Source organism: Lissotriton helveticus, chromosome 6 (assembly GCF_964261635.1).
Source record: "Lissotriton helveticus chromosome 6, aLisHel1.1, whole genome shotgun sequence".
NCBI lineage: Eukaryota > Metazoa > Chordata > Amphibia > Caudata > Salamandridae > Lissotriton > Lissotriton helveticus.
In genome coordinates, this window is record NC_136067.1 from 1,796,531,379 (window position 1) to 1,796,603,467 (window position 72,089).

The following is a 72,089-nucleotide window of genomic DNA, read 5'->3' on the forward strand; positions in this document are numbered from 1 at the left end:
TAGGTTGGGAGAATTGGTTGGTTGGTGACCCCTGACCTTGCTTGCAGGCCACGTCACCCCCCTCCTGCCGAACAGCTCCACCTGTGTGTGAGCGCTCTGCTGCTGCCGATCCGAGCTGGTGTTCCCTCCTTCTCTGCCCGGCTTTGCCGCTAAATATTGGTGCGTTTTCACTTGTGCATTTTGTTCCTGCTTGCTTTGTATTCTGTGCCCATTGTTGTGCTCTTGCGCCCCCCCACACCCCCTTCTTGTTTTCTGTACCCTCGCTTCCCGCTGCTGACCACTGCGGCCACGCCCCCTCACTGCCCCGCTCCCGCCTCCCAGCTGCTCCTCCCTCCCTCCCCGCCTTAAATGACAGCCGCTGCCCAGCCGCGCAGCGGATGCGCGCAGCGGGCACACCGCTGGCATGCCAAATGCGTGCCAACGGCAAGCCCGTCTGCGCCCGTCCACGCCTGGACCGCGCCCTGCGCCAGAACCCCTGAACCCCTGAACCCCGCAACGACGCCAGACTCCAATACGAAGCCAACACCCTCCACGCTCTCAACACTGGCCGAGACCACCACTGCTTCCATGCCACCCCGATACGCACCCACGGACCCTTCTCCTGCCACACTTGCAACTTCACCTGCGACAGAACCACCAAACCTCCAAGGACCAAGCCAAACCACCTCCGCTGCATACTCTTCAACACCCGCTCCACATGCAAACACGCCGTCGAGCTCTGGTAACCTCCACCCCAGACAATGCCTTCCTGACCGAGACCTGGTGGAACGACTCCTCAGCACCTGACATCGCCATAGCCATCCCAGATGGCTACAAGATCTCCCGCAGAGACCGCACCGACGGAATTGGAGAAGGAATAGCCATCATCCATAAGTCCACCCTCCAGGTCCACAACCTCGCAGACGACTCCTTCAACTCCGCCGAACACCTTCACTTCCGGATCCACACCGACCCCAACACCACCCTCAGAGGAACACTCGTCTATAGACCGCCTGGACCCCGGACCCTCTTCAGTGACTCCATCGCCGACATCACCAGCACCCACGCTCTCGCCTCCATGGTCTACATCGTCCTCGGGGACCTGAAATTCCACCTCGAGAACAACAACGACGCCAACTCCCCCACCCTGATCGACAACCTCGCGGACCTCGGCCTCCGACAACTCGTCACCGAACCAAACCACGCCGCCGGCCACATACTCGACCCCGTCTTCTCCACAAGCACCCACATCGCCTTCAACCATACCACCGAACTCCACTGGACTGACCACTACTGCATCCACTTCACCTTCAAGAAACCAACCACGCACCACCGCACACAACAGCTGCCTCGCCGCTGCTGGAGAAAAGTCACCGAAGACCAGCTGACCCCCACCCTCGCCCAGAACCCACCCGCTGACCCCACCGACAGACACCGCCGCCCGAAACTTCAGACAGTGGATCGACGACTGTGCCAACACCCTCGCCCCGCTCAAGAAACCCTCCATCAACCACTCCAGCAAGAAAACAGCCTGGTTCACTGAAGAACTCCTTACCTTCGAACGCACATGCCGGAAACTGGAGAAGAAATGGCTCCACGCCTGCTCACCAGACAGCCGCGCAGCCCATAAGGACGCCATCCACAGACACCACCACCTCCTCAGAACAGCCAAGAGATCTTCCTTCAAAGCCCGCCTGGACAACAACGCACACGACAGCAAACAGCTTTTCAACATAGTGAAGGAACTCTCCAACCCCAGCGCGAACACCAACGACAACACCAACGACATCCCGCCCTCACAAGATCTGTGCGACTCACTGGCCAGCTTCTTCGATCGCAAGATCACCGACATCCACGACAGCTTCAACACCTCAACCGCCCTGACCACAACAGACCCCCACCCCGAACACCACCTGCACCAACCAGCTGACCTCCTGGTCCCACGTCAACAACGACGAGACACACAAGGTTATGAACTCCATCCACTCAGGATCTCCATCAGACCCCTGCCCACACCACGTTTTCAACAAAGCTGACGCTACCATCGCACCCCAACTACGGAAAGTGATCAACTTCTCCTTCGACACAGCGACATTCCTGGAAAGCTGGAAGCACGCTAAAATTAATGCCCACCTCAAGAAGCCCAAGGCAGACCCCAAAGACCTCAAGAACTTCTGGCCCATCTCCCTGCTCCCCTTCCTGGCGAAGGTCATCAGGAAAATAGCCAACATACAGCTGACCCGCCACCTCGAGGACAACAACATCCTACACCCATCCCAGTCCGGATTCAGACGAAATCACAGCACCGAGACAGCCCTCATCGCCGCCACAGACGACATCAGGCGCCAACTAGACAATGGCGAAACTTCAGCCCTCATCCTCCTGGACCTGTCAGCCGCCTTCGACACGGTTTGCCACCGCACACTAAGAACACGCCTCCAAGAAGCCGGAATCCAGAAGAAGGCACTGGACTGGACCATGTCCTTCCTCTCTGGCAGAACCCAGCCAGTCCGCCTCCCACCATTCCGATCGGAAGCCACTGACATCATCTGCGGTGTACCCCAGGGCTCATCCCTCAGCCCGACCCTGTTCAACGTCTACATGGCCCCCCTCGCACAAGTGGCCCGCCAGCACGATCTGAACATCATCTCCTACGCCGACGACACCAGCTCCTCCTCTCCCTCACCAAGGACCCACACACCACCAAAACCAACCTCCACGAGGGAATGATGGCCGTCGCCGAATGGATGAGGAAAAGCCACCTGAAGCTGAACTCGGACAAGACAGAAGTCCTCATCCTCGGCCCCACCCACTCTGCATGCGACGACTCCTGGTGGCCGACCACACTGGGAACAGCTCCAACATCCACGGACCACACACGCAACCTAGGATTCATCCTCGACTCCTCCCTTTCCATGTCAAAGCAGGTCAACGCCATCTCCTCCTCCTAATACAACACCCTCCAAATGCTTCGCAGGATCTACAAGTGGATCCCGACCGAAACCAGAAGAATGGTCACCCAAGCACTCGTCAGCAGCAGACTGGACTACGGCAACGCACTCTACGCAGGAATCCCAGCCAAACACCTGCAACGACTACAAAGCATCCAAAACGCCTCCGCCCGACTGATCCTCAACATCCCCCGCCACAGCCACATCACCTCCCACCAAAGAGACCTGCACTGGCACCCCGTCAACAAGAGGATCACCTTCAAGCTCCTCACCCACGCACACAAAGCTCTCCACAACACCGGACCAGCCTATCTGAACAACAGACTCAACTTCTACAACCCCGCCCACCAGCTCCGCTCCACCAGCCTCGCCCTTGCTGCCGTCCCGCGCATCCAACGGACAACCTCTGGCTGCAGATCCTTCTCCTTCCTCACCGCCAAGACCTGGAACACCCTCCCCACCCATCTGCGGCAGACCCAAGACCTGCTCACCTTCAGAAGGCTCCGCAAGACCTGGCACTTTGAGCAGTAGCAGCACCCCTCACCCCCCTCAGCACCTTGAGACCCTCACGGGTAAGTAGTGCACTTTACAAGTTATTTGATTGATTGATTGATTGATTTATCATATGACTGTCACGTCTGACCACGCCCTAGCTTCTTTACTCCTCTAGTGGTTTATGACACTGTAACCAGGGCCCTTCGCAGTGCCCCGATGCCGGGCAGGAACTGACCATTTGTGACCCCCCCTCTTATCTCCACAGCCCCCGCACACCCCAATATGGACCGGACCAGAGAAATACAGCTGCGATGAAGAGGAGGAGTGTGGGCCCTTTAACTGGACCGACGGCCCGATGGAGGAGGAGGAGCCTGGGACTCTGATAAAGGGCGGTGTCGATAACCCCCAGGTGTGTTACTACACCGGAGGAGCGGACAGTGTGAAGCAGAGCGGAGTGGCGGGAAGCAGCGAGGAGGAGTGGAGCAGCGGAGTACGGCGGAGCAGCGAGGAGGAGTGGAAGAGCGGAATACGGTGGATCAGCGAGGAGAGCGTAGCGGAGGCGGAGGGACCGGTGAACCAGGAACCGAGAGCAGAACCGACAGCCCGAGAACCAGCTGGGACCAAGGAGCCGTCGGGAGGAAGAGAAGAGAGTGGGACGAACGCAAAGGAAAAGCCTGGAGGCCAACCCCACGAACCGCCCAGCCGTACACCAGGAGGGGTACGGCTAGCAGAGGTGCGTACTCGCTTCCTGGGGTGGTGGAGAACGAAAGGCAGACGCCTGACCTAGATAAAGCAGACTCCCTTAAAAGCCTGGGATTCCTACACTACAAAACCCCCTTTTGTTCCTCACGTCTTACTGATACTTGCACTGGGTGTATTCCTCACTTCCCCTACCCTGAGTGTTGATACTTACTCCGCTTGTAAACTGATACGCGCCTCTCTTCTGTTTCCTTGTTGGTGTCGGCGAGCGTGGACATAACGGAGCCTCCGAAGCCCAGCAGAAGGAGGAGCCCCGTCCGGAGAAGGGAGGAGGGAGTGCTCCGGAAAGCCCGACAGGAACGCAGCCGATCCCCACGAAAAGGAGCGGCGAGAAAGACTTGTACTGATACACTGCTAGAGAAAATAAAACCAGGCTTAACCAAGACACGTCTCTTGCCCATTCATAATCCCGCGGTTACAGACACCCTCTGCACAGACTCCCCATGAAAGAACACAACCAAAATGACCGAAATACTGATTCTTGTTTCGCTTCTAGAAGGCAGACCCAAAGAAGAAAAAAGAAAATGAAAGTAGAAGAAAATCCACCTGCAAGTCTCTCAACGCATTCTGGTACTGCATTTCTCCTCTTCAGTATTCATGAGCCTTGTCCTAGTAGGCTGGTCTCCGTTGCTTACTCAGCTGCCTACTTGCACATCTCTCCATAGGCTCCTATGCTGCAACAACACTGACTGCTCAACATGGCCTTCTCCATGCCAATTGCTAATCCTCACTCTGTTTCAGAGCTGTGTATGATGTTTACCAGACTTATACCTTTTTTGTTGTTATTTGCACTGTTTGGGTGTGTGTATATACATAAAGGCATATGAAAATTAAATTGCACTTGTTGGCAATGCTTCTTACAAAGTACGAACAAAAGGAGAATAGGCCGACGGGTAGAAAAATAGCTAGGTAGGCTAGATAGCCAAGTAAAGCCTGCATCGGGGCTCGGAATGTACATACTCCATTGAGTGAAGGAGCTATTGTGCTGGAGCCTGCTGATAGGTGTATGTAGATGCACATGACCATGGACGCTGGAGATCAGCCCATACGATGATTACATGGATATTGCAATATATCGACTGTCTACTATATCATTTACTACATTAACTTCTGCTGTTCTAATGTCCGTGTATTGTTACTACCTTGACTGCCTAACGATTTCCTTTGTCTGTATATATGTAGTCACTTCAGCCAAACGATCTCGCATTATATGTGAAGCGCTCTGATACCTTCGGGTCTAGCTAGTGCTATATAAAACCTATAAATAAATAATAATAAATAATAACATCAAGCAGTGTCCTGGCTCTGTGAGTGTGTCCTAATGGTGTCTTGTCTTTAGACTTGTGGACTAGTGCCAGGAGAAAGCAACTGATGGCATCATACTCTGCCTGAGCCCACTTCCACAGGTCATCTTTCCACATTTCAATTGACGGGGCCGGGGATGTCCATCGAAGCATGATGGCCCTTTTTGAGAGGGTCATTATACGTTCAATTAATATGCTTTGTACGTTTTTGGCTGTGTAAGTTTTTGACCTTGCCATCAGCGCTAAAAAGCTTACTTTTGGTGTCGTGAAATGTTGTCTATCAGTCAGGTTCGTCACCAGTTTGCATACACCACACCAGAAAGCCTGGATTGCACTATATGCTCAGGTCATGTGATGAAAATCTGCCTAATCTGCACCAAATCTAGGACAACTGTGAGATGCATCAGAAAACATCTGGTGCAACCTAGCAGGTGTGAGGTACGCACGGTGCACATAGTTGAATTGCAACAGTTTGAGATGTGAATTTCTCGAGACCTTGGATATATGGCAGGGGAACACCAGCCAGTCGGAAAGCTCTGTTTTAAGGTGGCTGCTCCAGTTGGTTCTAAGATCTGGTTAGTCCTCTACTTGCCCCCATCTGCCCTATATTTATTTGTAATTATTTTGCCAAGGGTTCCCCATGTTTGCAGAATGTGTTAGGTGTTACTTGTTTCTTGTTCACTATCTAAGACATGGGTACTCGCAAACATTTTCCTAAAGGCCTAAAAGTTTGGTCCGTGATGTGACCGAGGGCTGCATCGATGCCAGCAGAGTGGCGATCTGGGGAAGGAGGGGGGGCATGTGGTAAGGTCGGTATAGGGGAAGCAAAACATATACATCTAGTGGTTGAAATGCACAATGTGAAACCAGAAAACCTGGGATTAATCCCGGCTTCCCCACGATGCCAAATTGTGTGATCCTAGACAATTGTTTCAACTCACTTTCCCTCCTATTTATTTTATTATCACATATCAGAGGCCCGCGAAATACATGACTTCAGGATGTGCACTGCACAAAACCTTTTCCTGTGTTTGATTTAATAAACTATATGTTGTTCATGTATAATAGGAGGCCACCCTAAGAGTGCAATTAACAACTGACTTGCCTCTTAGTTCAGTATTAGCATTGTTGTCAGTGTGGAGGAGGAATGTATGTTTTTTAAATTCATATTTGAAAACTATCACTTAAAAAAATACTTCTCAGTGCACTGATAAAATGGTTCTGCATGTTAATAAAAGACATTAGTTTAACTTTTGAAGAAACCTTATCAAATTTTTACACTTTTGCTGCAGAATGGCTTTGAAAATGAAGGTATTCCTTTAGTTAAGTGGTGCCGGACAACCTAATTACTTCCTTTCCTAAACTTCAATGTAGCTTCAAATAAAGGCGTGCTTGTATATTTAACATCGTTTTAATGTTAGTGCGGAGTTGAGTGAACAGCAGTCCAGTGCTTCTGTTGTTCAGGGGGCCGCATGTAAAGGTCAGGAGGCTGCATGTGGCTCCTGGGCTGTACTTTGAGTATCACTGATCTAAGATATCCCACGTGTAGAGAGCAAGAGTGCTAGGCATTGCCCTGCAGGCAGATCGTAGTCTACTCTGATGTCATCGAATGTCATGAGAGTTCCTGGGTCACATAATTGTTCTACTTGATAAGCACTCTGCACATAATTATTCTATTTTACTAGCAACTGGAGAGTGGGCATTTTATCTTTGGAGCTCTCTTGGTGAGAGAGGTCTCTTCTTTTTAGAATCTTGACAGGAACTATGTAGCGTCTTTTTGTGCTTTTTTTGACGAGGCAAAGGCTTGTTGCAGTAGTTTACTGGCATGTCTTTGTGACGGGTCGTCAGTGTAATCCTTGGTACACTTTATGTTCTTTTGTAAATGTTATCGTTGTTTTTTTCAACACTCTCTTAACCATATTCCAAAATCATTTGCCTTCAAAAAATGCAGGGATGACTTAATGTATCCCCAGATGTTAGGCAGTCCTGATATCTGTTTCAGTGTTTGTTGTTTCCTCAAAATATTGTTAAGAAGCAGGAAATCGATGGAGGGATAGCAGCAGTGTTGGCAGTTCCTTTCTAAGCACTTTATTGCAGTAATTTTTATTGTATTGATGTAATGTTTTGATTTTACCCTGTATCAACGTTTTAAAGTTTTTATCATGTGTTTTTGTGTTTCTGTGATAGACTGCATCCTGCTCTTTTATGATTTTTATCCAAAGATCAAATAAATATATTTTGGCTTGACTACTTGAATATAGTAGCCTTTGACCAGTGAGCCTTGTTGGCTAACTGCCCTACCTTCCTAAATGTAGGCAGCCACCACAGTGGCTATGATGAATTGTGCCAGTTGGAATAGAAGATGAACTGATGCAGCACTGAGACAATCCTACAGCAGGTGTTCCAAGATGGCTTCACCACACAGACAGTGGCCAAGGAATCCCACTCCAGAGATGCATTTGGAGCAATACAATTCATGGCCTACTGAAGTTGCGCTGCCAGGTAGTAGGATTCGAAAACAGGTGCTCCCAGGCCCCCACTATCAATAGGGAGGAATAAGTAGTTAAGAGTAACTCTGCTCCTATGTGAACTTTACACCAGCTCCACTAGCAAGCTTTTGATGACCTGGAAGAAAGGACTATGCAGCGTTAGTGCCAAGTTGTAAAATAAGTACAAGAGATGTGGTTGAATCCCCATTTTCAAGAGTTAGATATGCCCTACTGGGAGCTTTTTCCAGAATGCTAACAAGGCCCTTATGGAAGCCAATACTCTGCCCAGGTTCCTGGTCTTGACATTGGGTAAATGTCTGTACATGTTGACTCTGATGTATTTGAATGTGTGCAATTCAATGGGCAGTTCAGTGGTGCCCTGCTCGCTACATGTGTGGGCACTGGAATCTGTTAAGGGTAATATACAGGATTTTGCTCGATTGACCAGGCTGTGTCCAGACCATATATTTGCCCTATCTGGCACAATGGACTAGCCAGCAGTTCACGTGCAAGAGTAAAAATAGTGGGGAGAGGGGGCAATTCTGTCTGGTACCCCTTTCGACCAGCCAGGATTCATTGATTTCCCTCCCTATCTTAACTTGGTCAGTGGGACCAGTGTATAGGATCTGAATCCAGCACCGGATGACCTCCCCGACTATCATGTGCATCAGGGCCCTTGAATAAGTAGGTCCATCAGATGCTCTGTTTTTCTCCATCATCTTAGCCAAATTGCTCAATTACAAAGACTGGAACAAAATCTTACATATGGCAAGAGACAGAAATAGTATACAGCATGAGGGAAACCACCTTCTTTGTACCCCGACCTCACGTACTCTGTACAGGATGCCCAAAGGAAGTTTACTCCGACAAAACATAGTCTGCATGATCTCGGGTTCGAATGTGCCCTGCTTCACCCAGGCACACTGAGGTTTAGTAGGAATGGTAAAGTACATCTTTTTATGCACCTGGATGAGTTGAACGATAACATCAACAAATTGTCCCTTGCAGGCAGAGGGAGCAGGAAGAGTCCACTGAACTGATGCAGTCATCTAAGCGAAAGGGAATGGCACTGCTGTACATTGTATCATGTAGCTCATTCAGGGCTACTGACAGGGATGATCTCCAGGGTCCACCAGCCACAATGATGTTGAGACAGTGCCTGACTAGCTGGAACTTGTGGTAATATAATTGAGTTGACTTGAACACTAACCTTATTAGCCATTGAGTTTCAAATAGAAGCCAGTAGGACTTCATTATGCTGTCTATATCCACACTATGTTCACATACTCCCCGTGGTAAGACAGTCATGGAAGATAAATGTATGGACAACACATGTCTCTAATGTCACACTGGCCTCCCTACCCTCAGAATGGACAGAATTAGATATGCCAGCATTCTACGAGTTTTGTTTTTGTATGCATTATGTTAAAACAGCAAGGGAGTTGTCATATGGGTTCTCATCAAGGAGTTTTGACTCGATGTGGGTGAAGTTAGTTGAGAAGGGCGATCTATGCGACTACGATTCAAAAGGAGACCGTGGGACACACAGTTTGCACAGGTGAATCTATTCAACATGTAGACATAAGAGTGGAAAGTTTAAGCGATAATGAATGGCCTAAGTACCCAACCCTAAGCTTAAATGCACTACTAGACTGACGACGCGGAATATAGGAATGATAAACAATCCTCATAAAGCTTACCAGGTGATCATAAACTTTAATAGACACAAGATTAAAATTGCACTGATTCAATAGATACTTTTGCCACAGAATGCAATTGGTTTCCTGACAGAATATTGTAAACAAAAATATCGTGTGGACAGAATATTGTGTCAAAAATATCAAGGACCAAAATATTGAGAAGGTAAGCGCAAATTGGTAAGTATAGATTTACCACAACCACATCCACATCAACTCCACATCTTCGTACCTTGATGATATATATATATATATATTCAGTGATGTCACTGACCATGTCATGAATGATGTAATATGTGACATGATCAGCAGTGGATTGCGGGTGCGCGATATATAGTTAGTGCAACTAACTATATATGCAAATTTCAATGGTTTTATGTGAGTAAAATAAGGTTTTGTAAATGCTAATTCCTAACTATATATGGTCTATAACCTATGGTTTTTTCAGTGAATTTTCAAGGTTTTGTAAATGCTAATACCTAACTATATATGGTCTATAACCTATGGTTTTTTCAGTGAATTTCAATGGTTTTTTAATAGCAAATATCAAAAGCTGTAAAATGTATTCTTCTTTTAAAGGAAAAATATATTTTATATGTATTTAATATAATTTTTTATGTATATAAATTTTTTGAGGGAACAAATTTATCAACTATCATGCTGAAGAAGAGTGTGGGGAAAAAAAAACAGAGGAGGACTAAGAGGAAAGAACAATCAGTTCAAAAATACAATTGCTTTAAAGCATGAAGTGCTTTTCCACACATTAACAATTAAATAACCCATATTAGAACATACAAAATATCTACAGAGGAGACGGTGTACATTGAATTTTAGACTCTTCATTGGTACCTACATGTTGGTACTTACATCACCCACACAACACAACAGCTCTATTCAGAGCTACCCTACCTCAAAGCACTCTAAAATATTATTTTAATATTTCCCTTGGTTTTCCCCTTGTTACGCTTTCCGGAACGCTACCCGGTGCGCGGACCGGGCGCTAACCGTGCGAAAATTTGAAAAAAAATAGTTTTTTTTTTTTTACATATATGGGCCTCCTCAGCCACCCTCAGAAAACCTAGGGGGTCAGGATATGTCTCCCGTGCCCCCTTATACCTATTCCCAACATTGTTTATCCTCCATCTTGTGACTAAATTCATCCGAAACACAAGATGGCGGACTCCCGTTACGCTACCGGTGAGCTACCCGGTTCGCGTACCGGGTAGCGCTTCCACCGCGAAAAATCAAAAAAAAAATTATTTTATTTTTTTGCCCCGCGGGGCCCTTTAATAGCCCCCACATCAATCCTAGGGGGTCAGGAGGGGTCTACCTTGCCCCCTTTCATTCATTTCCCCCTTCGTTTATTTCCACCTCTTGTCTCTCGATCCTACCGAGAGACAAGATGGCGACCGCTCCGGACTGTTTAGAATGTTGACAGTCACCGGAGAGCCAATCCGCTTCTCCTCGCGAAGTTCCGTTACGCGTCTGGTACGCGAACCGGGGCGCTAACCGGGACGCTGTCACAGATATATATATTTTTTTGAACGTTAATTTCTCAAAATCCACTGGAGCACATATCTTGAGACCTAGCAAAGGCACATCGGGCAAACAGTCTCTACAATTTTGCCAAGTTTCATAGAAATCCATTCAGCCGTTCGAGCTAAAAGTGAGTCCAACCACCCTATGGAAAACTCAATGTTAAAAACACGTTTTGGGACCCCCCTTTTTTCTCGGCCCCCGCTTGACGAAACCCCCCCCAAACTTTCAGGGGACGCTCAGAAACAAAATGTGCCATTTTCCTGACAATTTCAGCCAATTCCGTCAATCAACGCCAAAGTTATTCAACATAGAATTTTCAGAAATCCCTATTCAAAAAAATCCTAACTATATATACCTACTGGCGATCGCCAGTAGGTTATATATATATATATATATATATATATATACATATATATATATATATATAGATATATATATATATCTATATCTATATATATATATATATATATATATATATATATATATATATATATATATATATATATAAATAAATATATATAACATTTCTATGGCAAAATGAAACCCCTCATTTTGTTCCTTTTCAAATTAAATGTATTAAGTGTTACCACTTTATTCCAATCAAGATGACTTCAGGTGTGCCATACTTTTGTCATAAGTAAGACTGTTAGCGTTCTAGTTGTTCTTTAGAACACTCTGGGACATTCTGTCATTGGGCTATAGTTGGGCTACATCTGGCTGATATTTGGGCTACATTTGGGCTCTTTTGTCTCTGGTGGCCATCTTGGGAGACTGCATATCAGAATTTTTTTAATGAAATATAAGAGGATTTGAGAAGTCACTCAAAATGTGCCCTAATTTTTCTTTCTTCAGCACTAATCATAATTTCTATGGCAAAATGAACCCCCTCATTTTGTTCCTTTGCAAATTAAATGTTTAAAGTGTTAACACTTTATTCCAATCAAGATGACTTCAGGTGTGCCATATTTTTGTCATAAGTAAGACTGTTAGCGCTCTAGTTGTTCTTTAGAACACTCTGGGACATTCTGTCACTGGGCTATAGTTGGGCTACATCTGGCTGATATTTGGGCTACATTTGTTTTTTTTTGTCTCTGGTGGCCATCTTTGGGCTACATTGGGCTACATTGGGCTACATTTGGGCTCTAACATATATATAGCCCAATGTAGCCCAATATATATTTTTCAAAGTTAATTTTCGTAAAAACCACTGGAGCATATATCTTGAGACATAGCAAAGGCACATCGGGCTACCAGTCCCTACAATTTTGCCAAGTTTTGTGGAAATCCATTCAGCCGTTCGAGCTAAAAGTGAGTCCAACCGCCCTATGGAAAACTCAATGTTAAAAACACGTTTTGGGACCCCCATTTTTTCTCGGCCCCCGCTTGACGAAACCCCCCCAAACTTTTAGGGGACGCTCAGAAACAAAATGTGCCATTTTCCTGAAAATTTCAGCCAATTCCGTCCATCAACGCCAAAGTTATTCAACATAGAATTTTCAGAAATCCCTATTCAAGAAAATCCTAACTATATATACCTACTGGCGACCGCCAGTAGGTAATATATATAATGTCATGGTACATACATGTAGAGTTATTTATATTACAACTTTGCTTACCTATAAAAATGTACCCTCACAATATCTTTGTCCTCGATATTCTTGGCAATTTTTTTTGTCCCACAATATATTTGTTTCTGATATTCTGTCTAAACACCATAGAATTAGCCACTTTGTTACGAAGTGGGTATCTCATAGCTATTTGTGCTCTTTTTCCACTTTTTCCACGTGTGACAATATTGGTGAGATAATGTGTTCAATTTAAGCCCCTAGACACTTTAGCAAATGCCAAAGGACGTTTCTAGCTAGCCTAGGGTCTTTTGGCCAATGGGCAGGTTTCAATTATTAACACATATGGTCCAAACTTTGATAACCCTGATATTTTTACCAGAATCTGGGAAAACCTCAACTCCGCTAGCTCACGCACTATCTTATGTGGAGGGAAGTTTAATGTTAAACTGTGGCTTGAGCTATATAGCACTGGTGATGGCACAAGTTGACATAACTAGCCTCTGTGGGACATCATACATCAATTTAAGCTATTATATATACATCAAGCAGAGAATCCAGCATCTAAGAATTATATGTTTCATTTGGTTGTACACTGGTCCTTCTCAAGGATAGATTACTGGTTGGGTTCCAAAGGTTTAATTGCCTGAGACATGACCTTAGAGCACCAATCCAGAAACTTGTCGGCCCAGTCACCAGTTTTTCTCAAACCAACGTCCCCACAAATGCCAACTGGTGCAAACTATGGTGGCTACCACCCACTAACCTATTAGACATAGTTTATAACTGAAATACGTCAGCTGATCCAATCCTATTTTGGCATTAATTTGGAGTCTATGGGCGCATTTGAGACATTATGGGAGGAGTTCGGGATAGTGGTGTGGAATGAGTGTATTTCCAAGGTACAAGGTGTCATCAAAGGTATCTTCAAAACAATATGCAACAGGCTGGGCTTCCTGGAAGTGCAAATCATGGTATTGGAGTGGGAATGTACGAAGAGAATGAATGGGGCTTAACAAGCCAAAATTAACTCAAAAAGGCTGGACTTTCATGCAGAGCTGGACAGGTGAACCAAACGCAGCTCTGACATAAATGCTCAAACAAGCCCTGCTCCCTTCATCTCCTCAAACAATATCTCTCTTTCCATCCATCCAGTTTGTCTCGCCCCTTCTCGTTTCTCTCCCTGATCACTTTCTGTAAAAAACTGGGTTATTGGTTGAGGGGGGTGAAACCTTTTTCAAGCAGCAACCACAATTCTTCTCAGGGTAAAGTCACAAGCAAACCTGGTAACTTGACACAAAGCAGTCAGGCTTAACATAGAGGCAATGTGTAAAGTATGTATGCAGCACTTCAAACAGTAATAAAGTGAAAACACAACACAAGAAAAATCCCACACAAATTTAGAAAAATAGAGTACATTTTAATAAATGATTTGAGAACAAAACCCCATTGGGAGAACCGGACATGTGAAATTTCAAAGATTTAAGTGAAAGTAGTGCCTAGAAGCACAAAACGCTAACTTTGGTTATCTGGTCGCACCGGACGACACTGGGATGAAGTAGCAAGTTCAGAGGACTGCGATGGAGCGCGAGCAGTATACAGGGACCGAGTTAGGCCCGCTGAATAAAATACCTTATATCCCAGTCACAGAGTGTTGCGAGACCCCAGGTCGAGCAGTGGATCTGAGGAGCAGAGGGGCTGAGATGTGGAGTCCTGCATCATTATTGAGGATGCTGTTGATGAGGACTTGAGATGCGAAGTCCTTGAGGATGCGTCGCGCATCAGCGGTTCCGAAGAAGCTGTGGGGCAGTGATACAAAATCCTATATCCTCATCGACGACGCAGTTGACGAGAGGTTTGTGATGTGAAGGCCTGCATCAAGGATGTGTCAAGCAGTGGCGGTTCCGAGGAGGCTGTGTCCTGCGATGCATGGTCCTGAGTCGTAAATGCATTGCGCACTGGCGGGTCCAAAGCAAAGCTGTGAGGAGAAGCACTGCGCTGCATGCATTATGCCCACAGGATCGCAGCTGGGCTCGCAGAGCACCTTCAAGCCCACTTCTAAAAGTCCAGGACTGGGGTGGCACCACTTGGAGGGTAGGACTCATGGAATACTAAGTGGGTGAGGACCTGGTAGGGGGTCAAGGGGGTTGGAATCTTTTTTGTCCCTGAAGATCTGATCAGGAGGCCAGTCAACTAGTCCTTTGAGGCATTCTGGTGTTCCTTGGTTCAAGATGCAAATCCAGCCCTTTTCACTGAGGCAGCAGGGTAGCATGGTAGCAGGGACGTAGAGTAGCAGCTCTTCTTGCAGAGCAGCATGACAGTCCTTCTGAGTCTTCCACAAGTCAAGAGGTGCACTGGTGAGTTGGGTTTGAAGATCCACCATTTATACCTGATGCCCTCTTTGAAGTAGGAAAAGATTCTGGAGGTTTTCAACCTCAGAGGTGGTTCAAATTTCCTGCCTTCCATGTCCTGTCCCCAGCTTGTCTGGTAGCACAAAATATTAGTATCCAAACCATTGGTAAGTGTGCTGGGCAGAGGCTTGGTAACGTGAAAGTGTGGTAATTGACAGCTCCTCCCCCTCATCAAGTCAGAGATTTTCAGCCTGGCAACAACTATTCCCTCTTTTCTAAAAGTAGCATTTTTAAAATGGTGAGTTCAAATTCTTATTTGCCACAAAAGATGGTTTTAAATTACAATCTTTTAGACAACAAACTCAACATTACTACCTGCTCCCAATTGAAAGTTATTGATTATTAACTGTAATAAGTTAACCCAATGTTATCCTATGAGAGAGGCAGGCCCTGCAGTAATGAAAAAGGAATTTAAGAGTTTTTCACTAACAGGACATGTAGAAGTTAAAAGCACATGCATAACTCTTTAAATACACTGCACCCTGCCCTATGGGCTGTTTAGTGCCTATCCTAGGGGTGACTTCTAAGTATCAAGAAGGAAGGTTTAGGCCAGGCAAAAGGTTATCTTCCCATGTCTAAATGTCAGTTTAAATAGCACACAAAGGCTGCAATGGTAGGCCTGAGACATGTTTAAAGGCTACTTAAGTGGGTGGCACAATCATCAGTGCTGCCGGGCCACTAATAGCATTTAATTTCAAGGCCCTGAGTACATGAAGTACCACTCTACTGGGAGCTTACAAGTAAGATAAATGTGGCAATTGGGTGTGAGCCAATTTCACCACATTTAAAGGAGAGAGCACATTCACTTTAACACTGGTAAGCTTGTGGTAAAATGCATGGAGTCCAAAGGCAAACAAAACCGAGATAAGCAAAAATGGAGGAGTAAGGTCAAATGTTTGGGGAAGACCACTCAATGGCTGTTAGGTCTCTAACACTTTCTCTCTACTTTTCCCCTCCTTATTCTCTCTCTCTCTCCCTCTCTCTCTCTCTCTCTCTCTCTCTCTGTCTCTCTCGCTCTCTCTTTCTCTCTCTCTCTCTCTCTCTCTCTCTAGCACATTCACTTTAACACTGGTAAGCTTGTGGTAAAATGCACGGAGTCCAAAGGCAAACAAAAACGAGATAAGCAAAAATGGAGGAGTAAGGTCAAATGTTTGGGGAAGACCACTCAATGGCTGTTAGGTCTCTAACACTTTCTCTCTACTTTTCCCCTCCTTATTCTCTCTCTCTCTCTCTCTCTCTCTCTCTCTCTCTCTCTCTCTCTCTGTCTCTCTCTATCTCTCTTTCTCTCTCTCTCTCTCTCTCTCTCTCTCTCTCTTGAAGCCTCCCCATGCCTGCTTCACTTAACCTCATGGAGATGGGGACACTCTCTCTCTCTCTCTCTCTCTCTCTCTCCCTCTATCTCTCTCTCTCTCTCTCTCTCTCTCTTGAAGCCTCCCCATGCCTGCTTCACTTAACCTCATGGAGATGGGGAATGTGACAGAGGCAACAGGAGCAGCCCTGGGCTTTCAAAGCCAGCTTTCAAAGGCTCCAGTCCATCAGAGGAAATGGCCTTTGAATAAAATGCCTGTCCAGCACTACTTCTGTGACACAGTGAACAGATAGGCTAGGTTCCTAGGTAAATACACTTCCGCCAGGAGATACGACGAGGGATTTGCCCTCCTTGGGGAGCCTTAGTTATAGTTCAAATAGAGACTGTGGACCTCATTTGCAAACTTTTGATGCACAGCAGTGCAGAAGGCCTTCCTGCTACGCTGGCGTGCATCAAATGAAAAGGGCAGGAATGCGCTGTATCTACAAGAGGAGGCACATTTCTGTCCTTCTCCCCTGCGACTGCGCACAAACAGCAGCTGTGCACCAACTGAGACATCCTTGAGTCCTGCTGCAACAATGCCTGCCTTGCGGGGATGATTATTTTTGTGCAGGAAGAGACACCGTTCTACACAAAAGAAAAATAAAGAACAATAATTGATTGCAAAAAAACTAGGAGAAATAAAAGTATTTCTCCTTGTTGCGCAACTCAGGCGTAAGAATCTGACGCATCTGACTATTCCTCTTAAATCTGAGAATGCTTCAGATTCCACGGAGATTGAGTGGGAACACCTACATCAACACCCAGAGAATGCCCCTTTCAAGACGTGTTCTGCGTGAAAGGAGTACATATTTACAAGAAAATGAAAAGCCACATAAAGTAGCTTTGCGTGGCCCTGTTAATTAGCTGCACCATGTTGCGCCACCTAAGCGTCAAAAAAGTGACGTTCCGGCGGAGCAAAAGTGTTGCTAGGGCCCTAGACAAGAGAAATAAGTTGCAATCATGCTGACTTCCTACATGTATTCACCGACTGCTACACAGACTTAAACTCCTCACAAGATCATTTATCTGGAGAAGGTTTTAATGAATACTTAGATCAGACTAAATTTGCATGACTGTAAATGCACCAGTGTGTACCACTATGCACCTCAATAACAGTAGAAAAAATCAAAGGTGTAATAAAATCCATGAGAAATGTCTGCCTTTGGGGGATACCACCTCCCAGTTGAATTTTATAAAGAGTATGCTAAAGAGCTAGTCTCCTTTCAACATGTAGTCTATAATCAGGGCCACTGGAATTATGTGGCTAGTTTGACTAAATTATGTTGCAGGGTTGACTAAATTTTGCAGGAAGAAAAGGCAAATTATGTGGTAAAATGAGGCACATTTTATGTTGGTTTTACTTTATTATTTTGTAATGTTTACACCTCTACACTATTCTGGTCAAAGATTTCACCTCATTTGTACCACTGTGACACCTAAATACAGAAGTAGGCAATGGAAAGGTGACAAGCCAACCTTTATTAATGGCCTTCCACTGCCCTACCAACATATGTTGCTGTGTTTTTAGCAACTTTTGATCTGTTTGAGTTAAAACCATTTTTTTTTGGAGTTGAAATCTTCAGATTATGCACCAAATGGCAGTCAATCTGGTTTAATACAAGAATACAATACAAAGGGAGAACGATGAATAATGAAGCCTGGATCAAGAGAGGAGTTACCACCCCATCACAACTGGAAAAAAACAACACCCCACTCACCTTCCACACCCTCAAACAGGCACACAGCTTACCGGACATAGAACTCTACACGTTCCTTAAAATCAAAACAGCCATAACTAAGGCGAACCTAAACAAGGAAACACCGACCATCATACAATACATGAACGCCCTCAATAGGATCGGCCACCAGACATCGCAGATCTACAAACTCTTGAGTCCCAAAACATCAAAACTAAATGCAAAAGCAACAGATTTTTGGGAAACACTCTGCAACAGACACTTTAGTGAGGATGAAAAGGGTCGACTATGGAAGTCAGCCACATCTAACAAAATTACGCCACAACTCGCACGGACAAAATACTGGCTCCTACATAAGGCCTTCTGGACTCCTGCCAGATTAGCAGAAGTAGGCATAAGGAAAAGGGACACCTGCTAGAACTGCCACAAGAAGAAACGGGACCTAGAACACCTCATCTTCGAATGCCCTAAAGTGAGAACCTTCTGGAGAAAAGTGAGCGACTTCATCAACACTGTCATAGGGAAAAACATACAACCAGGGTTCATTGGCCTAGCCACAGCATTCATGGCGCCAGACTTAGAAAGTAAGGAAGACAGAGACCTAATAGACCTCCTACTTACCGCAGCAGTCAAAACCATATTAGCAAATTGGAAAAACACAGCCAAAGCAACATTCAAGGGCTGGGTTAACTGGGTCACCTTCCTCAGAGGAGAAGACAACATCACTGGGAAACTCTCACCCAGCCACAATGCCAAGACTGAGATGTGGGTGGCGCTCGACGCGCATCTGGGGTCACACAAACCCCCGTAAACGCATAGCCTATCAACGCCTACCGCCAGCACGCAGCTAGGGCTAAGAGGGCGACAATATAGTATCGATGGACTCCCCCCCTTCCTTTCTCTTCCTTCTCTCTTCTCCTTTCACACTTGCCGGGGGTCTTACAGAACTTACAGTAAAAACCTGCCTATGCAAAGTTTGCAAGTAGACCTTATGTAACCAAGAAAGCGCCAAGAACCCCCCCTGCATCACTAATGTACTGTTAAAAATCTTCTCAATAAAAAACTTTTGAAATAAAAAAAAGAAATCTTCAGATTATGCAACAAACATGGGAAATCCATAGCTATGTGGAAAATGCCGGAAAATCGCATAATTATAATTGCTCTGTCTATAATGAAGCATTCGAAAGTGAAACACTCCCCTACCATGCCACAGTAAGCACCCCACTAAAACCAGTTAAGCCACCACAGACGTGTGAAACCTACCGCCCATTATCTTTCATAAATGTTGACAATATGATACTGCCTAAAATCATTGTCAACAGACAACTTCCACTGCTGCCAAGCCTGCAATGCTCAGAACAATCTATATGTAAGACTGTACGGTCTACAGCAGATAAACTATAAACCCTCTTTGCAGTTATACACCAGATAGACCCTGATGCTAAAGTGGTGGCCACCTTTCTCGGTGGCACTAAGGTGTTTGACTCTGTGGAATGGCCTTTTTATGAAGGTGATTGAGAGAATTGTCATGAGTAAGCCTATGCACAAATGGCTCACTCTTCTCAGAAAAGTACCGAAAACTAGGATTAAAGTCAACAGTATGCTATCTCACCCAATTTCAACATGTAGGGGCAGTAGGCAAGGTTGCTTACTGTCGCCCATACTTTTTGTCATGACTGTGGAACCCCTGGGACAATTCCATCATCAGCGAGACATACAGTTTGGCTAATGCAAACTTGTTAACTGAATGTATGAAGAAGATATACTGCTACTGGCCAAAGAGCCGAAAGGGAATCTTAATTCAATTATGGAAGAAATAATCGTATATGGCAACTGGTCGGGCATGAGAATTAACTGGTCAAAATCTGTAATGCTACCGCTGAGAGGTACCGCAAATCCTGGAATACAATTCTCGTTTAAGTGGCAGATAGAGTCCGTGAGATAACTTGGCTTTCAATACCATTGGGATATGGTGACTATCATAAGAGAAAACTATGAACAATTTATGTCAAACATTGCCAAGCTAGTGGAGAGGTGGATTAAGTTTCAGGTAACATCTGCAGGAAGAGTTGTGTTAATCAGAAAGGCGCTCCTTCCTAATCTACTTTATTTCAGAACTACCCGATTCCACTAAACAACTCCAATCAATGGTGAGATTAGAGTAGGCCAGTTGCTAACACAGAACAACTTGGAGCAAAACGCAATTGATTTACTTAAAGGGAGGCTTTAATTTATTGTCCAATAGCCCAAGCCCATTACGGCAACCACTAGTTTCATAGCACTAGACAATGACCACCTTTAGTCCCCGAATCACAAAGGTAAACTGGGACGAAAGTCTAACTTTACGACTTTTGGCAGGATGTATGACATTACAACGCATGCTTTTACATCGCATGCCTTTACAACGCAAGTATTACAACACAGTCCATTACAACGCATAGTGCTTTGGGGTGCTGGATAGTGAATAGTTTAATTTACTATTCCAACTCCAGTCCCCGTGGACACTAGGGAAGGTTATTGGATAGTAAATTAACCTATTCCCTATCCTAGAGCGCCCCCCAGAGCAATGCGTTGTAATAGTTTGCGTTGTAATGGTTGCGTTGTAAAGGCTCTGCGATGTAAAAGTTGCGTTGTAAAGGTTGTTTACCCTTTTGGCATTCACAAAGGGAATTTATGAGTACTAAAGTTAGACTTTTGTCTCAGTTAACATTAAGTTTTGATCTTAAGTTTAACTGAGACCAAAAGTCTAAAGGGTTTAAGTTTAACTAAGATCAAAGCTCTAAAAGACTTTTGGTCTCAGTTAAACTTAAGACCAAAACTTAAGTTTAAGTGAGACAAAAGTCTAACTTTACTACTCGTAAATTCCCTTTTTGAATACCAAAAGTCGTAAAGCTAGACTTTCGTCACAGTTTACCTTTGTGAATCGGGCCCTGAGACCTGGAGACTAGACCTGCTTCTCCAGTTCCACTGGGTATAGTATTATTGCAAAAACCAAGGAGACCAACTGCAGAAATAGATACATATGGTAGACCGTACTGCAAGGGCACGGGCCAGATTGGCAAAGCTAATGGAGAAGGGGGAGATATATTCACCACGATGACAAGTGAGATCAGAGTAGTAAGACAATTGTGTACCAAGGATCTAAACCAGTTGGGTGATCTTTTTAGCAATAAGTAATTCAAGACCATAACCCGTTCCATATTGAGGACGGCCGGGGGCCGACCCACGTGATGGTGGGTGTGTGCGGGGGAAACCGCCCACTGATTAAAATACCCGCACAACTGCAGAATTCGCGCCGCGGTCAACGGGTATCTAAAGGGTACATCGGCCACCTTAGTGGATAGTTGCTGAGACCACTCAATCGGAGAGGTGTTCAGCTGAGACTCCAGGTGGAGGCGACACCTCCATTATCACTCGCCCGACCTGCACCAGACTTACAACTGGCATATATTTAGGGTGACCAGACGTCCCGGATTTGCCCAGACAGTCCCGTTTTTTCACCGGCTTTCCCAGCAGATTTCAGTAATTTTGGCTCATGTCCCGGTTATTAGAGGGGGTCGACTGAAAACATTGAGAGGCACTTTTGTAGGTGTTATAAAGCTGTGCTAGTGAGCAGCTTATAAGTAAGCAGTTTAATTAATATGTATGATGTTGGTTGTAGAAATTACATTTTATTTATTTTCTTAATGCCTTTTCTGTGATCTTATGTTGATGAGAACTGTCATTCTGCACCATTCGGTTGATGAAAAATTGTATTTTCATAAAATGTCCCGGTTTTTGGTTCTCAAGATCTGGTCACCCTACATAGTAAATTCATAATCAACAAAATTGGACACTTGTTACACTGCTCGACCTTTGGTTCAGTGCAAATAAGGGAACCCTCAGAGAAGTCAATGTATGATTGGAAATTGCGGTATATTGTTTCATCCGCCCCACATTGACATTCACGCAGTTATCATAGGGTTATTCCTATTAGTGTGTACTGCTAGCCTCATCCAGAGGCACCTCCAGTCTCCAGAAGATTTCCCCGACTCCTCTTCTTGGGTAAGCCGTATAATTTCTCTCTTCCTGACCGAGGTCCTTGCTCTGCTTTAGCTCTGCAGCACATGAAGGCGTCCCCCGCAGGAAGCAGAGTTCTCAATCACGACAGGTAAGAACATTACTGCATCGCAATAGCGGGCTTTACCTTCCTGCCGTCTAACATGAAAGGGCGTGTAACAGCCCTCGACAATAACTCGCCCAATGTTTTGTCAAGATTAGACCATCCGCTAGCACCAACTCGGTGATGAGAGGCTCAGTAACAGCAATAAGATCTCACGGCCATACAGTTTACAGCTTACTAAATGTGGGTAACATAGGATATAGAACATAAGGGCATACTTCCCTGGGTTTAATGAACATTATATAACGTGGCACCCGACCCGAGGTTGAGAGAGACCCCTTAGCCAGCAGCGAAATAACTTTGAAATAAGAGATGATGAGATTACCAAGCGCTTGCACTCTATAAAGAATATGTATTCATAGCCCCTCACTATTTCCTCCCCTCACGAGCAATCCCAGTGTTAATAAAATTATTACCTGAACTCCTGCGCTCGTCCTCTTGAAAAATTCCTCATGAGCAATACTAGTGTTAAATGAGATTACTAGCTAAATTACTGCACTTACCCACTTCTTAGAATCACTGTTACTAGCAAAAAAAAGCTTTACATGTACATTCTTCCATAGATCGTGAAGAACACAACACTCATATAATTGCAATGAGTTTGGGATTACCGCACAAATCGTGTGAGTAGCATTATATGTGTATGTAAATATTGTTTGTCCTATCTTTATGTAAGTCCTGACGAAAGCTCTACAGACCGCCTGGCCCAATAGAGCTGAAACATGTCGACAACCCTAACCCAGTAATACTACACGGCCTAGTAACTCGGCCCACAACTGAGTATTCATAATTTTTTTAACCAATGAAAGTCTGCCCTATAATAAAAAAAATTCTGGCGCTCATTTTCATTTTTTAACCACTTTTTTTGGGAAAGTCCTTTTGTCTCTGGACACTGCACTCGAGACTGGAGGTGCCTCTGGATGAGGCTAGCAGTACACACTAATAGGAATAACCCTATGATAACTGCGTGAATGTCAATGTGGGGCGGATGAAACAATATACCGCAATTTCCAATCATACATTGACTTCTCTGAGGGTTTCCTTATTTGCACTGAACCAAAGGTCGAGCAGTGTAACAAGTGTCCAATTTTGTTGATTATGAATTGATTACTTTGGGGAAAGAAACTGACACTTTAAATCCTCATCCCTCCCTGTTGATTAACTGTGCACCCTACATAGTATCCTAAGTATTTTTATTAGCACAGTTAATTAAAACCAATGCAATACAAAGCGGAATATATAAAACAAAAATATAAAATGACATGTATTTTAAAAACATTGCATGGACATTGTTGTTCTGTTCATACTGGTAATAAGGTGTATTGTCCTTCCATTATTCACGCAAGAGATACTTTGGCAGTGGCGATAGTTTTTATTTTAAAAGCGGTTAAAAATCGGTTCTGGGCATTTTTTTTCCACTGTTCCACTGCCTTTATAAATTTCACCAGGCTGCAGCTCAGCTGGGGATCCTGAGATGAAAAACAGGTGAGAACTGCATTCCTTCGTGTGCGTGTCCCGTATCGGATAAAATGGCGCTTCAACAGAAGTTTCCGCTCGTCTAGCATTTTCTCGCACGAGCATAGCACGTGTAGCATATCCTCTTGTGTAACGCCACAAAGCCTGCATAGCGTGCCTGCTTTCTCTTTTAACCAATGTGGAAAATGCTGAATGCAGGGTAGCAGACCTAACCGATACCTTAGGAAGCACATTTTGGTGGTTTTGGCATAGCCCAAGCTGAGATAGTTCTGAGGAGCTATTGCCGAATATGAGTTTAGAATCATCCAAGCATGCGTTCTTTTTGAGAAGTCAGCTTTGTCTTGCACCCATGACAGTTGTTTGATTGACTTCTTGACCAAGTTTTTGAGCGTTGTATGATTTGTGGGGGTGGTCCAGAGCTGTTTCAACCCAGTGTTTACAAGACTGTTTGCCAAATACTTGGCTGCTGGTGAGGTTGGATGCTGCTCTAGCTCCCTCCATAAATAGTTGTTCAGTGATCCTTGTGCAGATTTCCTCACTTTATCCCATGCGCAAATATAGGCCCCCTGTCTTGCCAGGAGCTGTCGTTGGATACCAAACTCCAGCCTAATCCGCGATGGAGCGGTTCGCTTGGGAAGACTGAAGATGATTCTATGTGCAGCTGTAATCGTGCTGTCAAGTGTTGTTGCGTCTCTGCCTCGCTGCACCTCGCTCCCGTAAGTAATAGTTGGCAACAATTTGGCACGAATAACTTGTATCAAAGGTTTTAGAGACAGGCCAGATAGTTTATTGTTGAGTGCTTTTAAAGAGATTGCCAGTGAGAGTCATTTTCCTCTGATGCTTGATCTTTGCACACTGATTCGGCCACCATCATCAATCTTCACGCCTAGATATTTATATGACGACGTATCTTTAATGCGAGAGTTGTTCCAGAACCACAAAAGAGGTTTCTTTTTGCTTTTGCTGATCGTCATCGTTTGGGTTTTCTCAAGGTTTATTGTTAGATCGTTTGACTTGGAGTAGCTCTGCGTCGTATTCACAAGGTTTTGTAGCCCTACCTTGGTGTGACTTATTAGGACTATATCGTCCGCATATAAGAGACATGGTAGGTGCAGCCGTCCTAATTTGGGAGCATGGGAGTTACAGTTGTTCAAAATTGGTACCAGATCACCTAGGTACAAATTGAGGGGCCAGAACGCAGCCCTGCTTGAGACCCTTGTTGGTCTGTATGCGCCTCGACAGCAATGAGCCGTCCCCCACCTTTATCTGTACCCAAGTCTCCGTATGCAGATTTATCAGCAAGTCCAACAGTGGTTTTTAGATCCCCCAGCCATTTAATTTTGACCATAAGATGTTCTGGTTGATGTGGTCAAAAGCAGCTTTGTAATCTATGTAACAGAAGTGTAGGGGCATTTTTTTTGTTTCTGCCTTGTCTATTAGCATGCCCATAGTTAGGATGTTGGTCATAGTGCCCACTGATTTGACAAAGCCTGTCTGATTGACCGGTATTAAAGATTTCTTTTTGGCCCATGCCTGTAGCTCCTCCAGCAATATGCCTGCGAAGTACTTCGCCTCATTATCAATTAGGGCCACTAGTCGGTAGTTTTGTGGGTGGGCCCTACCGTCTGCCTTATGTATTGGGGAGATGATAGAACCTTTCCAGGAGCTTGGCAAGATGTTAAAGTTCCTGATCTCCATGAAAAGGGGTTCAAGTGCTGCTGCCCAGCTATCTGCGGCTTGTTTATAAAGGATTGGCGGGATCCCATTTGGTCCCGGGGCTCCTTCCCTTCTGCCTTTTTTGATTTGGCGTTTGATGTTATGTTGCAGTTTTGGGGGATTGATTAGTTCATGACTGTATTTGATATTTTTGTACAGTTGCGTTGGTTTTGCGTTGTCGGCTTTGTGGTCTGTTGTCATTTTAATCTTTGATAGGTCCTGATTATTGGACAAGTCTTGGTTGAAATGATTGCCAAGGAAGAATGCCCATGCTTCCTCTGTGATGTTAGATGAAACCCCAGTGTTTGCTGTTCGTGTAAGGGAGTTAATAGTTTTCCAGAACCTTGCCCCGTCGTTCTGTTTGATATCTGAATTGAGTCTTGCCCACAAGTTGTCCTCCATTGTTTTGCTTGCTTCCCATTTCAGCTAGTGATGTTTTCAGTATTCGTAGATGGTTTTGTTTTGCTTTTTCCTTGTTCCTGCTGTATTTCTCTCATTAGACGATAAATCAATATTATTTTTCCTTAATTTTTTCTCTGTACTCTCGAGACAGGTTATCCGTTTTGCTGGGATTTGCATGTGGATTAGGCTTCGAAGCATAATTGGACAAGGTTTTTGTAAATTGTTCCCATTTCATGATTTCATTAGGTCCAGTTCGCTCCTCAAAGTGCTGTTTTGCCCTTTCTATTAATGTTTCACCCATCGCTGACGAGTATTTAATTTTTTTTTTAATTGACTGTATGAATCGTCTCTTTTGGTGCATTTGATCGCTCTAGTATGGGCCTCGCAATGTCAAGACTGATTTCTTGAGGGCAGTGATCACTGTCTGTTTTTTTGCCAATTCGGAACAAGGTTATGTAGTGAAAGAGGGGTAATGAGATAAAAGTGTAGTCTATTGTACTGCTTGCTCTTGTTGAATGAAAAGTTGGAGCTGGCGGGCTGTCACCTGCAAGCCTGCCGTTTAGAGCTCTGATATTGAAATGTTCTAGTTCTTCAAGTGTCTGGGCTCCTAATTTTGTTTGTTTAGGTGTTTGTAGCTTCCATTACAGCGGTATGTCCCATGTTGCGTTTTGAGCTATAGTTGCCTCTTCTTGTGATGTGCCCATGAGGTTGAGATTAAAATCCCCTGTGAGAACCAGGTTTGTTGTTGATCTTCCCGTGATGCATTCCTCCAAGAAGTTATATAATTCCATTACTGATTTTTTTTTCCTTTTGGGGTGGATATAGGCATTAATCAGGGTGCTGTCAGTGTCGGCTTTACCTAAACCCGGCGCTGCTAGAAGCAGCCTAACTGCCAGGGCTGCTGCCGAAGGGGGCCCGATTTCTTCTACCGTTACAAAACTTGTAGCTGCTACGTATGTTACTAGACCGCCCTTCAGGTGCCCATAGTTAGCTGTCCTTTCGGCGCTTGAGAAGAAGCGTAGATACCCCTGGAGATGTGGAGGTTCGGCGAGCCATGTTTCCTGTAAGGCCACTATGTCGAACGATCTTATGTAGTCTATGAATTCTAGATCTAAGATTTTAGTGGCTAGGCCATTAATGTTCCATGAGCAACTGCGCAGTTGGTCATGCTTATACTCCCGTAGGTTTTGACCTGGTTGTCAATCATTGTCTTTTATGGTTCTCACGATCCATCTTTGGTCTGGCAGCTCCGTCGGAGCTACCCTATCGGCTCCTGTCCAACGAGTGTTTTCGATATGGTCATCTTTGCCTGTTCCTCAAGGCCCTACCGCACCTCTGAGAACCGAGGTTCTGAGGCTGCTTGTATTTTCCCTCAACTCCGGCTTCACTCCTGGAGTTAGGATATCCAGGTATCCTGGCTTTATGTATGGTTTTATCGTAATGCCCCAGGTTTTAAATACTTCAGCTTCAGATAGAATTTTCTGCGATGTTACTCCAGAGGCCCAGGTTGCCTTCGTTGCTCCCCTACCCGTACCTTCTTCATCTATGAATTCCACCGAAACCAGGTCTGAGCTTACCACGTCTGCCAGGGAGGGGATGTGGGATAGCAGCCGTAGAATGTTACCTCTGTTAAGTATGTCGTGTCTTCCTTTGGAGATGAAGTCTGGGTTAAACCATATGGCATCTGGAGTTTTCCCTTGGTCATTTGTAGTCCAGCTTCCTTTGTAGGTGTTGGTTGATGATTTCAAGTCCGCACATTGTATTGGTCTTGCTTTTGCTTGGTGTACATCGATATTGTTTGCCACGCCCAGAGCTTGATCGTGAGCGCGCTGATCAAGGGCAGGAAATTCTGATTTTTTTATGGTTCTCCCCGTCCCATAGGGGCGGTGCGTGTTGTCTGACAGATTTACCGGTCCCAGATCTAGTGTTGTATGATCTGTCCGTAAATGTATTGGCGCGGTTGCTTGGGTGATGGCGAATAGTTGGCTCTCCGTCAGTCCTGTGGCATGACTTTGGTTAGAGAGCCCCGACTTATTCCCACCCAAAGGTGTTCCTTGTTTTGTATTTTGCGTGGGATTGGAACCGGGCTTCGTGTTGTTTTTTAGTACCTTTGATAGGTCAAGATTGGTAGGTGTTGTGCTATTCCCGGATGGCTGTGGACAAATGGATTTGATTTTGCTATGGAGAGCAGGGGCTTCTTGTTCTTCGTATTTGGTGGTGGCTGGATTTTCCAAGCACACAGTTGTATGTCCCCCTTTGTTGGAAGTTTGATTTGATGTCATTTCTTCCCCTGGGGTTTTGGGTGTTCTTGTCTCTCCCCCAGGTTGGGGGGTAGTTTGCTCTACAGCAATAACTTGCCCAGAAAGTTGTGTAAATCCTTCACGTTTTGAGCAAAGATTATATTTCCTCCCTTTGTGTTTTTTTGCGCGCCTCTGTTTGACGTTCATTTTTAAATCTGTGTTGTCTTCGTCCATAGTATCCGTGAGTAAAGGGACCGTTGGTCCAATTTTGTTGGCCTCGATCCTTTTTAGTAGATCATTCTTTTTAGGATGACCTTGTGTGCTGTGCCCGGCAGTTCAATGTTTCTTGCGGTTTCTAGTTCTACACCTGATGTTCCTGTTTCAATAACCTCTGTTTGTTTGGAGGGAGCAGTTTTGCTGTCAGATGTCCTTGTGTGTCCAAGCCCGGCATACAGCTTTGCTGAGCAGGTCTTTTGAGCTGTGTGCACAGGTCCGTCAGTAATGTTGGAAGAGTAGATAATTTATCGACGATTGGGCCGCATCCGCACCCACTGCTGGTGATCCTATTTGCGTCTTGAAGATGATCAAGTTTGCTTTGGAGAAACGTGTTTAGTTTGCCCAGCTTCCCATCTATGGCAACCACAAACATGGCTAATGTGTCTAATAGCGTTAATTGAACGTCCATTTTCTCCGATTGGTAGTGAAGAGCTTCCACCAGGAGTTGTACTGTGTTTAGGAGGCTGGGCCAGGCGCTCTCCAGCCTGGTATGTTTTGGGCTTTCTTCTTGACTTTCTGGTGGAACCTTGCAGTTTTGTTCCCCCTCTAGCGTGCCTGCTTCCGCTGGGTGTTCCTGGCGGCCATCAGTTGTCGTGGTCCGTAAGTCTGAGGCCGTCCTGCTTCTACTGTGGTCCTGGGAATATGCAGCGATTAGGTCTTCCCATTCCTCCTTCCCCAGATAAGAGGATATTTCTATCACCTCTGAAGCTGGGCTCACTTGCCTATCTGTTTTATTTTGTATCTTCGCCGTCCACTTTTCTCCTTTCTCTTGTTCTTTGTGAGAAGTGCCAAGGGTTGCCAGGGATAGATCCTTGTTTTCAGCACCCTCCTTGTTATTGATTTCTCTGGGGCAACTTGTAGCCTCAGGGCTTCTTTCTTTAATCGTAAAGTTGCTCTCGATATTGTCGCAGGTTTTAATGTTACTGTCGTCTAAAGATCCTGATAACATGTCTTTTGCATTGTTTGGCCAATGTACTTGGATTAGGTTGGCGTCTATAATCAATTTCCTTCCGGCTGTGGATCCTGCCAATGCAGTAATTTCCCCTGACCGGCAGTTTTTGCTCTGGGGAGTTGATGTTGTTTGAAGTGAGATTTTAGGTGAAGAGCTGGAGTTTACATTACTGTTATCATTAGCCTTTGAGGGCTGTATGCCGCTGAACTGATAGGGCTGTGAGAGTTGAGACGGTTCGAGTGGTGATTGTAAGCCCGATACTTCTTTGATCTTTGAACATAAGGTATCCCCCGCATTTTTTAGGAAGCAGAACTTTGTGTAGATTTTAGGTTGAAAAGAGGTTTGGCAGGTTTTTGTTTTGATGCTCTTCTCTGTTTTGGCCATATTGTATGAATTGTTTGAAGCGGATTTGTTCAATGATATGTCGATTAGGGAGCTCTGTGTCGTGGGCTTGAGTTTGGCTGGCGAAATCTCTTTGGTTTCCTCAAGCGGCTTTGCTGTTTGTTTGCGTTTTTTTTTTTATTCCTCCTTTGCTCGTTGGGCCTCCTCGGACCTGTCCTGACCTCATTTTTGAGCCTGCCAGGCCCTGAGTTTGCAAGGTTTGGAGGATTGTCCAGAGGATGGCAGGCGAAGTTGAGTGGACAACGGCCTTAATGCGAATTATTGGCGCTGTCAGCGCAGTTTCCCAGCTGCGATCCCTGTGGACCCCGTGTGGCTGACAGTGCAGACAGGCCCACAGGCGCACAGAAGGTGCGGCTGGGGTGGGACTAATAAGTGGTCCTTGTAGCTGTTTCCCTTGGCACAACAATAGGCCCCCGCAGAGAGGAGAGGTACCTCAGCTTGCCTTCCGGACTTAGGTGTCACCACAAGGGGTTACGGGTAGCCAATGGAGCTCCAAGTTTCCTCTAGTGCATTAATGCTTTTGGTGGTCTCCGGAAGAATTGGGCGCCGCTTCTCGCACCCCCTGGCTTGCAAGATTCCCAGATCCCCAGCCTGTCTGCCCGCTCCCCTTCCTTCCTGTCCCACCCTGCCCTCCCCAGCTCACAGACGCCGGGAGAACGCCAGGAGCCCACCGCCTCCAGCACGGAGAGCTGCAACAGAGTTGGAACAGGGCAGCAAGGCGGGCAGCGAGCAGGCAAGGCAGGCAAGTGGGTGGGAGCAGCGACAGCAGCCGTCGGGGGTTAGCTGGTAAACAAGCGATTAAAAGCAGAGTGGTGGCGGAGACAAAGATCTAGATAGATCAGTCCGTGGACTCTGCAATAGGCTCTGCAGTAGTTCGAGCTCACCTCAGGCTGGCTGGCTGGCAGTGAAGGCGATGCGATGCAGGCTCTGAAGGCTGTTAGCTCTCGGCCCCTCTCAAGCCCCACTCTCCGCTGTTTTCTCCGCGGATGCTGTACTGTGTGGCTCGCTGCACTGTGATGCAAAAGTCAGGGGCGAGCCAAAGGCGGGGTCATGGGCGGGCTTCTTTCAACTTCGGCCGCTATGCCGCTATGCCGCTTTGCCGCTTTATTTCCCGGCTTCTTAGACCGGCTGCTTATCTTCCCACTTGTCTTCCCCTCTCCGCTTCGTGCCACAACCAGTATCCGCTGATCGGGGAAAAGGAGAGAAGGCGGGCGGGACGATACGCCTCGCAGTAATCTCTAAAGGGAAGATGAATTGGATATACAAAATATATACGATAAACACAAAACTGGTAAAGGCATGCAGCAGGAAAAATACGTTTTCTGTCCGAACGGAATTATGGGCCACAGACTAGTTAGTTAGTGGTCAGTTCCTCACTTGTTTACGAGCATCGCAGAGAAGCATTGCAACAGGGAGCACATGCTGTTTTCACTGTTGTGCCGGGATGCTTGCTGAAAAAAAAGGACTGACCACCCCCTCCTTCTGTCAGCCAGTATGTCAACAGTCTGTCATCGATTGCTCTGAGGGGGGCATTTGGTGGCTTTCGTGATGTCACCAAATGAAGCTCTCCGTGAGCGCGTGATACTGCTGATTGGTTTTAAGAAGCTATTGTTTTATGAAGTATAACAGCAAGCAGGAAAGAAACGAGATAAATTAGCATATGGGATTACTTGGCGGGATTTACAGGGCACACCAGACTGCCCACAACAAATGCAGCCTACGAGCCTTTGTGCTGCCGACCAGTGCTGGCTGCATCCGCTCTTCTGCCTTTTGTTTTCTGTTTTTTGAAGGCCATTGCCTAATGATCATATGCTAATTTCCCCCTTTGTTTTGTTCCAAACCAGATTAGCTCCAGGTAGGAGGTAATTGATGTCTGCTAAAGCCGCGTGAGCTCTTCAGAAAGACAGAAGTAGTGTGTTGCTGAATGAGCTTAACTCGGAGCAGAGGAAGAGTGGGTAAAAGAAATCTGTTCCGTCCTCGCATTTTAGAGGGTGAGACAGAGGAAAGCGACCAAATCCAATTTCACGCCGGCATTTGGTGTCCCGTTGATGGGACCTTGCATTATATAACACTTTCACTATTGCTCGATGGCGCGTTGCGAACACTTTCCTCAACGTTATTTCATACCAACAGGACGAACAGCACAAGCAGACCAAAAAACCCCCGACTTTTTTTACTCTGTGGTATAAATTTAGCACTGTTAATTGATTTCAAAGTGCAGCATCGTTCGTCCGCGTGGAGAAGTCATTCATGTGAGGATTTATGTTTTTAACAAGCACAAACAGCTCAAATATTAACAATTTGGAGACTGACCCTTATTAGTCATCGCTGCCTCTGCTGTGATCCGCAGAGCGAACCTTTCGAACATCTTGGAGCCTTCTTCAGGCACAGACAGACTTCGAAGCACACGCTTTGACTCTACAAATCAAAATGAATTTTACGTATACTGGCAGCAAAGGGACTATTTAAGCGGGAAAGCCTTACATAAAACCAATATGCTTGTATTCCAGTATAAGACAAGGTAGTAATACTACTAGGCCCCAACTACAAGTGGGTCGGACTCGGGCACCTTAAAACATATAGGCACTGGGGGTGCGCCAGAACAACCTAAAATAACCATGCCGGAGTTCAGAAGGTGAATGAGCATTAAAGATGCGTTTACATTTGTTTTTATCATCTCACAATTGTGCCTTCAAAGCCAGAGGTCAAATGTCAGCCTGCATGCTGTGACAATTGCCTGCTGTTTCATTTAACATGGAGGTTGTTGTTTACTTTACTTTTTCTGATTGCAAAGTGAGTCAACTATCTGACATTCTTGCGTGTGTGAAAGGAATAAAGGCTGTAGGATTTGGATTTTTCTTACACACAACAACATTTGTACACCCATAAATGAACTGTACAAAAGTTTCAAAATATATCAGTAGTTAGGAAAGCACACATTGTTATTATGAATTGTAAAAGAAACAAAGATTTTAATAGGACCAAAACAAATCAAGAGACTTCACTTTGTGATGTGCAAATAATAAACATTTGCTGAAACCTAATTTCCACACATCAATGTGAAGTATGTGGAAAATATGCTGTCTGTAAATGACAGTGGACTATCACATCATATTTTAGTTTTATATTTACATCAGTGTGCCCCAAATGGACCATCCGCTACATAGTACTTCATTACCACTGTGTTGCTGAATGGGTGTGACTCATTTTATATGCTTAGTGTGAATCTTGGATTTTTCCCATAGCTTCAGTAATGTAACATTGAAGGCCGCACTCCTACCTTGAAAACTGTTTAGGCACCACTACCTGTACTTAAATTCCTGTTGGTGCAGCGTTCAGAATTCCGAATAATGTGGAGTTTACCGCACTAAGTAAAAACTTAGGGGTCGATTAGGATGGCGGACGGAAGGACGACCGCCGTCCTGGAGTAGGCGGAAAAAAGCTTTTTACTGTCCGCCTGCCGCGGACACTCCGTCCGCCATATTAGGATGGGAAACACTGTCAAATTTCCGTACGCGGCGGAAGAGCACGCACCGCCGCGGAAGTACACTCAACCCCGCGGCGGACGCACCCAATGCAGACACACCGCCGTGCGGAATGACGTCTCAGACCGTCCTCCAAATCACGATGGCGGAAAACACACATCAAATCGCTGCGGAAAAACAACCTGCCTGAACACGGCGGACTCACAACAGCGGAGATACACACCACAAGCAGATCGCCGCCATGGACCCAGCGCTACACGCATTTCTGATATTCTTCGTGCTCCACCACCAGCAAGTCATGGCCCATCACCGACAACGACGCAGGTACGCCAACACACCAATTGACGTCGGAAGGGGAATACCTTCCAGGGCTGTGACGTAGGGAGGGGGAGTGTCATGTTTGTGAAACTGCCTTTACGATCGCACCAATATATCAACAATTCAAGTACACAACCAGGAATGACAACGACAAACCACAACACATGATTGACTTGCTTTATTAAACATAATATTGGTATAATCGTACACTACCCAAGAGCATGGGCACTGGGTACAACAGAGCAGGTACATCAGAGGCAGCACATGAGAGCACAATGCAGTATCAGAACAGCAACGGGGCAGTGTTTACAACAGAGCAGGTACATCAAAGGCAGAACATGAGGGCACAATGCAGTATCACAACAGCAACAGGGCAGTGTTTACAACAGAGCAGGTACATCAGAGGCAGAACATGAGGGCACAATGCAGTATCACAACAGCAACAGGTCAGTGTTTACAACAGAGCAGGTACATCAGAGGCAGAACATGAGGGCACAATGCAGTATCACAACAGCAACAGGGCAGTGTTTTCAACAGAGCAGGTACATCATTGGCAGCACATGAGAGGGCAGAATGCAGTATCAGAACAGCAACAGGGCATTGTGGCCAACAGAGCAGGTACATCAGAGGCAGCACGCGAGAGGGGCTAAGTGCATCAACAGTCCATTGCACAGAACAGGTACATCATTGGCAGCACATGAGAGGGCAGAATGCAGTATCAGAACAGCAACAGGGCATTGTGGCCAACAGAGCAGGTACATCAGAGGCAGCATGTGAGAGGGGCTAAGTGCATCAACAGTCCATTGCACAGAACAGGTACATCATTGGCAGCACATGAGAGGGCAGAATGCAGTATCAGAACAGCAACAGGGAATTGTGGCCAACAGAGCAGGTACATCAGAGGCAGCACGTGAGAGGGGCTAAGTGCATCAACAGTCCATTGCACAGAACAGGTACATCATTGGCAGCACATGAGAGGGGCTAAGTGCATCAACAGTCCATTGCACTGAACAGGTACATCATTGGCAGCACATGAGAGGGGCTAAGTGCATCAATAGTCCATTGCACTGAACAGGTACATCACAGGCAGCATGTGAGAGGGGCAATATGCATCAACAGTCCATGGCAAGGCACAGGTACATCAGAGGCAGCAAATGAGAGGGGCTAAGTGCATCAACAGTCCATTGCACAGAACAGGTACATCATTGGCAGCACATGAGAGGGGCTAAGTGCGTCAACAGTCCATTGCACTGAACAGGTACATCAGAGGCAGCACATGAGAGGGGCTAAGTGCATCAACAGTCCATGGCAAGGCACAGGTATATCAGAGGCAGCACATGAGAGGGGCTAAGTGCATCAACAGTCCATTGCACAGAACAGGTACATCAGAGGTAGCATGTGAGAGGGGCAATGTGCATCAACAGTCCATGGCAAGGCACAGGTACATCAGAGGAAGCAAATGAGAGGGGCTAAGTGCATCAACAGTCCTGTCGTGTATTTCTATAGGTTCTGAATCGATCCCCCTATTCCTGACCCTATTCTGGTTAAACTACCTAGCTAGTTAACTAACAGTCAGCCCATGAGGCAAGAAAACCCCCATGATGCAGATACCGTTATCTGACGCAGTCACACTACGGCACAGGAACGTGTTATCTGATTAGGTCATAACGCTTGAGATCTAATTAGACAAGCGACATTCCTCCAGCCCCTGATAAGGCATATGACGTTCTCATAACAAATCAAACCTATGACAACCTGGATAATCCGTGCGGCCATTGTTTTGATTTCACAGAGAACTTTAGTAAAGAATGTGCTAACGAGCAAGTCGTATGACATCTTTATTGACGTACCTATGTCCATCCTTACGTCAATCCCGGCACCTTTAAGGTATAAATATTGCCGACCTTGCCCTATGCAAACACACGCGTGGTGACAAGACGGAGCAGCCATACTTGCCGAAGCCGAGAGCAGAAGCAGACCCCGCAGGCAACAGCCCCGCCTTCCTGACGCGCTGAGAGACGCGCTGCTATCTCAAGCCGAGAGACCCAGCACCGGCGCTTCCGGGTAGCCCTCGCAGGCAGCCTGGAATATCGAGAGCAGAGAAAGAGATACCATTCCTCATTCATCCTAAATTCCAGGTACAGAACTGAATAACCCCTCACAGAGAATTCTTTAGTTATTCACTTGGCAAAAACAAACTTAACTTAAACTGTAACTTTCTATTCCCGCCCACGCATTAGACTTAGGTCAGGTACACGGGGTAGGCGTATTTAGAAACACCAGTTGAGTACGTTTAGTCAAATGTATATGTGTATGTAAATATATTTTAATCATTTTAAACATCATATGGCTCAGAAACCATATCAATGTTTTTACAGTATTATTTTATACTATTGCTTCTAATGTATGCACTTTACTTAACTATAAGTATTGCAATAATATCGATCCATTTCTCTTGTACGAGAAAAGAGACTGATCAATAAATAACATATTTTATTGAACACGCCCGTCTCTTCCTTTTCTCTACATTCTGATGAGACTAAGAATGCACGTACTGACTGAGTAAAATAATTGCCTTGTGCTCACACGACTCTCGAGATTGACTCTTGATTAGGGGAGAGCAAAGTTGTCATGTTCTATGGTTGTCAGAAACTAAATCCCTTCTTGTCTAATCAGGGAAGTTAATCCTTCCTTGAACATTCGAGAAAGTTTCTAGCGAACTCTGAGCTTAGCTGGCAAACCCAAAAATTAAGTCTAGTATCGACAGTAGTAGACCTAGTTAACGTCTGGCCTAGGCCTTTACTGCTGTAGGTACTATTCCAATGCGCAGAGCCTATTGGGAAAATAGGAACTACACTACAGTCCATTGCACAGAACAGGTACATCATTGGCAGCACATGAGAGGGGCTAAGTGCATCAACAGTCCATTGCACTGAACAGGTACATCAGAGGCAGCACGTGAGAGGGGCTAAGTGCATCAACAGTCCATTGCACTGAACAGGTACATCATTGGCAGCACATGAGAGGGGCTAAGTGCATCAACAGTCCATTGCACTGAACAGGTACATCAGAGGCAGCACATGAGAGGGGCTAAGTGCATCAACAGTCCATTGCACTGAACAGGTACATCAGAGGCAGCACGTGAGAGGGGCTAAGTGCATCAACAGTCCATGGCAAGGCACAGGTATATCAGAGGCAGCACATGAGAGGGGCTAAGTGCATCAACAGTCCATTGCACTGAACAGGTACATCATTGGCAGCACATGAGAGGGCAGAATGCAGTATCAGAACAGCAACAGGGCATTGTGCCCAAAAGAGCAGGTACATCACTGGCAGAACATGAGAGGGCACAATGCAGTATCACAACAGCAACAGAGCAGTGTTTTCAACAGAGCAGGTACATCATTGGCAGCACATGAGAGGGCAGAATGCAGTATCAGAATAGCAACAGGGCATTGTGGCCAACAGAGCAGGTACATCGCTGGCTACCCAAGTACGTGTGTCAAGCGACCCGTCACAAGGACAATAATAATGTCAGGGGGGTTACATTTGTCAATCTACACACAAAGTAAAATGACATGTGAGTGATGGCAACTAAACCTCACACCACAGAATCTGGTGGAGTGCTTGAACTACTCGCCTCGGACACACTTCCAGCACCAGAAACTGGAGGGTGAGACACAGCCACCGATCTGCTGACTAACACATGAGCCATAGACCCAGACACACCGCCAGCACCAGCACCAGGAGTTTGAGACATAGCCACAGCTGTAGTGACTGACACATGAGCCATAGACCCAGACACACCGCCAGCACCAGAAACAGGAGTGTGAGACACAGACACCGATCTACTGACTGACACATGAGCCATAGACCCAGACACACTGCCAGCACCAGCACCAGGAGTTTGAGACACAGCCACAGCTGTTGTGACTGACACATGAGCTATAGACCCAGACACGCCGCCAGCACCAGAAACAGGAGTGTGAGACACAGCCACCGATCTACTGACTGACACATGAGCCATAGACCCAGACACACTGCCAGCACCAGCAACAGGAGTGTGAGACACAGCCACCGATCTACTGACTGACACATGAGCCATAGACCCAGACACACTGCCAGCACCAGCAACAGGAGTGTGAGACACAGCCACAGATCTACTGACTGACACATGAGCCATAGACCCAGACACACTGCCAGGACATGTCCCTGTACACTGACCAACAAATACCATGCCTGCATCTGATACATGAGAGTGGCGGACACACACAGTGCCAGTACCTGCAACAGGAGAGGGCACAACTGACACAGTGCTAATACATGATGCATGACAGCGTACAATAGACACAGTGCCACTATCTGACACATGAGAGTGAACTGCAGCTGACCCACTAGGACCACTGAAATGATGAGCCACAGGGCTGTATGGGCCAGGAGGCAGGGTGGCCCTGGGAGCTGGGGAAAGCTGTACTGGAGCGACATTGAGGTGGTCAGGTGTCACTGGTGTGTGCCTCCATTTCTTTGTGAAATATAGGGGCACCCTGGACATGACTGGACTGGTAAGTGGAGTGGCATCATCAGACCTCAAAGGTGGATCATGTGCTTGTGGTGGTCTGCTCTCTGGGGACGTGCTGGACCCTGCCTGTCGTTTGCTGTGGGCCTGCCTTCTGCCCTCTGCATCATGTGTAATGGGAGATGCAACAACAGTGTACTCCTTCCTCTGCTTCTGCGGGGCGTGGATGGGAGTAGAGGTATGGGGGGACTCCACCGCTGACACGTGTTGTACGTTCCTTAAACATCAGCCTCAGTGCAGCCAGGGGTGATATATGCCTGTCCTTGATGGAGCTCGTGTCCATGGGAGAACCCTTGGCCATGGGATGTGCCTTGGACGTTGGAGGTGTCCTGTCTCTGGATTGTCCCTGATCCCTGGGCGGTGCCCTGTCCCTGGGTGCAGACTTGTCCATTGTAGTGTCCCTCTCCTTTGAAGCTACCTTGCCCTTGGGAGTGTCCCTGCTCTTGGGAGGTGCCCTTTCCTTTGAAGCTACCTTGTCCTTGGGAGTGTCCCTGCTCTTGGGAGGTGCCCTTTCCTTTGAAGCTACCTTGTCCTTGGGAGTGTCCCTGCTCTTGGGAGGTGCCCTTTTCTTTGTAGTGTCCTTATCCTTGGGAGTGTCCCTGCTCTTGGTAGGTGCCCTTTCCTTTGTAGTGTCCTTGTCCTTGGGAGTGTCCCTGCTCTTGGGAGGTGCCCTTTCCTTTGTAGTGTCACTGTCCTTGGGAGTGTCCCTGCTCTTGGGAGGTGCCCTTTCCTTTTTAGTGTCCTTGTCCTTGGAAGTATCCCTGCTCTTGGGAGGTGCCCTTTCCTTTGAAGCTATCTTGTCCTTGGGAGTGTCCCTGCTCTTGGGAGGTGCTCTTTCCTTTGTAGTGTCACTGTCCTTGGGAGTGTCCCTGCTCTTGGGAGGTGCCCTTTCCTTTGTAGTGTCACTGTCCTTGGGAGTGTCCCTGGACTTGGGTTGTGCCCTTGCCTTGGGAGTTCCTTTTGTGGGGGATGCCTGTGTAGCATGTGAAGCCATTTCCCCCAACACTCCTTGAAGATCCTGTGTGTCAACTCCAGTGTAGCTCACGTCGTCTTCGGAGAAAGATATCCCAGTCCTAGGGGATGGTGTCTGTGCCCTCCGTGCCCTGCCTTGCTGCCTGTGGCTGCTCCTAGTAAAATAACCTGAATAAGAGGCCGGGTCTGATAAATCACTCTCCCCTGAAACATCAAGTGGTGTGGATGGTGGTACAGAAGTAGCACCCTGTCTATGCGACTGTACAATGGCTGAAGACACAGTGTTTGCCAATGACTGAACTGTTCTGTGGAGACCAGCAACATCGCCATGCATCCCCTCCATGAATGCCACCACCTGCCCCAACTTCCTATCGTGGTCTTGGAATGCATTGATCATGTTGGTCTGCCCTACACACAGCTGTCGCAGCAGATCTACTGCCTCAGCACAAAGTGCACTTTGTGTCAAAGGGGCAGGGACAGCGGTGCCTGCACTGAAGGCCACTCTGCTCCCCCTCCTCTGGCGAGCACGAGCAGTACATGTTGCAGTGGGTGGCAGTGTGGGCCCTGTGTGCTGTGTCCCGACTGAAGGTGTCGAATGCCCACTCCCTGTCTGTGACAACAGTGCTGACTCACCAACACTTTCTGAGGATGAGGACGATGGTGTCTCCACATGTGAGTCCTCAGGGACGGTTCTGTCCCCCTCTCTGTGGCTGTCCTCTTCAGTGTCAGTCTGCGTGTGTGTCATCTCGGATCCGGATGCATTGCCACCACTCATCTCCGTCGTCTGTGTGTCAGTGCCCTCGGCCAAAGCTGGAAGAGAGAGGGAAGAGATGTTAACCTAAGTGCCACACTCATGTACTGAAGGTTACAAAGTCACACCGTTCCTTACAGTCGATTGACATGTAGCACCCATCCTGTACATGAACCACCCCTACCACACATCCTCACATCATAGATCCGTGGGTGTCTGTGAAACAAGTACATCATACAAACAGGGCAAGTGCATGCAGACCACCACACATATCATGCCATGGGACACCAGACCTCAACGGCATGTCCTGGAACCCTCAAATACAAATCAACTGGTATGTCCACCTGGCGGACATGGGTGCTACCGCTCTCTCTGCTAATGCCACCAACATGCAATATATGCAAAAGATACGCACCACGGATGTCAACACTGTGTCTGAGCACGAATACATGCATGCACTCACAAGTTACAGACACATACAGTCTGCTTACCGCTAGTTTGCTGTTGATCCCCTCTCAGCCGGGTGGACAGCTCAGGATGCGTCACAGCAATGATGCGGTGCATTAGAGGGGTCATGGTGCGTCGGACAAGACGGACTGTTCTTGGAATGATCCCCAGTGTCATCTCCGCAACGTTCTTGCTGAGCCTGGATATGTCGTCCCAGCGCTTGTGGCAGTGTGTGTGTCGTCTATTACACACCCCCACTGCCCGTACATCACGTGCTATGGTCCTCCACACGGCCTTGCGAAGGTGCAGCTTCACCTCCCAGGATGGGAGACAAGAGGGGAACGTCAGTGGACTGTTTGACATTCATAAACATTGCAGAAACACGTATCTTCATGCAGCCATGCGCAGTACAACACATGTGAAGGTCCCACAGCACACCGCCAAGCTTGCAGAAGCAAGGAGTCAGTGACCACCTCATTCCCACCAACATGTTACCCACTTCACTTACCACCTGTCCGGGTGCACCGTAGAGCCAATCATAGTGGCTGAGCACACCGTCCACAAGGACATCCAGCTCCGCTGCGGTGAAGGGACGAGACCGGATCTCTCGCACTCTCGACATGGCAAGGTCCTGGACTGTGGCACTACAGTAGCAGTTGTTGGATAGCTCAGGAGCAGCAGGTGGAGGTGACGGTCGCAGGCAGCAGTTGTTGGATAGCTCAGGAGCAGCAGGTGGAGGTGACGGTCGCAGGCAGCAGTTGTTGGATAGCTCAGGAGTAGCAGGTGGAGGTGATGGTCGCAGGCAGCAGTGGCTGGAAGCAGTGAATGTGTGCAGAAAATCTTCACACATATATAGGGCCCTGAGCTCATATCAGTGGCACACGTCTGCAGCAATTGGTTTTCCCTGGATGCATCATTCAAAAAGAGCCAATGACTTGCACTGGTGTGGCGGTGCACGTCTTCCGCAATTTGTGAATGCGCTTACGCGCAACGCGTAACCTGTTCCCATTGGCTACATGTGCACAGACCGCCCACGTTCACACACCGGCAACCGCATGTGCGCGCTACCGCGACGGTGCATCATTTGAAATCAATCACTCACTGGCGCCGCTATGGTGGTGCACGCATTCCGCGGGGGGCGGTGCAGGCCAACACATACATTTGATGATGCAATCTGAGATGGCAGTTGAGAAACCCCCTTACAGAGTTATTGCAGCACCCACCGCCAGTCCTGGCTGGTCACCCACCACCAGTACTAGGCGGTCACCCACCGCCAGGACTGGCGGTGGGTGACTGCCCAGTCCTGGCGGTGGGTGACCGGCCAGGACTGGCGGTGGGTGACCGCCCAGTCCTGGCGGTGGGTGACCAGCCTGGACTGGCGGTGGGTGACCAGCCAGGACTGGCGGTGGGTGACCGCCCAGTCCTGACAGTGGGTGACCGGCCAGGACTGGCAGTGGGTGACCGCCCAGTCCTGGCAGTGGGTGACCAGCCTGGACTGGCGGTGGGTGACCGGCCAGGCCTGGCGGTGGGTGACCACCCAGTCCTGGTGGTGGGTGACCGGCCTGGACTGGCGGTGGGTGATGGCCCAGTCCTGGCAGTGGGTGAGTGGCCAGGACTGGCGGTGGGTGACGGCCCAGTCCTGGCAGTGGGTGACCGGCCTGGACTGGCGGTTGGTGACCGGCCAGGACTGGCGGTGGGTGACCGCCCAGTCCTGGCGGTGGGTGACCAGCCAGGACTGGCGGTGGGTGACCGCCCAGTCCTGGCGGTGGGTGACCGGCCAGGACTGGCGGTGGGTGACCGCCCAGTCCTGGCGGTGGGTGACCAGCCTGGACTGGCGGTGGGTGACCGGCCAGGACTGGCGGTGGGTGACCGCCCAGTCCTGGCGGTGGGTGACCGGCCTGGACTGGCGGTGTGTGACGGGCCAGGACTGGCGGTAGGTGACCTGGCGGTTGGTGACTGGCCGGGACTGGCGGTGGGTGACCGGCCAGGAATGGTGGTGGGTGCCGCAATAACACTGTAAGGGGGTTTCTCAACTGCCATCTCAGATTGCATCATCAAATGTATGTGATGGCCTGCACCGCCCCCACGGAATGCGTGCACCGCAATAGCGGCGCCAGTGAGTGATTGATTTCAAATGATGCACCGTCGCGGTAGTGCGCACATGCATTTTGCGGGGTGTAACCGGGATGGTCCTTGAGCATACAGCATATGTCATGCTTAATTGCTGTGTAAACGGTCATCCTCTGTGTTGGTGGAAGCCGTCCCCAGATGGCGTATGTACACACACTGCATGTCTCCGCACACATGTAATCTTCTTAGTTGTACGTGTGTGTCAGGACATGTCCGGAATGCTGGAAGAATATTGATGTGAAGTCTATGGACCGTGTCCACGTGCGACATTCATGTCCATTTGTTGCATGTGTGCTCATACTGTTGACCTTGCCAGTGGTTAACAAAGGCTAGTGATGTGGGCCCAAGTTGCATCAGATGTGCATGGCGACGTGTTGACGTCTTGGTTTTGGGGACACACGTTTTCATTTCTACACATCTACACAGTACCGCAAGGGTGTGTACACACATTCATTAGCTGTTGTGAGTGTGTGGTTTGTGTGTGCAAGTACCAATGATGTGTGTGTACATGCATTCTGTGTATGCGTGTCTGTTGTTGTGTGCCCATGCATGTCAGCTGAGGGGGCATTGTAGGTGTGTTCATGGGTGCATGAAGACAAGGAGGGTGTGTTCCAATTTCATGTTGTGTGTGCACGTACATGTGTGTCTGTAGGGACGCTTGTCCACATATGGGCCCTCAGTCATGTGTTGTTGCAAGATGTTTGAACATGTGTGCACTTTACATTGTACATGTTAGCCCACAGGATGTTCTTTGTGGTTGTACATTGTGTGTGTAGTCAGCTGTATTGCCTTATATATTGGTCCGGTCACACATATTATCACTGTCTACAACATGTATTATTAGCATTGTGTTGTTCAAGATGTGACAGTGTTGCACAGCTATGCGTTGTTGGTCATTTGACATCTGCTGCCATCTACACCCACACAGGAGGGCTCCAAATGTGCATCGACCATACACTGTGCTGGAGGACATGGTTGACGAGGAGGTGATCCGCAAATACCGGCTTGACCGACTGAGACTGCAGGAGCTTGTCACACAATTGTCACCTCATCTGCAGCAACGCAGGACATATCCTGGAGCTTTCACACCCACAGCAAAGGTGATGGCGGCACTTCATTTCTTTGCGACTGGTACTTTCCAGTACACAGTTGGTCATGCCGGAGGGATGTCATACTCCATGTTCAGCATGGGACTGCGGGATGTTCTGAATGCCATGATGCTTTACAAGGATGATTACATCCATTTTCCACTTCCGGCAGAGTTGGCAGCAGTCAAAGGGGATTTCTATGCCCTGGCCCAGTTACCACACGTAGTGGGTTCCATTGATGGAACACATATTGGTCTCATACCACCCCAGGCACGTGAAGCTGTATATAGGAATAGGAAGCACTACCATTCGATCAACGTGCAAGTGGTGTGCCTGGCTGACAACATCATCTCGCATGTGTGTGCCAGATTTCCCGGTTCCGCACATGACTCCCACATCATGCGGAGCAGCATTGTCCCCCAACTGATGGCTAATCTGCGTCCAGAACGTGCGTGGCTTGTAGGTGAGTGTGCTGAAAGGACAATTGTGTTGTCAGTGTGTTGTGAGGACAATTGTGTTGTATGTGTGGCATGGTGTTCCCACAAATCCTGGTAATGAAAAATATGTCTGTCATCCCCCCACCTAGGCGACTCTGCGTACCCAAACCGGCCGTGGCTGCTGAGCCCCATCAGGAATCCTACTACCCCTGGTGAATTGCGTTATAATGATGCCCATGGGAGGACACGTCGAGAGATAGCACGTACTTTTGGACTGCTGAAGTCTAGGTTTCGCTGCCTTGACAAAACCGGAGGGGCCCTGCCATACTCACCAGGCAAAGTATGCAAAATCGTGACTGCCTGCTGCATGCTCCACAACCTGGCCTTGCGCAATAACTTTGAACTGATAATGGACCCTGAAGACCAACAGGTTGCTCGGCCTCCCATCCCACCCATGTCGACTGATGAGGATAGTGGTGAGGAAGAAGGTGTGGACCCGAGGCGTCAGCTCATTGATCGCTATTTCCCTTGAATGTGAGTAACTGCCGCTTGTGCAGCCAGCCAATGCGTGATGTATGTTTGCTGGTGGAGTGTGGAGGTGGTGTGTCTATGATGCCTGTTCTGGTATGCTCTGTTTGCAAATGTGTGTGGAAGATGGTGTACATGCAATGCTCCCTGATGTGTGTCCTGTGATCCACTTAATTGGTGATGAGTGTGGTTTGTGGGATGTTGCAGTACAGTGTGTTGTAATGGGTGTGAATCTCTTTCCTGACCTGTGTTTGTTGTTCTCTCATTATCCCTAGGTCACTCCCACAGAGGCATGATTCTCAACAACATTGATCCCTGCACCTGGTAACGTTACATTCTAAGACTTTCATGTGATTAAAACATGGAGGCCACACATCATTGAGTGTTTACGTGATGTTTATTTACAGGTTGAGGGTTGATGTTGGTGCATATTTACAAAGAAGTGTTGGTGGGGGAGTGAGAGTTAAAGGTCATGGCAGATGAAACACCGTTGAGACTCCACAATGTGTGATGTCCAGCTAGTCCAACAGACGTGTAGCAATGCTTTGCATTGTGGGACAGGATAGTTTGCAGGGTGAATGGCAGGCTCAGACAAGGGTGAAGTCATTGGCGCCCCCTCTTAGAGTGGGTAGATGGGGCAACACCACTGCTCTCACCTGGATCCAGCCTCGGACAGCCCCTCCGTCTTGGAGCCAGAGCAGAGACAGCTGGGGGGGCAGGTTGGTCAGGGGCCACCTCCCTGTCCGTGGGCTCAGGTGTGGGTGGTGGTGGTGTTGGTGAGCGGTCCCGCTGGGAACTTGGGTGAGGGGGTGGTGGTGTGGCGCGGGATAGCCAGTCCCTCCACAGAGCAGTTTGCTGGCCCATGAGGTCCACAATTTGGCCTATGCGGGTATCAATTGACCGCAGCAGTTGACTGCTCTCTTGTGAGTCTTGGTGGGCCCGATCAGACTGTGCCTGCGACCGCTCATAGGAGGCATTGACTCTGGCGATGGCTTCCAGGGTTTCGGCACCAGTGTTGAAAATTAGTACGGTTTGGTGAACATTATCTGCGCCATCTTGCCTCTTCCCCTGATGCCACACTTTTTTCGTGCGCACCCGCCATTTTAGAATGCCCTGATCAGAACGAACCCTTTTTCATGCCGCTGGCCCCTGACATAGCCCTTCGCCTTCACTAAGCCTGCACGCTGACCAAACCCCCTGCTTGCACCTGCCTCGAGTCATAAACTCCTCTTCGGCGCTGCTCTGCCCCAGGCCCTCATCCTGTTCCCAGCGCGACACCTCCCTTCTTCCCTTTCATGATCCCCGGCCCTTAGATGTGAACCCCTTTTCCCCGTGTGCCCGTTTGTCTTCCCCGTTCCCAGACCGACACCCAGCTCTGTCGATACTATTCCTTGCCCCTCCCCGCGCAATAGAAAGCTTCCCCCATCAAAGGATCCCCGGGTTGATCAAAGCCCCCTCCCCATGAGATCCGATCGACCCCCACATTCCATGAATCAGCGGAATATCCAGCTGCGCGATACTCATCACCTGTTGTGACTAGGGTGGGGACTTCAACTGTAAATGTGTGTGGGAACGGGCCCGAAGGGGAGGGTTCCGGGAATGTCTTTCCGTACATCAAAGCTTTATCATATGTATGTAAACTGTAATAAAAACCGCCAACACTGTATATAAGGGGCCAGGCCTCAAACATAAGTTAGAGCACCTCAGAACGATACCTTCTGCCCGTTTTGTTGTGTTCTCCTCCGGAGAGAATAAAAACCTTGTTTCCTGCCTTCCAGTCTCCAGCGCCTGCCTCTTCATTGATTAAATAACTAGAGGGTCACAGAGGCAATACCGCCGGGCAAATACCGATTGTCCCCGACCCGACTCAGGTTTAACAATTGGCGTCCCAAGCGTGGGGCCCATCAGCGACTCGTGGATCCAGTGGGAGAGGTCCCGACGACAGAGTGAACGACTGCAACGATCGGGAGAGCTCTTGCCCAATAGACCCTCGTCTGGCAGCCGATCATCCGAACTTCACTAGTTCCGAACAGACCTCTCTCGAGTGATCTACGGTCCTGACTGGGAACCATTAGGAGTGCCGTGAGAAATACGAGAAAAAGAGGATGAACGGGCGCTGGATTCGGAAGACAAGAAACTGTCCACACGGTCCGGGTAAGGTCGTGTAATCACGACAAGTTGCGAAATGATTGCTTGATTGCTTGATTGCTTGATTATTTATAAAATACTAGTATTACTCTTTGTTTGACCTATTTGGAGATTCACTGTCTGCACACGGAGAAACAGTAGGCTCCTTCTCTTTTGCAAACGGTGAAGGATAGGTAACGTAACCGTCGCGCCTATCTTTCTCCCCCACTGACTCTATTATTTCTTAACGGTTTTTGGGAGACTTCCCTCTCCCTCACTGATTAACTGGGTTCTTTAACCCCGAACTGCTGTTCACAGATTGTCTTCTGGAGATTCTCTGTCTGCAAACCGGAAACAACAGCTTCCTCTTTGCGGTTAGTGAAAGGGTAGAGGACGCAGACTTTTGCGCCCTACTTACTCTCCCCATTGTCCTTTTTCTATCTTATTTATTTATTTATTAATTGCTTGATTGTTCCGCGTTCTTGGTTACTCTTTTTTTATTTTTGTTCATGAGGTATTCACTGCCTGCAAACAACGTAGAATAGGAATATTCTGTCTAGTCTTTGCACCTAGTGATAAGATAGGCACTGCTGACTTATTAGTCCCTCGTTACGAGCCGTCATGTCTGTCTTCTCCCCATTGATTGATAATTGGTTCAGCCCGGACCGTGTATTAGAGGTGGACCATATAGCTCCACTAGAAGGCACCCCTAATAAGGACATGTTCATAAACTATGGATTAGTTACCATAGCCTATAATAAATTGTGGCACAGGTATACCAAAGAAAGTCAAGACAAACAGTGGCCACTGGCAGGATCCTTTGACCTTGATAAAATAGAAACGTTAGAAATAGCCCTTCGAAATAATAAGACAACGCCTATTATGCTCGACAGTCTCGGTATGTGGCGCAGAGAGGCTATGCAACGGCAGAGAAAAGACGAGGACAAACCAAGTAGAGAAATATACCGACAGGACAACCCCAGGACACCGCTACCCAAAAGTTATCCCCCGACACTACGCAAAAGACGACCAGACTTAGGGCCAGACCAATGCGCTTTTTGTAGATATGTCGGACACTGGAAAGCCCAATGCCCGACTCTACTGAGCGTGAGTAAAGGCAAAGGGCCGACAGGAACGACAGACCGGCAGTATGAGAAAAAGCGCGAGACAAAGAAGAACCCGACTTACATAGACAGACCAGATAGAACCACCACGTTTGATTATGCCCGATGGCACAGATTTCGCCAGGACAATTTCAGCGGCATGCTCAAGTTCTCCTAGGTCGGGAAACGTCAAGACGGGAACCCAGCCTCGTTTTAAATTCACAGACGGAAAGAGATAATTATGACCAATAACTGTTTTATATTCGTCTTGGGTCTTTGTATGTCGTACTTGTACTGTCCCCCGTCTGAGTTTGTGTGTATGTAATGTACGAATCTGCGTCATCCCTCTACACGTGTTTCCGTGTTACTCAACCTCTGTTAGCAGAAACTTAGCATAAAAGCAACCTGGAAAGAAAGAAATGGTACAACAAAATCCGTAGACCATTGATGAACTTGAACTTTTAATTTAACACAACAAACAAGAAATAATAACGGTAAACTGTAGAAAATGAAAGTCAAACAGAACATTCGCCCCCCCCCATTCTGGAACCTTCCAAAGTAGGGCAGGGTTACGGCTACGCCCAACCAGCGGCAACCCATATAAGGCGGGCCCCGCTGCCAACTCTTGGTCAGGAAATCTTAACATATGGGGAAGCCGGAGGAGAGGCAGGGGCCAGCAGAGTCCAGCCGCGACGGCCCTAGGTAGTTGCCGGTAGTCCCGCCACATGCCTCCTCGGCCCAGCCGCAACGGGCCTGGATAGACTTAAGTAGTCCCGCCACATGTCCAGAGAAGAACGAGGCACCTCTTCCTTTTCTCCTCCGCGACAGCCGCAGCAGCTCTGGGCGGCGGATGCCCTGTCCATACCTCTGCAGGAAGGCGTCCAGGTCGGGCTGGGAGGGAGAGGCGACGCGGACGAGCCTCTCCCACCTCCACCGATAGGAGGTCTCCCAGCCCCCGGCCCAACGCCGAACACCCCCAGTCAGGCGTTGGTGCCAATACTTGCACAGCACCGAATATGCAATGGCTGCACCGATACTCGTGCAGCACCGAATGTGCACCGCAGGTGGCTGTACCTCCGTAGCCCTGGGCAGGGGCCTCGTGGAGCACAGGGTGCGGAGGGACCGTCGTGCAGGGCCATGAAAGAGGGCGGCATGGAATGCACTAGGAGAGGGAGACGGCGCGAACGAGTCTCCCTCGCCCCCCCCCCCCCCGGTGGGGACATCACAGCTGCACCCCAGCAGAACGTCCCGCTCTCACAAAACAGAGCCCTTTTCCTTTCACTCCAAAGGGTCTCTTCCACTCTTACAGACCCGGCGAAGGGTGACTGCTGCAGAACCTAGAAATGGCGTCTGGGCCTGCTGGGAGGCGGGTCTCGGCCGCTAGAGTAACTTTGAACAGCAATGTAACTCGTTCGCTCGCCAACGGGAGCACGAGCCCCCACCTTCGCCAGCATCTCCGCAGCCTTGAAGATTGTACAAAGATCCCCGGCAGGAGCCTTCGGCCCCTGCAGGTTTCCGGTAAGGGACGGCTGCCTTGATCACTAACGAAACAAGCATGACATTGCCACCCCTTCTGTTAGCATGAATTCTTGAACTGCCGAAAGGGACTCTGGTCCAACTGCCAGTTATGGGAAACCATTTCCCCCTGATGCTGCTTCCGGACTGAGCCGGCCCCGCCCAAAATGGCGCTGGTATCAATCGGAACTTACGAACACCTCATGGTGTTCCGTCGCACTAATACAAACTTGGTGTTCTGAGACTTATATGATCCTTCGTACACTTGGCTAGAAGGGACAAGGAGAGCTCGCTCGACGAACATTGTAAAAGGATCCCGTTAAAAATGTTGATTACAAATGTACAATGTATTATATTTTTATAGATGATGTATAACCTCATCTACGACGCACACATACGGTATACATATAGGAAATCTGATTGCAACTATTATGATTATGCTTCTAAATTATGAAAATAAATGCCCCCGAACCCCCAGCCAATTAATAGACGTTTTTAGTTTCTTACAAATGAATGAATAAAACTTTCCAATGTATTTATTGCCGCAAGACGACACTCCCACTGTACGCGCTTTAGCCATTGCCGTGTCCGACCAAATACGACTGCACCCTCATCATCCACGTACTGAAATGATTCTGAAAAATAAAGGTTTTCGAAACTATGGACGGGTATTACATGCTTTATTTTAAAAATGTGGGATCGGTGGGAAAGTTCTTTTCTGTGCACCCTACTCTGCTCTCTCTTTAAGGTTGAAAGAAGATGGTTGCCCAGCCCTGGAGGTCGGATCGGATCGACAACACGACACTCTGCCTTCAAAGTGCGCGACTGAGTCATGAACTCTCGCATGGAGGGAGACCTCGACTTCCAAGGATGGGTAAAATGAACGGTATAAATGAGGGAATGTAAAGGAAGGGTGAAATGAAATGATGTAAATATTATGAAGTACAACGCTCGAAGGTACTAGGGAACAGAGTTGACCAAAGAACTAATGAACCGCAGAATGTCACAGCGTTGAAGGAGATTTAAAGACCCCGATAGCTAGATGCACCTACCAACTGGATACCTCACACTAGGTATCTGTGGGTTTCTTCTTAACGTTTTCCTACACCTGACCTACAAGGGCACACTGCCCCTCTCCCCTCCCGACCCCAGAAACCAAACCCCCGGGACTTTGCCCCGAGGAGGAAAGACGAGTAAGAGGTAAGTAAAGGATTTAAGAATCCATGTATTTGAATATGCGCGAATGCTGTCTCCCCCCACCCCCCCCTTTTTTTCCTCCCTCTGCAGGTTACATCAGAGATTACAGCCGAGGTGTGGCGAAGACCTGAAGCCTTGCCGTGTCTAATGTACGAAGCAGACTAGCGCCGCAAGGCGGTGCCTAAGCACGCCTACTAACTACTCACGTATCGAACAAACCCGTAAAATTAGTATGACCTGATAACAAGTGATCACCCTTAAACCAGACCACACGAATGAACCCATGTCACGTATGATGCGAAGCTATGAGAGAATGTGTGTGTGTGACTGAGGCGCTGACCCAACTGGTCGAAGGACCGAGAATGCGAGAAAGTGCGACAAAATGGTACCTCCTTTCTTCTTTCCTTTTTCTCAAGGCACGTCCCCTCTACCCTGTCTAATGCTCAAACTGCATGATTACGAGATTCTAACGCAGACCCGTGAATGTCCTTTACTGTGTAATGCACTAAATAGCCTTTCGTGAATACACTGCCACCCTCTCTGTTGCACGTGTACTATTTAGCCTGCCGTTGCACTCTCTCTCTCTCTCTCTCCCCCTCTCTCTCTCTCTCTCTCTCTCTCTCTCACTCTCTCTCTCTCTCTCTCTCTCTCTCTCTCTCTCTCTCTCTCTCTCTCTCTCTCTCTCCCTCTATTTTTGCACTCCCACTCTTCCGAGCGACTAGCCCCGAAATTGGCAGACTGCCACCCCTAGCACACCACCTAATTGGCTTCAAATACCGTCAGTATTTGCACAAAAACTTGTCTTTAATACAATCACCCTGAGACCGTGTCATTACCTCTCCTTTTCCGCTAGAAGTCAATGAACCAAGGTTGGGCCGTAAGGAAAAGGACAGGTAAGACGACCGAGGTTCCCTAATCTGACCCATAATAAGGGAACTGCATGTCACCGGCTCCTGTGTTATAATAAAGCCCTCAGAATACTCGACCTTCCCCGCCCCGAATTGTCGCAATGTCCATATAGTAAAAACGATCGAAACATCCTCATGTTCCACGAACGCCCCTGTCCCCGTACCAGCCGCTCCAAAACGGGAGTTATGAAACTGCCCCTCATCCCCGGTGGTAAGAGATGGGTCGATTTATGCCCTTACCACAAGTTTCCTATGACCCTGGTTGTTTCCCATAAAACCCCTGTCCTTCCTAATTAAGTAATCAGGCCGTAAGAGGCTACGTAGGATCCAGAATGATGTTTTACAAGGTTAACAGACTAGTCCAAGGTGAAGAAATCATCGAAATGAACCCCGTAGTAGTTGAAAAGCAGGATGCATCGATAGAAAAGAAATGTTTAGCCATGTTCGTCTCTCAGCAAAATGCCTGTTTAGTACCATGTTGACAACTCACAGTACCCTTTGTAAATGTAAACCTCTAGAGAACGGCATATCTTTGCCAGGCTCGTCTTACGAAAGTGGGTCACCATCAGATGAACTGTCGTAACTGTAATAAATAATTGTGAAGGAAAGTCATAGTAAATCCAACAGGCCCGTCACCGGTCATTCATATGCCAGTTGTGAACACTAATATAACGGACATTTTCATTCTTTGCCTGGAGCTGGGAGAGAGATAGACTTTTTTGATTATCTTCATCTGCAAATTCTCTAAAGACTGTCTTTTCAAACTTGTTTAAGGGTACTGCTGTCGGAGGAAGGAAGGACCGGATGTGGGAGCACGTGGCCTGACTGCAGACTATGGAACATCTGCGACACTGGCCAAGGCGAAACCGCGACAGAAAAGAGCTGCAGGACGAGGCACTATCTCCGACAAAGTGAGAGGAAAGGGCTGACCTGACGCCCCTGCTCGATGTTCAAATGTGTGCCGAAAAGTCCCCGCTCTCCGAATTCAGTCATGAGCCCGCCTGCCTGGTATTCTCCGCCCCCTCTGGTCTGTTCCCGATCTGGCCCTGCTCCATCCCCCTTTTTTCTCCGACATACCCTATGGACTATTTGCACATTTTTTCTTCCACCTGAACTTTTTGACTATCGACTCCAAAGGACACAGGGCGAAAGGACCCTTCTGACCGAAAGAGCAAGGAAAAGGTCGTGCCCTGCAACACGGAACTTAGAGTAGAGCTGGACCCGTAGCTCCACCGCCGGTGCTCCACAGTGCCAACGGAAGACGAAAATTGCTAAGAACTCGAACATTTGACATCCTCAATCACCGTTTCTGCTACACCTCATTCCTCTCCCAGCCGCCATTGTATTGATTATGCTCCAATTCGGATATGATATATGTAGTAACTTATCAGTTCACATTATGAAATGTACTCACTGCTCTCACTTTGAATCACTTTTGCATCGCACTACTATGACTTTCCTGCTACGCAAGTTTATCAAAGTTTATCAATAGGTCCGCCTCCTAATACTAGGAATGGTAAAATGCATTGTTTACAACTCCTTCATCTAGGGTTCCTACCGTTTTCTTTCTCATGCCCGCCACAATAGAACAGAGTAGAAAATGAACCAGCAAGATGTCTTGAATATGTTAAAGGGAGGACTGTTGAAAATTAGTACGGTTTGGTGAACATTATCTGCGCCATCTTGCCTCTTCCCCTGATGCCACACTTTTTTCGTGCGCACCCGCCATTTTAGAATGCCCTGATCAGAACGAACCCTTTCTCATGCCGCTGGCCCCTGACATAGCCCTTCGCCTTCACTAAGCCTGCACGCTGACCAAACCCCCTGCTTGCACCTGCCTCGAGTCATAAACTCCTCTTCGGCGCTGCTCTGCCCCAGGCCCTCATCCTGTTCCCAGCGCGACACCTCCCTTCTTCCCTTTCATGATCCCCGGCCCTTAGATGCGAACCCCTTTTCCCCGTGTGCCCGTTTGTCTTCCCCGTTCCCAGACCGACACCCAGCTCTGTCGATACTATTCCTTGCCCCTCCCCGCGCAATAGAAAGCTTCCCCCATCAAAGGATCCCCGGGTTGATCAAAGCCCCCTCCCCATGAGATCCGATCGACCCCCACATTCCATGAATCGGCGGAATATCCAGCTGCGCGATACTCATCACCTGTTGTGACTAGGGTGGGGACTTCAACTGTAAATGTGTGTGGGAACGGGCCCGAAGGGGAGGGTTCCGGGAATGTCTTTCCGTACATCAAAGCTTTATCATATGTATGTAAACTGTAATAAAAACCGCCAACACTGTATATAAGGGGCCAGGCCTCAAACATAAGTTAGAGCACCTCAGAACGATACCTTCTGCCCGTTTTGTTGTGTTCTCCTCCGGAGAGAATAAAAACCTTGTTTCCTGCCTTCCAGTCTCCAGCGCCTGCCTCTTCATTGATTAAATAACTAGAGGGTCACAGAGGCAATACCGCCGGGCAAATACCGATTGTCCCCGACCCGACTCAGGTTTAACACCAGGATGGGGTGGGTGTCCTTCCCCACCTCGCCGGACAACTACACTCCTGGTTGTGAGCTGTGCCCTCATCTGTGTCCTATCACGTCCACTCTCCCTGCTTGCCTGGGATGTTGATGGTCCATCATCGGCCGATGGGTCAGGCAGGGTGGCACAGGCAGGAGTGGTGGTGGTGGTGGTGGTGGTGGAGGTGATGGTGGTGATGGCTGCACAGTTCACAATGGCAGGTGTTGGTGTGGTGGCACAGGCCGAGGTGGTGGAGGCAGTGATGTCCTGGGAGCCTGATGGCCCTGGAAGTCTGCTTGGCCCCGCATCGTCCTCTGCGCCTGAGCTGGCAATGGGCTCGTCCCCAGAGAGTCCGTGCTGTGAGGGGGCGACTGGTGCTGGCGGTTGCTGCTTTCGCCAGTCAAGTTGCGATCACCTGAGGGACAAGATTATCATGATCAATGCTGTGGACATGACATGTTTTTGGTACCAACATAACAAATCAATAACCTCTCCCACACACCCCACCCACCACCACCCTCCCTGTGGACATGGGGGCCTGTTGGGAGTTGTAGTGCTGGTCTCTCACACACCCCACCCACCTCTCTCACACACCCCACCCACCTCTCTCACACACCCCACCCACCACCACCCTCCCTGTGGACATGGGGGCCTGTTGGGAGTTGTAGTGCTGGTCTCTCACACACCCCACCCACCTCTCTCACACACCCCACCCACCACCACCCTCCCTGTAGACATGGGGGCCTGTTGGGAGTTGTAGTTCTGGTCTCTCACACACCCCACCCACCTCTCTCACACACCCCACCCACCTCTCTCACACACCCCACCCACCACCATCCTCCCTGTGGACATGGGGGCCTGTTGGGAGTTGTAGTGCTGGTCTCTCACACACCCCACCCTCCTCTCTCACACACCCCACCCACCACCACCCTCCCTGTAGACATGGGGGCCTGTTGGGAGTTGTAGTGCTGGTCTCTCACACACCCCACCCACCTCTCTCACACACCCCACCCACCACCACCCTCCCTGTAGACATGGGGGCCTTTTGGGAGTTGTAGTGCTGGCTGCTTTGACAACATGCAAGGCTGGGAAGGTAGGAGGCAACATTTGTGTTTGGTCATGGTGTGTGCATTTGAGGCCAGGACTTCACATTTGGGTGACTGTGTGGTCCACATGCATGGATTGGGTGTTTCAGGTGGTTGGGTGTTCTGTTTAGTGTGTTTTCTATTTACTTCCGTCTGCCATTATGTAATCGGTTTGACGGCAGGGATGGTGTTTGTGTGGTCCTTCCGCAGTCATGGTCCATTTTCCGAAGTATTGTTTCCGCGGCGGTGGAGGACGGCGGTGAGTTTAGTTGGAATGGCGGCGTTATCCTAATCGCGCGGCCGGACCCTCCGCAGATCTAGCGGCGGTTGGACCTGTTCCCGCGGTCATGTTCGTCCGCGGCGGTGGGTGTTCTTTTAGTTCCGTCCGCTGCGGACGGTGTTTGATGTGTTCCGTCCGCCGCAGACTGTGTTCGATGTGATCCGTCCGCCGCGGTCGGAGTTTCTTGACTTACATATCCTAATCGCAACCGCGGATTCTCCGCGGTGCGGTCGGGAGTGATTTTGCCGCGAGCATGGCGGACGGTACCCGTTTCCGTCCGCCATCCTAATGAGCCCCTAAGTGCGATAAATTCCACATCCTTGCCATTTCAACGGGTTAATCTCTGTAGTTCAAACCCAACAGAATTTAGTGGGTTAAAAATACCCTGCTATTACCAGGACATGTGAAATTCAGTGTGGAAGCACTGGATTCTTCTAAATGCTAGGCATCATGTCTGAGTATGAAAGTGAGAAGGGAGGCATTTACTTGACCTGATAAATACCTCACCAACAGTGTTGGTACTTACTGTCTCTAGGAAATACGTCATGGTGCGCTTTGCGATCAGGATCTAGTGACCAGCACCTTAGAAAATGCTCAGATGAAGAACACGTGCCCTCTCAATTCCAAGTAGCAGCGTGTTACCTTTCACATGTTCTAAGATAACAGGCAGGATTGCATGGCCAATTTTTTCTTTTCACTGGAACTTTCCTTTGCCCTCGTGGATCTCTTTGCAAAAGAATTGGCCTGCATCAACATGGGCTACATCATGTATGCCAATAACACCTACTTTTTACTGGGGGCAAACCCTCTGATTCACTAATTCAAAGGCTGTGTGAGTGGCAAAAAGCATTTTCTAATGTACTAACTCAATTTCGAGATTCGGAAAGCCTTTTTCTCGACTCCTGAAAGGGTGTAGAAATAGTTTTTGAATCGCTGTTTGGAGGAGGTGTGTTTTGGGCTTCCCTTCCAAATAAGAATTCTGAAAATGATCTATCAATGTTTTGCAACTGTAATTTCAGTTACAAACCATTGACTAGGGACTGACTCCCATGCTGGGGTGGTAACTGATTCCCATAGGGTAAGGGTCCCACTCTGGATCCTTTCCCCTATGGAAATCGTGGTGGCAGCTTCAGGGGGAGTAGGTGTTGGTTCAGTGGAAAATTGCCTGCTCTCACTGAAGTTTTCTAAAAGAGCAACCCCGGTTCCTTTAAGGAACTCAAGTTGCTTTAAAAAAGGTTTTCTCTTTTGGAATGCACTCATAGTGTAAATAAGTACAATTTGGCAAGCAGAGGATGAGGCACCTCTGTTATTAATGTGCCATTCAGAATTAGCAAATATCCGCAGGATGTAGGCAAAGGTCCTTATGCCAATCACAGTGGCTCTGCGTGAAATGTGTTCTACTTAAATTGCCACCCATTGGTACTCGATCTAAAAAGTAAAATAGGACCGCCTGCCTATGGTTGAAGTGCTTCAGCAAGTGGTAGTGGCTGGAATTGCTGAAATTATCATAAACTAGTGTGAGCTGCGCTTACACATGGGTATCGGAGAGACGTGTGATGGTGGACGCGGCTGCACAAGGCAATCCCTGCCATGTAAGTGGTGTTCTTTGTATATGCAGTTCAAACCACATACATTATGGGGCTTCCCTTGGGTGATGCAAACTCAGGGATTTAGGTAGTCACAAGCCCTAATAATGCACCATCTCAACCAAAAAACAGCCTCTGTGGAAGAAAAAGTCATATGACCTACACCAGGGGTACTCAAAGTACGGCCCGCGGGCCAGTAGCGGCCCGGCAAGCCTTCAGTGGCGGCCCGCTGAGCTTGAGACATCGCACCTGTGTGTGTGTTTTTTTTTAACTTCAGTAAACACCTCTGTAGCAGCAGTGCGTCAGAGACACTGCTCTGTGGGGGCCTGGGCGATTCCAGCCACAGTCAAGAGTGGAGCTGCAGGGGCGCTAAGACGTGAACAAAGCCTCATCAACAAACAAATGGTCGATTAAAGACGTGTGAAGTACTGGGGTGCCCGGGAGGCTGTGTCAGCCCAGGCTGTATTAATTGTCAGTGCTCCGCTGCGTAAATTTAAATCCGCCTTTGGCCTCTGTAGTCCACTATCAGACGCTCTTTTACCCTTGGTCACACTCTTGGAGATTCCTGCTTTTTCACTTCGACATTTTTTCAGTCTTTCTTTTCCTCCTCCTTTCCCCTTTGTGTGTTTTCCCTCATTTGATTTTGGAACTGTCTGAAGAGGAAAAATAGGTGCCTGTCCCAAAAAACACTCCCGCCCCCCCCCCCCCCGCCCACCCAAAAAGAAACTACATGCTCAAATTAAGCACTGCTGCTGCCCATGTTATTTTAGTTATTATGTCTGTAATGGAAACTTGCACTGCTGCTTCTGGTAGTGAACGGGTGCTGTATGTGCAGGGACACTGGAATTTTGCGGCAGGGAAGAAACAAATTATGCTTCTTGGTTTACGATCTTACGTGGCAAGAAAAGGCAAATCATGCGGTATAACGGAGCACATTTGGTGCTAGTGTTACTCATTATTTTGTCATTTTTACACATGAACAATATCAAGGAAAATATTTCACCTCATAAGTCCCAAGGCTGACACACAGGGGAGAGGGGGGAAAGGGGGAAGGGGGGAGGACAGCAGGAACTGAGAGCTGGGTGAGGTGGGAGGGAAGAGCAGGGAGTGAGAGCCCGGGTGAGGGAGGTGGGAGGGCAGAGCAGGGAGTAAGAGCCCTGGTGAGGTGGGAGGGCAGAGTAGGGAGTGACATCCCGGGTGAGGGAGGTGGGAGGGCAGAGCAGGGAGTGAGAGCCCGGGTGAGGGAGGTGGGAGGGCAGAGCAGGGAGTGAGAGCCCTGGTGAGGGAGGTGGGAGGGCAGAGCAGGTAGTGAGAGCTGGGTGAGGTGGGAGGGCAGAGCAGGGAGTAAGAGCCCGGGTGAGGGAGGTGGGAGGGCAGAGCAGGGAGTGAGAGCCCGGGTGAGGGAGGTGGGAGGGCAGAGCAGGGAGTGAGAGCCGGGTGAGGTGGGAGGGCAGCAGTGAGTGAGAGGCGGGTGAGGTGACAGAGGGCAGCAGGGAGTTAGAGCCGGGTGAGTTGACTGAGGGCAGCAGGGAGTGAGAGCTGGGTGAGGTGGGAGGGCCGCAGGGAGTGAGAGCTGGGTGAGGTGGGAGGGCCGCAGGGAGTGAGAGCCGGGTGAGGTGAGACAAATAGAGACAGATAAAGACATATAGAGACAGATAGAGGCAGAGACAGCTAGAGACAGGGACAGACGGAGCTAGATAGGGTCAAAGACAGGGACAGACAGAGACAGATAGAGGCAGAGACAGATAGAGGTAGAGACATACAGCGATAGAGACAGACAGAGAGAGAGACAGACAGAGGGAGAGAGAGAGAGAGAGAGGGAGACAGACAAAGGGAGGTAGACAGACAGACAGACGGAGGGTGACAGATACAGGGAGGGAGACAGATAGAGGGAGGGAGACAGACAGAGGGAGGGAGACAGACAGAGGGAGATAGAAAGAGGGAGGGAGGGAGGGAGACAGACAGAGGGTAGACGGAGGGAGGGAGATAGAGGGAGATGGAAAGTGGGACACAGATAGAGGGAGACAGACGGAGGGAGACAGAGAGAGGGAAGGAAAGAGAGGGAGGGAGACAGAGAGAAAGAGAGGTAAGACAGAGAGAGACAGAGGGAGAAAGACAGAGGGAGAAGGAGAGGGAAGGAAGGAGGGAGCGAGAGAGAGAGATAGAAGGAGGGAGACAGAGAGAGGGAGGGAGAGAGATGTGTGTGTGCTGGTCTGTTGGCTCAGTGGATGAACGCGTCAGTTGCAGGGGCCTGTGTTCAACTTCATGGTCACAGTTTTTTTCTTTCTAGCCTCTTCCCCCTCCCCCACTGACCCCGCCTCCACAGGTGCGGCCCTCGGCCACAAACCACACTGTAAATTTGGCCCCTGAGAGAAAGTTTGTGAGTACCCATGACCTACACAGTACAACTGGGCCTAAAGCACCCACAATATATTTGCTTAACCTTTTCCCTGCGCCGCGAATTCCGCCGCGGTGCGGGAGGGCTAGGGGGTGAGCGCGGCGCTTTGGTGCTCATGACGGCGTGATTCCGCCATGACCACGCCCGCTCATTAATTCGCCCGCACAGGTGGGGAATTAGTGCCGCGTGGGAGGAGTGGCGGCATGACCGCTCCACGCGGTCATGAGCAAACGCTGCCTGAGGCTCATGACGGCATAGAGCCGTCATGAGCACGCAAGGGGTTAAGGCAATATATACCTAAGATCAGGAAGTCAGACAGGCTTTGGAGGGTTGGGGCATTATTTTGAATAATTTCTAACACCTGATGATACTTGTATGTGTATGTACTATGTGGGCTCTGGAGATCAGCCATAGGACTTGTCTGATTCTGCTTAGGGACTTTTTTTCTGTACAGCTGCCTCTATTTAACTGTCTTGATAGAAAAATACCAGAATTGCTTTCTGCTCAGAGACTTTCTTATTTAAATTTTTCTGACAACTGCATCTATTTAACTTTCTTGATAGAAAACGGCCAGAAGAGGTCAGTAAATTATCAGAATCACTTTAGCATTCTCTAGATTCCAGCCCATAGACATTGTCATCCATAAGCACCTGTAGACAATAATATTTTTTTCAAATCTTATATTTTGAGTGATATGACCACAGAAGGCCCTGATATTAGATGAAAAACAGAGCTTTGGACAATACCATTTCCCGCTGAAAGGCAATATTTCTCTCCATGTGTTCCCATACCTGGCTTGTCACGCAGTTTGGTGCTTACTTTCCCTCCATGTTAAAGAACAGTAGATGTTTCAGCACCCAGGCTAATGTGCTGCATAGCTAAATACATATAAGGTCCCAAAGGCGAGACCGATTGCATTGCAAATGCTTGTTATTTTGGTTTCTGTTGCGGTAGTGCCTGATGTTATGAAGGAGTTCAAATCATTAAGAAAATATAAGAAAGCAATATTCCTGCTAGATATGGTATTTTGGCCGCTCAAAAGTTAGGACAGTGCTATACAAATGGCAATTCAATATAAAGTCACTGCCCTTCTCTCTGTTGTAGTGTGATTGATCCTTGCATTCTCTGTCTTTTGTGGAACTTAAAGTGTGGTGAAGAACCCTGCTCTGTATTTGTAGATGTGGTGGGATGTGATAACTGGACTTTTCATCCCTGTTGATCTTTCCAAAGGTACTTTAGGTAGCCCATCCTGGCACTGATTGCAAGTTGCTCTGTGCTGACGGGGTGCAAACTCAGCACCAGAAAAAACCTCCAGTTCCATGCAATTATATGAGTTAAGCCCCACAGAATGAAGCTTTACTGTAGGGACCAAGCCTTACCCGGCGGTGTTCTGCATGGTATTCCTTTTTCTGTGGGGTTTCATGCACCCATTTAACACCTGCTCATAGTAGGTGGTAAACATGTGCAAGGGGCTGTGATAAAAGTTTGGAGGGGACTGTTCTAAGGCAGGGTAGGGGAGGAAGTGAAGAGGGTGAAGGAAGGAGTGGAGAATGTTGGCTTTTTGTGGTGAGCATGTAATTCACACACTGTGCCTTGTGGATTTTGGAAGACCTCGGTGGTTGAAGTGTCTCTGAACTATTGGGAATTACTTTCTCAATCTTTTAAAATTTTACAATAACAGTTCCCGTACTTTTTTGTTAAAAGCAGCTGGACCTGCCAGTTTCTTTGACTGAATGGGAAGAAGGGAGAGGGCTTCCTATTCTGTGAGCCAAAGGTATAGACATACAGTGAAAGAGGGAACACGTCTTCTCACCAGAGGGCATGCTGCTTGTTACCTTAAAGAATTGCAAAGGGATGCATTTAGGTAATCAGCAAATGTAATGGCTGCTTGGGAGACAGTTTAAGGTTTAATTGATGGAGTTATTTGAAGTTTCATGTGCGGGTATTCTGGAGTGTGTTCTAATGGAAACTTTTAAACACTCTGTGTATTACTAAATATATATATATATATTTTTGACACACTTGTTTTTATCTTAAACACGAAGGGCCTCATTTATGAAGAATTGGCGTAGGTCAGCGCTGCAAATCTTCTTGCTGTGCTGCCCTAATGTGAAAGTGCAGAAATTCACCGTATTTATGAAATACTGTTCATTCCTGTCCTTTCCCCCTGCACTTGCACACAGTTTACTGCCTACCTAGCCACAATGTAGGCACCCTTGCACCATATAATTGTTTTTGTACAAGAAGAGGCACCTTACTGCACAAAAATAATCCTAAGAGGCATGCTCCTCTTTCTATGTGTGCTACAGAACGCAGCGCACATGGAAAGAGGTAAAACTTGGAGAAATTAAAATATGTCTCCTCGTTCCGTTGGCTCTAGGAAGGCTTAAGGTTTTGACCCTGCCCCAGGTTTACATGATTGAGTAAATCTGAGGCAGCGTCAAAATCTATGGATGTTGCTTGGACACAACCACTGCAACACCCATTGAATGCCTCCTTGACGCAGAGTAAGGCAAGGCAGCAACTTGCCCTGCTTACTCCATATTTATGACACCATGTAAAGCCACGCAGAGTGGCTTTGCATCACCTCATAGTTATGATTAAGGGGCTTGCTCTGCCAGGGTGTCAAAAAAGTGATGCTCCGGCAGTGCAAGCCTCTCATATATGAACCCCTTAATCTCTGCACATTTTCCAGCAGCCAATGTTACTGGTCGCAACGCAATTTTAAAATTATGACATGCTTATTATTCACAGTACTTTGGGTCGCAGGCTGGGACCTCTAAGCACTCCACAAATACTATTGCCCAGTGCACCAACCAGGATTCAGTTCTCTGATTTACACACACAGACGTCTGCATTGGTTGGATTAACCAATTGAGCTTTCTTAAAATAAAAGAATAATTGAAAGATGCATCTCCTGATTAGGGGAAGTCCCTCTGTGCACTGCCATCGGGCCCTTTAGGGCGTGTATTTTTTTAGAACAATAATTAAACTTGCCGAAGATTTCGGTTGTAAATTAACATTCATTTCATTTTATTTTCATAAATAAAAAGTCATCAAAAAACTTTAATTCAGATAATCCATCAGTATTTTTCGATTATATACAATAATCCCGATGCATTTCGGGCAACATCGTGCCCTTCTTCAGGCGACCCATCAGTAAGTGAAACCAAAAATAGATATATCGCTTATATCACCGACATCCCATACATGTAATGATAAAAACTGAGCAATATTATCCCAGTGCGTTTACCATGTTGGAGGCAAAACATCAAGTGAGCACAAAATCCAAGTTTATATTTACCCAATGCATGAACGTGAACAATCTGGTGCAATTCGTGTATTTTCCATTAAAAGGTAATTCATATAACCTGATGTCAAAAAAACTCATCGAGAGTGAACATGTATTGTCTGATCACATGCCAAATTATAAACTGCATATTACCAAATAAATGAAATCTAAAGTGCACAGATTGCATGCTGCCGTGGTGTGTGCCTGTGAGGACTGTTCAAACATTTCGATACTGATACTCAATTTCCACATGTGAAAGATAATAGGTTAAGTGTGTTCTAACATGCACGGGTGGGTTTGAAACTGAAGATAATCTCACGTATCACTCTGAAGGAGTTTATTGCGTAGACAAACGTATACCATGTGAAGTGAAAATAATGGTTAACATTTGGTGAAATCATAATGTTCAACACGAACAGGTGCAAAAAGAGGTATCATAAATGTGCAGGCTACTCACGACGACAGATAATCCTGCAGTCCCTATAGACAAATAAAGTCAGTGTCAATATAAATCTACCGTAATAGGGTACTCGAGAGAAACACTCAAAGCGGAGTGCTAAAGCACTTACTTTAGTAGAATGGTATTGATTGTCCGACCATAAGCAGCCATGTAGAAGGTAAAGAACACCCAGTGTAAGCAGGTGAAAATCTCGGAACACCTAGAAAACAAACATGAAGCGAAATATCAATAACCAGCCGTACGGGTGAAAGACTCGCCTGCTTCCTGTACTGAGACAAGGTGGTATCTACACTTACTTGTATCAGACTTTCATGAGGGAACCGTTCTATCCGTGGACCATACTGGGCAGAAGCCGGAAAGGTAATCCAAGCTGGCTGCCTTACCGGAAGACTCGGTAAAGCTAAAATACAAACTAAAACGTAACATCATCATGTTGAGGAAAAGTGTTCTTCTGATCGGCATCATTTGTACCGAGACTCCATTGCTTTTTCATTGCCATCTCGTGTGAAACACTTCCACATGACCCACCTGGTCGTTTCTGCTGATGCCTGAGGAAAATCTAACTAACACAACAACAGCCATCTTGCAGCCTGCATTTCTGCCCAGGAACTGTCGCACACCCAACCCCCCCTGCAGGGCCGGCCCTAGGCATGTGCAAAGTGTGCACCTGCACAGGGCCGCCAAACCCCAGGGGCCGCCACGATGAGGATCGGATCGGAAGGATCGTAATGAGTTCCCCTAGACGCAGGTTGAGAGACCGGGCGCAGGGACATTTTAAGGCATGAGAAGAGTGGGCAGTTGCCCAGAGAAAGTGAACTTTCTCTTTAGTTTACTTCTGTGCGTTTCTGTATCTCACCCTTCAGCACATAATGCAATATTCTTACGCAACACGGAGCTTGAATAAGCAGATAATGGGTAATACGATTCGGAGGGGTTCAAAACAGGGGCCCAAAAAATATTGCTGGCACGGGCCCCCAAAATACTTAAGATGACGCGCGGTGCGCACTGAGGCGTGTTTGAGGCGCAAGGAAAGAAACGGAGAGACGGCGGCGATGAAGCAGAGGAGACAGAAGGGGAAATAGATGGAGAGGAGACATACAGGCGCCTGGGGCCAGACAGTGCTATGAGGTTGGGCTCCTAGACAGACCGTGAGGGGAGCCTAGAGCACCTGTAGACAGAGAATAATGGAGAGGCGCGCGGCTAAAGACAGCGCCAGGGACTCAAGGCGCGTGGCCACTGTGAAGTGCTTGGGGGCTGGGGAGCCACATACTTCGTCCAAGTTGCTAGGGCCGGTAGATTGACAATGAGAGGACCTGGACAGACAGTGCCAAGCTGGGCACAGAGACAGTAGCAAGGGCCCGCAGACATACACTGTGGAGTTTGGGGGTCCACAGACAGTGCAAGGAAGTCAGGGTCTTCGACAGGTAGTGTGAAGAGTCTGAGCCCCAGAGACAATGTGAACGAAGATCTTGGATATATAGATAGACAGTTTGTGAGGAGCTTAGGGTAAATGGACAGTGTGAGGTGCTGAAGGCACTCAGCCAGAGTAACAAGTGTGTAGTGCACAGACGCGGCGCGAGGAGCTAGGGGAGTGAAGAGGGTGTAGCGCACAGACAAAGTACGAGGAGCTAGGGGATTGAAAAGAGTGTAGCGCACAGACACAGACAGTGCGAGGAGCTAGGGGAGTGAAGAGTGTGTAGCGCACAGACGCGGTGCGAGGAGCTAGGGGTCCATAGACAATACGGGGAGTTGAGTGGGGCCCATTGGCAGTGTAAGGAGCTGGGGCCACAGAGACATTGAGACGAGTGTGTAGTAACAAGTTCGGTTAAATGTTTACAAAAGACTTTTTCCCGGTCTTGGAGCAGCCGCAGGTACTGGTCAATCATCTAACGACTTTTCTGGACGTATTATTAAAACATCTTCCTGACCTCTGCCCCGTCCGGACCCCCTCTTCCGGGGCCCCCACCTACGCTCCCTGCACAGGGCCACCATGAGCCTAGAGCCGGCCCTGCCCCCTGTTCTTGCAGTTCAACAGAAAGCCATGAGACACTCACACCCTGTGTAAATGATTTGTTTTCCATCTCCTGCTCCCAGCCTGGTAAACATCCTTGACACCATGATTAGGTTATCTGGACAATGGTCTGACTGCTGGGCTTTGATCAAGGTGAATAAACAATGACCTGAAAGACTGAGCCTTGATCAAGCCGAGTGAACAATGATTTGTGTACCAAGCCTTGACCAGGTCACCATCTACAAACGTCGTCTGGATCTGCTTATCAACTGCAAACACTGCCCTGATTGAACAAAGAACTAATAGCCAAAAGACTGAGATGAAAAAGTATAAAAGGCCTGTAAGCTGCGGAGTAAAGCAGCAGCCTCCTCTGTCTTGTTTCTGACGAGCTTGGGACTCTGTTCCATAGCCCGGGCTATTTGAATAAATCTGGGTTCCTCCTGCAGACGAAGGCTCCTGTGTCTCCTTTTACTACGTATGAAGGGTATGGAAGGCTTAGACGGTTCCCCCACCGCTGAGACCCAGTAAGTGGGTTAATCCGGTTCTTCAACGTGACAAGAAACGGCGGCGGCCATTTAAAAGAGGTTAATTTCGAAGTGTTAGTCTCCACGGAATCAATGTGAATCCTATCCTTAAACAAAAAAAAAAAAAATCAACAGCATTGAAAACGTAGGTGAATCACATGTAATAAGTGGTGCATAAAAGATGTAGGGATGTGCAGAGTTTGAATCTGATATGAAATATCAACATTTCTAAATGGCACAGTGTTCATTTATAAGTAACAATAAAGTTCATCCTAACTCAAGCGTAGGAGCACATAATTTCAGTTTAGTTCAATAAAGAATTCTAAATGCTCAACCAAAAAATACGATCTCGATGACTTTTCTCATTTCTATTGTTTCCAAAACCAAGAATTGAAGCTGTGCGATGTTATGTTTTTGTCTGTAAAGTGTGCAGCCACTGCCGACTTCAGATTCTTTGTTCGAATGTTAAAATTATGTGCTACTACGCTTGATTTAGGATGAACTTTATTGTTACTTATAAATGAACACAGTGCCATTTAGAAATGTTGATATTTGATATCAGATTCAAACTCTGCACATCCCTATATCTTTTATGCACCACTTATTACATTTGATTCACCTACGTTTTCAACGCTGTTGATTTTTAAATCTTTGCGCACATAACGTTCGGGCGTTTTTTTTTGTTTAGGGATAGGATTCACATTGATTCCGTGGAGACTAACACTTCGAAATTAACCTCTTTAAGATGGCCTCCACCGTTTCTTGTCACATGATGACGTTACGTTCTAGTTTGTATTTTAGCTTTACTGAGTCTTCCGGTAAGGCATCCAGCTTGGATTACCTTTCCGGCTTCTGCCCGGTATGGTCCACCGATAGAACGGTTTCCTCATGAAAGTCTGATACAAGTAAGTGTAGATACCACCTTGTCTCAGCACGCGAAGCCGTCGAGTCTTTCATCCGTACGGCTGGTTATTGATATTTTGCTTCATGTTTGTTTTCTAGGTATTCTGAGATTTTCACCTGCTTACACTGGGTGTTCTTTACCTGCTACATGGCTGCTTATGGTTGGACAATCGATACCATTCTACTAAAGTAAGTGCCATAGCAATCCGCTTTGAGTGTTTCTCTCGAGTATCCTATTAGGGTAGATTTATATTGACACTGACTTTATTTGTCTTTAGGGACTGCAGGATTATCTGTCGTCGTGAGTAGCCTGCACATTTATGATACCTCTTTTTGCACCCGTTCGTGTTGAACATTATGATTTCACCAAATGTTAACCATTAGTTTCACTTCACATGGTATACGTCTGTCCACGCAATAAACTCCTTCAGAGTGATACGTGAGATTATCTTTAGTTTCAAACCCACCCGTGCATGTTAGAACACACTCGACCTATTATCTTTCACATGTGGAAATTGAGTGTCAGTATCGAACCGTTCTAACAGTCCTCACAGATACAAGCCACGGCAGCATGCATTCTGTGCACTTTAGATTTCATTCATTTGGTAATATGCAGCTTATTATTTGGCATGTGATCAGACATTACATGTTCACTCATGATGAGTTTTTTTGACATCAGGTTATATGAATGGTCTTTCAATGGTAAATACTGAATTGCACCAGATTATTCACGTTCATGCATTGGGTATATATAAACTTGGATTTTGTGCTCACTTGATGTTTTGCCTCCAACATGGTAAACGCACTGGGATAATATTGCTCAGTTTTTATCATTACATGTATGGGATGTCCGTGATATAAGCGATATATATTTTTGGTTTCACTTACCGATCGGTCGCCTGAAGAAGGGCACGATGTTGCCCGAAATGCATCGGGATTATTGTATATAATCGAAAAATACTGATGGATTAGTTGTTTTTTTACGTCTTTTCATTTATGACAATACCGTGAAATAAACGTTAATTTGCAACCGAACTGTTCGGCAAGTTTAATTATTGTTCAGAAAAAATACACGCCCTAAAGGGCCTGATGGCTGTGTACTGAGGGACATCCCCTAATCAGGAGATGCATCTTGGAATTATTCATTCTTAACACTTGAAGGATTGGAAAGTGATTCCTCACGAGCATGCGACATTGATTACAATTTTGGAACACCTTTGGCAGTGCGAGTCACATTTTTCTTGTTCATTAAAATAAAAGAATGCATTTGCCACTGAATTCTTTAACCTGCATTTATTTTTCATTAAGGTGTGTTCAGTTAAAGGAGTATGTGTCTCCTGGAAGCTACAGCAGATGGGGCTAAGACACTTGACGGGGGGGACTGACCCCTTTTAGCCCAGTAGGCATTGTGCACCTGATGAACAGTGCAATCCTACTGACTCTATATCCTCCTTACAAAGTTGGTGCTTTAATATTTATGCCACTATACTCTAACTATAGCTGTAACACTCAAGAACACCTCCCTGAAATAATCCCTAGGACGAGGAAGTATTTTAAGCAAGCACGGCAAGTGACAACCATGACAAGGTTTCCACTAGTAATTAGCACTTGCAGTTGTACTCAGCTGGACTTGGGCCAGCATCTTCTATAGTTCAGTAAGTCAATACAGGTATTATTTGACAAGAGACATGTAAAGATATACGCCCTGAGATAGGACGGGTCAGAAAAACCTGTTCTGCTGGAGTCAAATTGCCTTACCATGCATCCTCATTAATATGTTCTCTGTTGAGGGTGGCCATTGTTGTTAAACTAAGTGGATTGATGGCACACCTAAGTTCACCTTTGGTTCACAAAGAACCCATGTGTGAGAATAATTCTGTTTCTGCAGACATTTACAGCAACAGATGTTAATGATTACTATGGAAAATTTGCCTGTACAAACTATTTTGTGCATTCAGCTACTCTGAGTTTAGCCATTTTGTGGATTTTATAATGATATTTTACTGGAATGATTAAATCCTCATAGCAACTGCAAACTGGTGCCATCTGAATTTCTTGCACCTGTGTGATAAACAAACGTGACTTGTCGTCTGCAATTTATTCTTGTTGAATATGTTTCTTGGGCTAATTCCAGACCTTTTATTCCACCAGATGATAGGTTCTCGGGGACAGTGAATTCTACAATGTCCACCATCGCGAAGCACATCCTTTTGTCTAAGTAAAATGAGGGAATTCATATACTTTCTTAAGGGGGTAGGGGTGCACTATAGCAAGGCAGCACAGCGAGGAGTAATAGGGAACAGGAAGGCGTAGGACCTGCAAATAGTAATGCCATCAAATCAAATCAAATTATAAAGCACACAACTACCCTGCTAGGCGGCCTGGCACTTCAAGTAAGCTAGGGGCTCATAAACTGCAGGAAGGCTAGTGGTGAAAGGTCCATATTTTAAGATGATGTTTTAACTGGCTTTCCTCAGTGAGTAAGCGTTGAGAGACCGGCACTGTGTTCCAGGTCTTGGATGCCAAATAGGCAAAAGAAAGTTCTCCATGTGTTGTGAGCCTGACTTTGGGTATCTTCAACAGCAAAGTATCCGAAGATCTCAATACTCTTGCTGGCCGATAATGACAGAGTCTATTATTCATAAGTTGCTCAAAAACAGTGTCCCAGTTCTCATACGTATGTACAAGAAAAACATAACTAACTGAAACGAAAAAATGCACCTTCAAATCATATGGTCCTGCCAAAGAAATGAGGGCCATAAAGGATCCATAGTGCTTCAAGGGTAATAATTAGCTGTACATTGAATTATATATCAGTTTGTAACAACACTCCTGTGGGCCTTCAGAATGATATACCTTAAAGAGTACTTGTGCGTATTAAATATGACAGGTTTATCCCTTCACACTGGCCTCTTGTGTGTGATAGCTTTGGGGTGAAGACCAAGGGATGTACCCACCATTTGTATTGCGTAAAATAGGCCTGAGGCAGCAGAGTGCAGTACAGAGTTGAAGGCATTGATCGATTCATAGAAAACATGTAATGCTGTTCTGTCCATCCTACCTAACTAGTAGGAGTCGTTGGATCCTGCATATCTGCAGATATTTGTGGATTGCAGATTATAACTCTGCCCTAAGGATATTAAAAAACAGACTGTAGTAAAACGTTGGTTTTCGCACTCTCCCACTACTTGTTGGCTATGTGGATAATAAGGGCCATACGTAGGGCCTTAAACGGCTAAATATCTGGTGCAATTTTACTAATGAGGGTACACACACAAAAAGTGCATTTTAATGCTCTATTTATTCTGAGTTCTTATTCTCTGTCCACAAAACAGTTTTAATATTGTTTTCAGCCACATTTACTTCCGGACCATGTATTTATTTTGCATTATGATTGACAATGCTTTATCATGCTTATTTATGTGCTTTTATGGCCTTGGCCGAAATAAAGCTTGTCCGAATGAACGATTGGAGGAGTGACTTGCTTTTGAGAGCGAAAGTGGACTGCTACTATGGCATGAAGTAATGTTTATTATAGAGGTGTGCCTTCTGCTCTTTCCTAAATTGGAGAAGTGTTGGCACATTCCTGAAGGGTAAGGAATGTTGTTCCAGATCATACGTGCATTGATATTGAAAGCCAGTTGCCTTACTTTTCATTTTTGCACTCCATCTCCAATCTGATGGTATCCTGGCTGCATGTGCGAGGTTTACTGGAGATGGTGGGCTAGTCAGGCAAATAGGCGAAAGTGTTGGTTGCGAAGTTTTTGTAGGTGATGCAGCTGGTTTTGAAGATGGTGAAGACCAGCAAGGGGAGCCAATGGCATTCCATTAGCATGGTGGTCATGTCAGCATATGTCCACATGCCATGGATGGTGTATGGTATGACATGTAGGATGCCTGTAAGTGGGGCCAATTTGGAGTCTGGGAAGCCATGGTGCAGGGTGTGCTGCCATCTTGATGGGAGAGTACACGGTCTTAATGCCAGTTCTTATTTCAGTATCAGGAAGTTTCTTTTCCACTGTGTGTTTATTGAGGGTGAGTTAGGTGTCCAGGGTGACTCTATGTTACTTGGTGTTGGGTGAAAGTTGGTGCTTGAATATTGCCAGGACCATGTAATTGAGCAAATTTCTGACAAGTTGTTGCTTTTTCGTCTTGGAAAATAACAGGAATTATGTCTGAGGGAGGGGCTGAGTTTAAGGTAGGTGCAGGACATTCAGATCTGGACAAGGTCCAGTCAGTACCAGAGGCATAGGATATCTTCGACAGAAGAGGGTGTGTATCATCGACAGATCAGTAAATTATGATGCTGTTATTGGTTAGTAGAATCGCAAGGAGCTCAATTTAGATGTTAAAAATGACTAATGAGAAAATGGAACCTTGGTGGACTCTCTCAGTGATGGGGATCCCCTGGGACCAGGAGGTGTCAACGTGAACAAACTGGAATGAGTTGGGTAGGTAGGAGAACCAGTGAAGAATACTGACAGTGAATACCATTAGAGACTTCCAGATGTGGATGATGGTTGAATGGCCAACGGGGTCAATTGTGACAGAGATGTTTAGCAATAGCAGCAGACAGGTGTCATCTTTATCTGTGGTCAGAGGAGTGTCATTTACGATTTGTAAATTAGCTGTCTCCATGCTTTAGCAAGAGCTGAAGCCAGATTGGCAGTGATGTAAGAGATATTTGGCATTGACTTTATCATGGGATTCAGCTGAGACTGCTTTGTCAATGATCTTGCCAATGAAGGCTGGATTAGCATACTGAAAAACCATAAAATTGGGCATCTGTCTCTCACAGTTGATCATCCACCACACTGCTACGTACTGCATACCATAACATGAAAAACGCAACTCGGTAGAAACAATTCCCACATAGGATCAAAACAAAGACATTATCATTCTAACCACACAGCTTACACAGTGTTGCGTGCTACCTATTTGGGCAAGCACTTCAATGCCCCACATAGGGGCAGTAAGCGCTAAATAAAGGGCGCAATACAATACAATACTATATTTATGTCTCTGGCAGGAACATGGTCTATTGCTGGGGAGTGGATGATTTGGACATTGTGACGTTGAGGAAAACTACAAAGGCCCTGATTATAAATTGCACAGTAAATGGATGGTATGAGGTTAAGTAAGAGGGTGGGAGTATTAAGGGAGGGAAGAAAAAAGTATTTGACAGCATAAGAAAACACAAGAATGAGACTAAGGGCCTAACTATGAGTTTTCAGTCCCACAGCGGTCAGTGCAATGCGCTATCCGCTGTGGGACCGCAAAACCCATGGTGTGACTGCCCACCAGATCAGGAGTTTTGCCCTGGTTTGGCGAGTGGTCCTGTGGCAGTCTGGGAGCGGCAGTCTGTCAGGCTCATAAAAGAGCCAAACAGGCAAACCGCTACACTCAGAACGCCGACTGCACCTTCTTGCATGGTATGGCATATGCGCAGAAAGTGGGTGCAATCCAGGGGGGACTACATGTGCGCCATTTCACCACCCTTTGTTGCCATTTCACCACCCTTTTCATGGCGGATTCCCGCGATGAAAAGGGTGGTGAAATGGCAACTCGGAATATGGTCGGCAGTGCCGGCTGCA